This window comes from Dermochelys coriacea, chromosome 14, assembly GCF_009764565.3.
Source record: "Dermochelys coriacea isolate rDerCor1 chromosome 14, rDerCor1.pri.v4, whole genome shotgun sequence".
Classification (NCBI taxonomy): Eukaryota; Metazoa; Chordata; order Testudines; family Dermochelyidae; genus Dermochelys; species Dermochelys coriacea.
In genome coordinates this window covers 5,871,024-5,943,112 of record NC_050081.1, presented here as the reverse complement: position 1 = coordinate 5,943,112, position 72,089 = coordinate 5,871,024, and the positions used below count along the sequence as shown (strand labels likewise).

Sequence of the window (72,089 nt, the reverse complement as noted above, 5' to 3'; positions counted from 1 at the left end):
ATAATTAAACTATAGTCTGGATCCTACAAAGACTTACACATATGCTTAACTTTACATGTGTGAGTACCTCCATTGATTTGAATGGGACAACCCATGTGCAAAATTAAGCGCAGGCACTGAAGTGCTTGCAGCATCAAGGCATGTGCTTGTAAATAAAGCTGTGATCTTTCATCAAATGGGTTTTTAATGGGAATGACTGGAGAAGAGGGAAATGAAGGGTACAGGAATAGAAACATTGGTCTCCTGCCAATGTTATAGTACAGTATGTGCTACATGTTTAAGTCAGCTGGGACAAAGAGCAAGAGCTGTCTATTGTTTTCCTGTATTATTTTAGAAGCATTGCATTGAACAATGAATCTTGTCAAGAAAACCCTGAAATTCTCAGTTTGTGAAGAGCACTGTTTTGCCTTCCTGATATTTTTTTGTTATTTCTGCTGAAGCACACAATGGTTTATCTTTACCTTGTCTTTTATCTTGAGCAGAAAGCTTATTTCATAGAGTCATGGAGTTTAAGGCCAGAAGGGACCATCTCGACTGACCTTCTGTGTATTACAGGCCACTAAATATCCAGCATCCACACCTGAAGCCTAACAACAAGAATTGGACCAAAAACATTACAGCCCTCAGGAGACTAAACTATTGTGTGTCACAGAGAGAGAACAGGAGAAGCTAAGGTGAATCAATGTCTGATGCCTCTGCTAAGGCAGGGAGTTGATTATGTGAGGCATACCCAGATCATCCTGGAAAGTGACCTGCACGCCATGTTGCAGATAAAGGCAAAAAACTTCGGAGCGTCTTGGCATGAATCTGCTCTCAGACTGGCGTAAATAAGGAATAAGTCCTGAAGCCCACGGAGTTGCACTTGTGTAAAACTGATGCATGCAGGACAGGAGAATTAGCTCTCATTTATTTTTCTCAGTTAACTCAAACACAGATATGTTCTGTTCTAGCCGTCTCAAGAGAATAATGAAATATTCACTGGCAAATAAATTATTTGCATAGAGCTTTGAAACTATAAAATTTTATCTCAGTCCTTGAGATGGGCCAACGCTTTAAAGTTCTGATCCAGAACAAGATCTGAACTTCAAAGTAGGGGAGCATTTTGAGCCAGAGTTTTGATTCTGCCCATTATAGAAATAAGAATCAGTCATAAAATTCAGATGTGGGTCCAGATATGGATAAAAATTTCATCAGCATTCAAGAGTGTTTGGATCTGGGTTTTGATTTTGTCTCGTCTGTAATACATGGTAATACATGCTGCATTATGACAATTATTGATAATACTTATCATGTTAGGACCTAAAATATCCAGAAGTGACATAATTTGGGATACCCAGCTTGAGGCAACTTTTCAGAAAATCAGGCCCCTCTAAGGTGTTTGAAATTCAGCATCCCAACTCACTAATCATGAATGACTAGGGGAGACAGGGTCTTCCTATTAAAGTCATTGATTTTTTTTCTGGACTATCTATTTACCTCCTTCTTTTGCTATTGATGAGATGTGCCCATCACATGATCTCTAGGCTCAGGTATTAAAATATAAATATAAAACAAGATACATAGGTTAATATCGACAAATGTCATTCTACAAATTTCAACTCCTGGTATAAAAAAAAGCCTCCAATGAGACATTTGTGAAAAATAGGCACGTAGGTGTCTACATCAATTATGAAAATTGGACTTAGACTCCTAAGTCAGTTAGGCATTGTTTAAAAATATTAACCAAGCTATTGTCATATTTATAATATAAAATATTGGAAGTTCCAAATATGATTGGTCCCAAGTGCATTAGGCACTGCACAAACACATAATAAAATACATTCACCGCCCTGCAGGCCTTACAGTCTGAATGAACAAAACAGACAAAAGAGTGAGAGGGGAAACTGAGTCAAAGAAATGTGAAGTGACTTGCCCATAGTCACACAGTAGGTCCATGGTAGAGTCAGAATCCTAGAGTTTCAGGCCAGAAGGCACCACCAGATCATCTAGATAAGTGATACTCCGCCCTAAGTGGTTCAGGAGCCAAAATAGCAATCAACATTACCCAAAAAAGCCACAGTAGTGTGAATTCATTGTTTATTTTACTATAGTACTATGTATTCATATTTGAACAGAATGATGGGAAATATTTTATATATTATTCTCACAGCAAAATGACTGACCAAGTATTATTATTTTATCAACTACAATTGGTTAATAACATAGTAAAAGCATCCTGGTTGGTTAATAATTTAGATGGGTTAATAATTAAATCACACAGGGTTTTAATATCATGTGCTGCAAAGAGCCACAGGAGACACATTAAAGAGCCACTTTCAGCTCGCGAGCCTCAGTTTGAGTATCACTGTTCTAGGTGATCCCAGGTGTTCTTAGTTCCAATCCACTAGGTCATGATATTTAGATAATTTCCATAACACGGGTCTTCCTTCTTCACCCCCACTAAATATTGATTGGTACACTGTTAACTCCTCCACAGATTTCATTGCAATCCTTGTAAGTTATTCTACCTTATCAGGATTATTGTTTTTCTCAGTTGCTTTGTTAATATTTTACTCCATCTGTTACTGCACATCTGACCAGACCAAAATTAACTTGATGTTTCAGCATGTACATACTGTGCACAATACACTGGCTTGCCCTTTTTCTTTTTCTTTTTTAACTTCCTTTACACATCAATCTCAACTGGTCATTAAGGTTGTGCCTTTATTCCAGTAAAGTTATTTAAGTATTTGGCGTCATCTCTCAAGGTGAACAGTACTTTGCACTGGACTATTTACTCCCGTATAGTAAATCTGCATGCTGCTTTCTATAAAAACAGGAAAACAGCTGCAAGTTTTATAGGTGAGAATGAAGGTTTATGCCTGCAGGACATACTGTCAGTGGGAAGTTAAAGGTAATCTCGGAAGGAAGGGGAAAAGCACTAATGTGGCCTTACTTACTTGAATTTTATCTTTATTCCTTCAGCTGATTTTAAATAAAACAGATCAAAGCACGTGAGACATTTTATTATCATTATTTATTACTTGTTTGAATGTTGTATACAAAGGAAGAAGCAGTCCTTGCCCCGTGCTGGTGATTTCACTTCAATATATTTCAATAAATACCCAGTCTTATACATAGTCCCTCTGGTTTTTAGCTTTTAGATATAGTGTTCCTTCATTGAAGCCAATGGAACTATGTAGAGTATCTGACATTTCTCTAGGTCTTACAGCACAGAAAAAAATGAAGACTTTCTTTCTTTGATTTTTTTGTTAGCCACCCGGTTGCCCAATCCCTGTTATCAAACAGTCTCTGATGAGCTTGGGATCCATTCTTGGACACACATTTCTTTGTTCTAAGTCTCGTCATTAAAAGCAAGATTTTAGCAAGGTGCCTGGCCTTACATGGATACCCTCTGTGCCTTGGTGGGACAAACCTACAGAACCTCCTTCCCTTGCATCCCTACATTTCTACATCCTGGCTCACATAAGGACCACTCTGGAGCATGTGGGGCTGCTCCATCTCTATTTCCCTCAGAACACAGAATACCCCAAGGCGGAGGCAGGGCCATGGCCCCACCCTGTCTCTGTGAGGAAATAAGCCTCACTCTACAGACAGATGTGAAAGTGGTGGGCAGATGCTACGTGCCTGGGAGCTACAAACAGCCCCACACCAAAGAAGGACCATGCTTAAATGGGACAAATTGTGCCCGAAATGATTTTTAATTTTGCTACCACATGGACACAAGCATTTTCAAACCTAAATGCCTAAAGTTAGGCACCTGAACAAGGGGACTGTTTTTCAGAGCAGTGAGACTTGAGCTTCTATTGAATATTTCTGGCCACACACATAGCTGGCTAAATATGGATATAGGGTGGCAGGCTTTAGGCACCTACAAATCACGTTTGGACATAGTCATTTGCTAATTCTGCATTTTGGTGAACACACACTGCATCTGATGAAGTGAGCTGTAGCTCACGAAAGCTTATGCTCTAATAAATTTGTTAGTCTCTAAGGTGCCACAAGTACTCCTTTTCTTTTTGCGAATACAGACTAACACGGCAGCTACTCTGAAACACACAGACAATGAGTGTGGTGCTTTGGCCTTGAGTCATCTGAGAGCTGTAATGTGTGTGAGCCAGCCTATAGCATTTTGTATTGAGGGCCAGCATGCTGAGGATGCAGAAAGTAGCTGCAAGGTTGGTATAAGAGCTGATTACACAGAACTGGTGTGGTGCCATGCAGGGCCTTGCAAACTCAGCCACTCAGGGGCTAGGAGTGCTGCAGAAACAGTGGGCAAACATTTACCACGTACATAAAATACATCACATGAATCACATGCACTGAGGGACTGATTACAATAAAGATAAGGTCATGTTTGGGTTTAACAGCTTTCTTTGCATTTGCCATGCCCAGGCTAGTTTGGTATAGAGGTGTTCCAGACACCACTTTTGATAGAGACAGTTGTTACTAAAATGTGTGTCTCATTAGCAGCTAAAAATAGCATCATTATTTTTAGTTGTTGTTTTTTTCTTTTTCTTTTGGAAACGTGAATGATGCAGCTAACAAAAGCTGCACATGTTATTTGCACTTACCCCGGATCACAGGCACAATGGCATTTGTGAATAACACACATTTCCTTCCAAGTGCCTCCAGCACTTGGTGCACTTAGCACTTTGATGCTTTTGGTCAGCTGAATAGATCATCTGAATGGTGGATTTCTTTGTTTATGCAGAAATGTCTAAAAATGGGATCTATCTTTCTATTTGTATTGACTCTCATGAAGGAAAATCTCTTGCTCATCAAGAGGAGAATTAATACTTTAGATTCTATTTGCCAGTCCATCCAGATTTTTATACTGTGTCCTTCACTGTGGTATCTGAACACTGAGAAGAACAAACCAAGTCAACAGCTACAGTATGAATGTGATTTTCAGTGAGGCCACCCATCCAAACTTCCGCTCTTCAAATTTAAGATTTGAAATCAGATTTTTGGATGTCCAGCCACCACTCTTTATACCACTCCTGTTGCATAAAACAGCTGCAAATGGTCAGGAGAATTCTTGCTAAGGAAACTGCTTAATTTACAGCTGCCTCAATTGCATTGGGACCAGCCTACTCCTCATAATCAGCGAGCCATAGTCATCCTCCTGCTGCTTACATACCCTCTTCTGCACCAGGCAGAGATCTGATGTAAGAGAGAATCTACTCCTTAATTTCCATTTTTAGCCATAGAGCTTCATTGACTCAACACAGATCATTCTTGGTGCTCCTTTAGCATTCTTAAGGCACTTGGATTCTGCACCTATAAACCCCATTGACCTCAGCACTGTACAAACACGTGGGAAGAGGCAGTCCCTGCCCTGAAAGCATAGAATCTAAATAGACAAGCAGACAAAGGATGGGAAACAGGCAGCATTAATGTTCCCATTTTTATAGGGGAGGCATAGAAAGACTAAGGGCTAGATTCCACAACAGGATTTAGGTGCCTAACTGCTACTTTAAGTGCCTAAATCCAAGAATCAGGCACTGCTAGGATTCCCAAAACCCTCACTCAGCTGCTGCTGAATGCTGTAGGCACCTAAACCTGCTCAGTATCTATGTTTTGCCTCTGAGCACGTGCAGTGCAACCCCATGCCAGGCGTCCAGACACCTAAACCCCAGTGAAATTCACAAACCAAGGGAAGATAGGAGTTCCTCTGCCAAACTCACCTGCAGGGCCCATCTGGTAGGCATGCTCAGACCTTGCTATCAGATTGGGCCCTATAGGCAAGCTGACACAAAACATCTGGGGAAGAAGACATCCCTTATAACCTTTAGGGCAGAGGTTAGAGTGCTTACGTGGGAGACTCCCAGCTCAAATCCACACTCTGCACGAGCAGGGATTTGCCCCCTTCCAGCTGCATGCCCTAACCACCGGACAAGGGGATATCCTGATACAGGTGTCTCTCCTGTTGTAGCTGTCTCTCCCCACAAAGTGGAAGGGGATCATTAGAGACCAACTAAACCACTAGGGCAAGGTGAACTTGTTTGAAAGAGCCTGACAATTTGCTCTCGACCTATGTAGCACATAGAGCTGAGCTTCATTGCACATACTCTGTGTGGGAAAGCTTGCACCTCACTTACCTCTTTTAAGATGCTTCTTGGTTAATGACATGTGCTCTAATATGTTGTAACCAAAAGCATTCTCCTGTGACTTTTCCTGATGGAACATGAAATGTGGCTATGGCCATGTGTATATCTGCAATATGCACACTATAATGTGTGTGCTTAGGTAAAGAATGTTTGGAGAAAAAGGGTAGTTTGTATTCATTTCTGTAGCTAGGGTTAAGGCCACATCTCTAAATCTTATCTATACATCCACAGTGGATACATACTGCAGTAGCGTTCAAGAGGCTTTGGAATTTGCCTCTGTATTAGCAGCAATGGAAGTCACCTGAGACACGTTTCTGAAGCATTTTTCCTTCAACAAATATGTTCTTGTGGGGGGAAAGTCCATTAGTGACTGAGTGGCTATGTCTTGTCAGAACCAGATTTTAACGGCTGTTTGAATTTTAACTATTGTTTGCTAGCTATTCCTGTTCCAGCCAACACAGACTGTCATAAAGATCCATTAAGGAGCAAGTAACTGGCTCAATATGTATCTTTAGGGTATAACCTTGAGTCTGATCTTAATTTATGTGCTACAAGGCAGTAAAACAATGTTACCAGCAAAGGCTACTGTGTCCCTTGTAGACCTTTCAAGATGAAAGCAAATGTTGTTCACAGAAGGCTGCTTAGAACGAGGGACAATCATATAATTACACTTCAGCCCCTTTGGAAAAGACCAAGGGCAGCTTGAAAGTAATTTGACGAATTGTAACCCTCTCTCTGCTTTTTTACACGTTGAATGAAGAGGCCATAAAGTATGGCCCTGTCTTTCTACAGAATATTGAACACAATGTAATACAGTTATTCAAATCAGTGGGGAAGTGTGCTGTGTAGAAGGGCACTGTTTAAGAACATTGAAAATGGAAAAAGAAAAGGAGGACTTGTGGCACCTTAGAGACTAACAAATTTATTTGCGCATAAGCTTTCGTGAGCTACAGCTCACTTCATCGGATGCATTTTTTCACCACTGAATGCATCTGATGAAGTGAGCTGTAGCTCATGAAAGCTTATGCGCAAATAAATTTGTTAGTCTCTAAGGTGCCACAAGTCCTCCTTTTCTTTTTGTGAATACATACTAACACGGCTGCTACTCTGAAACCTGTCATTATTGAAAATGGAACACATCCTACCAAACAACAATGATGCCCTTGCCAGATGTAATGCACGAACAGGGTAGATGAGTTAGAACTGAACACTGAATCCTTCTGTCCTCTCAAGATTCCTATTATTATTCCTATTTTTATTATCATTTATAACTTGTAATTGAGATCAGGGCCCATCTGGGTAGGCACCATATAAACGTATTGTAAACAACAATTCCTCCCTCAGTTAGTTTGCAATCTAAATAGACAAGATAGATCAATGTCAGGAGAAAGGAAATATTACCCCAATTTTACAGATGGGGAACTGAGGCAGAGAGAAATTAAATGACTTGTCCAAAGTTTCACAGGGATCAAGCTGGTAGCTGACCCCAGCTCTCATGAGTCACAGTCCAATGCTTTAACCAAAGACCATCTTTCTGCCTTCCCCCAGGCATTCAACTGTTGTTTCCTGATCAGCATTTATCATGGTAATAGATGAGCCCATAGGCCAAATGTACATGTATAACTGTGTAATAGCTCAGTATTCAAAGACTCATGCCATAGGCTGATTAATTCAGTAGATAAAATATTGCTCAGATATCATCTGCGAGTGCCTGTGCTGGAAGGCAGGCAGTTGTGCACAAAAAGTGTGCAGTCAGGCAGTTGTATGAATACGAAATTGTTTGCATGTAAGTAGAAGCCGGAGAGTAGTGAATTCCCTTTGAAATTCAAGCTTATGAACTCCCATATTGTTAATAGATTTTCTACAAAGGTCTGGGCTCCTACATAACCAGTTGCAGTATTTATACTTATGGAAGAGATGAAAATTATAAGAATTTGTCATATTATTAATTGTTATTTTTGTGCACCCAAAATATGGTAGAAACTACACAGATACTAGTAGGTGCATTGTCTCTAGCCCAAAGAGCTTAGAATCTAAAGTCAGATGTCCTGTAACAGGTGAGGATAATAAATAAATGCAGGGAAGGAAAGAGTTAGGACAAAGATTATGATAATAAAATTACTTGGTTATTCACTTACAACCTGATCTAAAGCCTGTTGAAGAAAATGAAATTCAGTAGGTTTTGGATCATGCTGTTAAGGCAGTTGCACATCTTAATGATTGTTAGATGTGCCTAGTTTAGAACACAGAGTAAAAACCTTAACTCAAATTGACCACAAGAGCGAGCCCCAAAAATAATTAATTCCAGGCAAAGTCCTCAATACACACAAACAAACTTAAAAGAAAAATCTTGGCTAGAAAGATGAACTTTGCACTATGTTCTAAATGGTAGCAAAGCCAGGAGAAGTTCCACAGCTGGAGACTGTAGGGGATCAAGGATTTTCAGGAAAATCATGCTGTATAGATGAGCAGTGTTTCCTTTTTACAGAACATAGAAAATGGAACACCTTATCCCACAAAATAGCAATTAAGCTATACCAGTTGGAACCAGCACAGGAGCTAATCTATATTATTTAACTCAATATCATATAGAAGCCAATATACAGTGCCTTTAGGTATTTTTGGAGAAAGTTATCACCAAGACTGGAAGCAAGCTTTTTTTTGCTTTTACATATATTAGTTATCCTATTCCCCAAACACCCTAATGTTACGTCATTACATACAACTAAAAACCTAACAATAACCTGGGAAAGTCTTAACAGGCTCACAAAACACTCGCTTTGTATCTATGATCGAGTAAAGTGAGCTAGTTCTCACTGAGTACAGCGAAAGCACTGGAAGATAGCTAATCACAGTGACATAGCAGCGGTTTTCACAGAATTATATTAAAGTGCCTGAGTTACGAGACTAATTTGCTTCTAACTGTGTTTATTTTTATTCGATTCAGCACAAAAGCTTGTATGATTTCAGTAATCTTTAATGGGGATTAGTCTAAACTGAAAATATGTTTTCGATTTAAGCAAGTGAGACACAACAGGGACTACGGTGTTGGGGATTACTGAAAGCCTTGGGTGGTGCTCTGAGGCCACAGCCTGAGTGACTTCAGCATTCATTGAAGTGCAGTAATCCCCAAGAAATGCAAGGCCCGGTGTGTCTTATTGCAATTATGGAATAGAAATTGTAATGCAATTCTGACCTGTATATTATTTACTGTAAAAAGAAAAGGAGGACTTGTGGCACTTTAGAGACTAACAAATTTATTTGAGCATAAGCTTTCGTGAGCTACAGCTCACTTCATCGGATGCATTCGGTGGAAAATACAGTGGGGAGATTTATATACACACACAGAGAACATGAAACAATGGGTTTTATCATGCACGCTGTAAGGAGAGTGATCACTTAAGATGAGCTATTACCATCAGGAAGGGGGGGTAGGAGGAAAACAACGCTTCCGCAGCTCTCGTCCCCTAATGCCACTACTCTACTTGCGCTACATTGATGACATCTTCATCATCTGGACCCATGGAAAAGAAGCCCTTGAGGAATTCCACCAGGATTTCAACAATTTCCATCCCACCATCAACCTCAGCCTGGACCAGTCCACACAAGAGATCCACTTCCTGGACACTACGGTGCTAATAAGCGATGGTCACATAAACACCACCCTATATCGGAAACCTACTGACCGCTATTCTTACCTACATGCCTCTAGTTTTCATCCAGATCACACCACACGATCCATTGTCTATAGCCAAGCTCTACGATATAACCGCATTTGCTACAACCCCTCAGACAGAGACAAACACCTACAAGATCTCTATCATGCATTCTTACAACTACAATACCCACCTGCTGAAGTGAAGAAACAGATTGACAGAGCCAGAAGAGTACCCAGAAGTCACCTACTACAGGACAGGCCCAACAAAGAAGATAACAGTACACCACTAGCCATCACCTTCAGCCCCCAACTAAAACCTCTCCAACGCATCATCAAGGATCTACAACCTATCCTGAAGGATGACCCATCACTCTCACAGATCTTGGGAGACAGGCCAGTCCTTGCTTACAGACAGCCCCCCAACCTGAAGCAAATACTCACCAGCAACCACACACCACACAACAGAACCACTAACCCAGGAACCTATCCTTGCAACAAAGCCCGTTGCCAACTCTGTCCACATATCTATTCAGGGGACACCATCATAGGGCCTAATCACATCTGCCACACTATCAGAAGCTTGTTCACCTGCGCATCTACCAATGTGATATATGCCATCATGTGCCAGCAATGCCCCTCTGCCATGTACATTGGTCAAACTGGACAGTCTCTATGTAAAAGAATAAATGGACACAAATCAGACGTCAAGAATTATAACATTCAAAAACCAGTTGGAGAACACTTCAATCTCTCCGGTCACTCGATTACAGACCTGAGGGTGGCTATCCTTTAACAAAAAACCTTCAAAAACAGACTCCAACAAGAGACTGCTGAATTGGAATTAATTTTCAAACTGGATACAATTAACTTAGGCTTGAATAGAGACTGGGAGTGGATGGGTCATTACACAAAGTAAAACTATTTCCTCGTGTTATTTCTCCCCCCCACCCCACCCCCCACTGTTCCTCAGACGTTCTTGTTAACTGCTGGAAATGGCCCACCTTGATTATCACCATAAAAGGTTTTCCTCCTCCTCCCCCTTCCTGATGGTAATAGCTCATTTTAAGTGATCACTCTCCTTACAGCGTGTATGCATGCTGTTTCATGTTCTCTGTGTGTGTATATAAATCTCCCCACTGTATTTTCCACCGAATTCATCCGATGAAGTGAGGTGTAGCTCACGAAAGCTTATGCTCAAATAAATTTGTTAGTCTCTAAGATGCCACAAGTACTGCTTTTCTTTTTGCGAATACAGACTAACAGGGCTGCTACTCTGAAACCTGTCATTATTTACTGTGTATCATTAAGGCGGGTATGACACGATTGGCAAGCAAACAGCTCCAGCTGAGACCGGGATTAATTAAAAATAATCTGCACTGTTATTTAGTCTCATTTTTCCTATTCCCTTACGGTGGGCTGTCTCTGATTGAGCTCAAAAGCAGCTTAACCAAAGGGAGAGCATGGGAAAAGCAATTGTCAAGCTTCTTTGGTGACTTTACTTATTTTTTCCCCCACCATAGGATATTTACACTGTTAATTATTATAACAAAGAGCTGCTATTTGGAGGATTAGAGAGGCTAAACTGTTAATAGTTTGTCTATTCTTTGGTAATTGTGGTGTAGGTGGGATATGCTGAATTTTGATGGACCTATTAAAGAGCTTATTAGCAAGAGAGTGCACAGGTCTTCTTTTGTATTCTTTTCATTGACTGCTAAAGCTAAGTATTGTTTCACTTGCTACCAAAGATTTTGTTCTTGCTGCATTGTTTGCCTTGCTTGGTGTATCAGCAGGTAGCTGGATGGACACTTAGCGAGCCAATGTTTGTCCACATGCCCATCTTGATCTGCACATCCCAACATGTCTCCTGAATGACATCAAAGCCCCTCATCTGGTGTCTCCAGTATCATAATGGCATTTTTGGATGGACAGGTATGAATTTTTCTGAACCACCTTTACAGCATTACCTGTGTACATTTGATACTCTTGAGACAAAGCATTTTCATGCCATCCATGAAAGGACTCATCATTCGCCCTGCCCCAACCATGCTTTACATTTTTGCATGGGGACAGCCATGGGTCCCAGGACTACCCCCTGTATCAGTGATAAAATATCCATGTTCATATAGACACTTACATCATTTCAGACTATTTTCTAGTTGTGGTGGATGTGAAGGTCAAAGTGACCTTTCAAAAACTTTATCTTCCTTATTAAACAGCTCTGGAAACAATAACAGGCTTCACCAGCAATTTTTGAAATATTTTCCACTAGTATTAATTCTTGTGCGGGCATAAGATCTCTCTCTCTCTCATTTATATACTGAATAAATATCATAGGGACACACATTTAAGTGAAATATTTTGGCACCAGATAACCTGTGTATAAAACACATACAATTGTGGAACAATAAGTGCAGCATATACCTGTGGTGTGTTCATCTCAAACCAGCTGGATTACTCCATCAGAATTAGAGAGTTCAGATTCAGATAGGTTCTTGTTGCACAGACTTTAATTCAGTTTGTTATGGTGACGGAGACAGATGTTAAGTTCTGAACTAGGAGTTAACTAGATCCAAAAACCCCTTCAATTTTTGTAATGTTTATGATCCACCCTTTCTGTAATCAAAATTAACATCCCTAGGTGACAGAGCCTTCAATTGTTTTACATGGTTAGGTTGTGACATATATATTTAAGAATCCTTTTCAGTCTTTATGCCTCAAACTGTGGTTATTTCCATGCATAGTCAAACCATCCATTCCAGTTCATACACCCACTCCCTTCCCAGCTAGCATTGTTTTGCTTGCTGTCTCCGGTTCTGACTCCTAGGACCTTGTGTGTGTGTGTTTGCATATGTGAATAAGACAGTCTGCAATAAAATGACTATAAAACCGATACTGATTGTCATGCTGTGTCAACTCTGTGACACTTCTGCAGGTGGCAATCTCTGCAAGTTTGTCAGGAATCAATTTACTCATAAAACATTATGGTTACTAGAGGTTATTTTATACGTGGATGTTTTCAGACATACTGCCTGTTGTCACCATTGAGAGCATGAAGTTAAGGCAAAGTACAATTTGAAAAACAGGGATTGTTTGTGTCTACATGAAATTCTTGTAAACATGCACAGTAATGTGGAGTTATATTGCCATAAAATAAAGTCTCTGGTGTTCTTCAGACCTTTACTTGAGACTTCCAGACACAGGGCATGTCTTCAGTGCAAAAAAGATGTGTTTTAATTGGAGTTAAAATAGCAGTGAAGACGTGGCAACCTGGCATTTAACTGGTTAGCATCTTGAGTTAAACCCTATAAGGGATCTTGGGAGTGAATTTGAGCTGATAACCCCAGTGAAAAGCATGTTTTACTTGCGCGGAAAGTAAAATCAATAGTCATGGCAATCCATAAAAATGATACACGAATATCCACTGCTTTGAGAATATAGGTGTAACATTGGACTACAAATTAGATATGAGTTTGCAGCACTGTATGGAAACTAAAAGACTACTGCAATTTTTAAATGCCTATGCAGGGATATACCTTCCTGGCACATGGACTATGTCGTTTTTCTGTATGTGACACTGCTCAGACCACACCTGAAATATTGCGTTTAGTTCTTTGCAATATCGTGCCAAAAAGACACTGACAAATTGGAAAGCATTCAGAGATGATCAACATAAGTGATTAGCAGCTGCAGGGACTGATTTATAAGGAAAGATTAAGAGTTTAGTTTAACTGACACTAGTTTGGCTAAGTGATGACTAAAGGGGGAACGTGATAACTGACATCAATGATAGAAAGTGAGTATTTAGTGTGGCACATGGAGGAATAACTACAAATAATGGGATGAAATTAAGACTGTGAAAATTTAGGCTGGATTGCAGGGAAAACTTCCTGACAGTGAGATCTATTAGGCTGAAAAATAGTCTGCCAAAGGAAGTGGTGGAAGCCACATCAGTTGGAACATTTAAAACTAGCCTAAGCAAAGCACTGGCAATTGTAGTGTAAGGAACAATCCCGACTTGGCAAGGAAAAGGGTGAGATGCCTAAACAGGTCTTTTCTAGTGCTTTGGAGGGGCTATTGCAGGGGCAAGGAGCTATTAGGATTTCACCACAAGTGTTCAACAAGTCTATTATTTTCCAGTTGCCCATACATAAGAGATAAATGTTTCCTGTGGAGTAAAATCTATTCTCCAAAATGAAGAACCAACTGGAGAAAAATGCCAGTGTCGAATTCCAATGCTTCACTTTTTATTGTGCTTGGCATGTTGCTTCCTCTGTTCTACACAATAATTGGTCCATTGTCGGAGTGAACCCAACTAGACTGCTCTGTTGAATAATGTTATTGCTTTGCTTTTCTAAGGAACAACTCCTATCCTGGCACTTTGAAATGCCAGGCACACAGGCATGAAAACAATTACATACAATTTGTTCAGGCAATTGGAATAGCTGCTTAAGAAAACCCAATAATAAGGCAGGATTTGTCATTTCAATTTTAGCCGATTGATTCTTCATGGGGAAAAAAAAACAAACTGTTTCATTTGGATGAAACTGAAATATAAAAATAATTAACTGTCTGTTTAAAAAACCAACCAGTTTCATTTTTTCAATGAGTTTCTCAGATTCTCTCTTTTTCCTGCTGTTCTGCTTTGTTAAATTCCAATTAGGGAGAAGAAATGAACGGGCAAAGCTACCATGCTCTGAAATGCGGCAAGAATATGAGGCTGATTGTTTTCATAGCTGTCAGTAACACGTGTGCAGTCTTGGCCCTTTGAACACCCGCTCTACCACTGAGTGAGCCTGGGCCATTTCCAATGGGGCTGATTCTTAGAATCAGATCCTGGACTTGGGATTTCCGCTAGACTAAGCAAGAACAGAATCTGGATATGAATCTCTTTCTGTCTTTACAAACTTCAGGCAGGGGCACTGGAACAGTTTGTATAGTGGGGGTGCTGAGAGCCATTGAACCAAGCTGTAAACTCTGTATATAATGGAAACCAGTTCAATGCAGCGGGTGTGGCAGCATCCCCAGCATTCCTAGTTCCAGCACCTATGACTGCAGGAACTATTCATAATCTGGTTGTAATCTAAACTAAATCTAACCAGATTAAATTTTGGGTTAGGGTGACTTGAATGTTTTGGAGAAGGACACTGAGATGACTCTATGAAGTCATCATAGCGATCCCCAAGATTGGTCTTTGTGCCTTGCAAAGCCCGTGACTTTGTGGCTGTCGTTAAATGTCAATGTTAATTGGAGTCTCTCACTCAAGTGACTGCAACCTTCAAAAATATAAACTAATCTCTAGGGCTGAAAATCTGTGATAGGGGTTTTCCCCCACACTTAAAAATCACAGGACTCCAGCACCTTTTTGAACTTTCACTCTAAGGACCCTGTATTGTGTCCAGTGATCTCCTAAGCTAGAGATACACAGCATAAAGTGAAAACATTTATTAGAATAATGAATAGGTTGTTGGCTAGGTCCTGAAGATACAGGTCCTGAAGTTTCCTGTACAGTCAATTCTCTTGTAAAATTGAGTCAATTTGGACACATTGAAACTCCAGAGTTTACCTTGAGCTACCTCTGTCCCTTTCACTAGTACCTAGATGGAACTCCTCTGAAGCTCCTTCTGCCAACTTTCCCAAAAATGAGCTAACATCTATAGCCTTTCCCTTTCCTATGGAATGGCTCCCAAACAGCATGCTTGCTCACAGGCCTACTCTCAAAGGGGGAACAAGACCTGCCTTTCATTTCTTGCTTTGCTCTCAGTCTAGTCATATGATCAGCCACATGATCCTTCAGGAGACAACAGCTCCCCAAACCCAAGCCTTAAAGGTCTGAGGCCTCAAAACAAGCATGCAGGGTCTGTCCTTCAAGAGCCAGCACACAGCATTGTAGGGGCATGCACTATACACAAGTTCTTTAGAGTGGGGGAGCTGGTAAACTCTGTGGGTTTAGGGATGGGAGAACTGGAGAGTCCAATGAATCTCCCTGTCTCTGCTGGGGCATGCTGCAGCCCGAGGATACAAGCTTCTCACACTCAGCCTCCCTACACATCCACACTAGAGTCAAGGACAATCAGACCATAAATAATCATTATAATAATAATTACAGACAAGGTTCAGTGGGTCTTCGGGGGTGAAAGTACACATTACAGAAAGACTTGTGAAATCTTCTGTCGGTGGGGTACATTCTTTCTTTAAAGGGATATATCAGAAGAACAACTCAATTTTGTCCTATGGCGGACTTTAGTCTAGTCTACATCACTTCCCCTTGTCCAACCCACCTTTACTCCCCTTCTTGAGCCTATATTCCATCTCTAGCCTTCATTGATTGACTGACTGATTATAAATACTGATGGAAAAATGCAGCCACAGTTGTGCACAACTGTCTTTCTTGAGACACTTGCATTTAAGCCACCAGTTCAGATTGTCAGTCTTTTTTAAAGCTGCAAGAAAATCTGAATCTGAATCAAGAGAATTGTATGAAACCAAGTCATTCCTTACAGTTCACTCTTTAGGTTTCAAGTCGTTTTTTTTCCCTACGAGTGTTGCATCATAGAGGAATTGAGGGATTACATTTGTCGGGTTTATTAGTAGTTCTCTTTATTAAGCATTACAAAAATATTGCTTGTTTCTCACTCTCTCCTCCCCACATCCCGGCCAAATGCAGAAAGCCCAGAATGCCCCTGGGACTGGAGGAAAATGTTGATGAGGTACTTTGAAACTAGCACTTCTAAAAATAATGAAGAAACCAGCTATATTTAATTGCTTCTCTCTGCTCTGAGATAAATATGGTCTACTTTTGCTGTATTAACAGACCTCACACTCATCTGCATTTTTTGTCCTGCTTGCCATATTAGTAGGGCTGGATTGTCTCTCAACCTTGCATTGAAGGGGGAAGGGGCAAGGGTCAGATCCTCAAAGTTATTTAGAGATGTACATGGATGTTAGGAGCCTAACTATGTTTGAGGGATCTGAGCCAATGAGCCTTCCTTCCTTTCTTCCCCTTGGTAACCCTGTACAAGAACCAGGGACAATCAGAGTCTATGCATTTAGGGGATCATAGAGACTGCTACCCTGTGCACCCTCTGAGGCATGCATTGCCCCAGAGGGGATGAAGAAGAAATAGAAGAGACATGGCTGGGTGCAGTGCTACTGTATATTCTTAAAAGGTGGCGCAGGAGCCATTGCTCCCTGAGGCACAAACCCTCTTAAGCTCCCCTGGCCCAGTGCTTCTCCACAGAACCTCCACTTCCTGGCGGTGACTCATCAGCACAATCTAGCCCTATGTATTGACCGCACTCCTTCCGTTGCTCTGTGTTGTCCTCTCGCACGCTCTCTTTCTTTAGAGGTTTTATTTTGTTAACTCTGAAAAGAATTCAGTTTAAAAGAAAATAAAATCAAAGCCATCTTAATAGAGCCACCAGCTCCCTAACCACCTCCCAGCCCTTTGGTTCTAGGCACTTGAGTTATAAATATCTAGGAGCAAGAGCACAGAAGAACGTTCTATAAATGTTGTAAATGGAGTTCTGAGACATGCCCTGGTTTGGGGGTCAATGAGATCAATAATGGCCTAGAACCTTTCTCTGTGTGTAGCTCATTATGGTATGGAATCAAGTAATAATAAGAAAAATAAAAATACCCCTGAACTTTCATGTCTCTGAGCCATGAGATGGGATAAAGTTTCTTAATGCACACTCTGCCTTCACAAAAAGAAAAGGAGTACTTGTGGCACCTTAGAGACTAACAAATTTATTAGAGCATAAGCTTCGGATCATCCGATGCATCCGATGAAGTGAGCTGTAGCTCACGAAAGCTTATGCTCTAATAAATTTGTTAGTCTCTAAGGTGCCACAAGTACTCCTTTTCTTTTTGCGAATACAGACTAACACGGCTGCTACTCTGAAACTCTGCCTTCAAAGTGCTTTCTGTGATTATCTTTTGCCAGCAGGGTAGCAGCTGCTAACTCTAAAGTCTGACATGATACATTTGCCACTGAGTATAAAAGGGGAAAAGTGAAGAATCACTAAAATGTGAAAAGCCGGATTCTGATCTCACAACCATTGGAATCAATCAGGAGCAGTCCACAGTCACACCCATGTAAAACTGGTGTGAGCAGATCAGAATCAGGACCAATGGCTACAACTCATAGTCATACGGTCATAATCATTGATTTTTAAGGCCAGATGGGACCACCAGATCATCTTGTCTGACCTCACTGGCCACCTACACCACCCAGCACCTGCACACTAAACCCAACAACAGAAATGAGACCAAAGTATTACAGCCTACAGGAGACTAGACTGTTAACGTGCCATCGGCAGACAATAGAAGGGACTGAGGTGCACCACCGAGGCCCCTGAAATGGCACAGAAATGATTAAGTGAGATATACCCAGATAAATCTGGCAAGTGACCTGCACCCACAAATAGCAGAGGAAGGCAAAAAACCGCAGAAGGTCACCACCAGTCTGACTTGGGGTAAAATTTCTTCCTGATCCCCCATACAGCGATGATAGTTCTGTAAGTGGGTAACATCTCAAATCAAAAGCTCAGGAGGAAACTCATTATTTATTCGCACTATTTATTTGCCAACCTATTGATTTAAATGGGAGTTAAGCGCCTAAATACTTTTGAACATTTGGGCATGACCATGAGTACTGTTGACTGCTACCATGAGTAGCAGTCCTCTCAAAATCAATCAGACTGCTCATGATAGTGTGCACGGTGACCAGGATTAAGTATCTGAAGGACTGGGGCCTATATATAAATAAATGCAGCAATAAATAAATATGGAAAGACATGGCATAGCAACGGAGTGGGCAAGGGGACTACTGAGTACACAGATGATACAAATACATAGGCTAGACCCTCAGCTGCTGTGAATAATTGGTGTACGGCCCTGGGAGGGTCAATGGAGTGCCACTGATTTATACGAGCTGAGGATTTGGACTCATGAAATCAGCAAATGCCTTGAGAGTGGGATTTGTGTATGCGTGCATTTAAAAATCGATAGAATTAACATCACTGTTTTGTATTTTGTTTTGTTTGATTTTTAGAGCAGGGAGGGGCTGATTCAGCACATGCCTAAATTTAAGCAGAGGTCATCTCGTTGAAGTCAATAGGACTATTCATAGTCTTAAGGTTACGCTTGTTAAATTGGAGCCTTAATTGGAGCAAGGGGAACAGCAGAAAGGGGATGAATTAATAGGAGACAAATAGTGAAGGAGACCTTTGTGGGATGCTCTAATAGAGTGGAAGAGTGGTCTAATGGTTAGGGGGCTAGCTTGAGACTCAGGAGGTTGGCATCAATTCCCTGCTCTGCCCCTGCCTTCCTGTGTGACCTTGGGCAACTCGCTTTGTCTCTCTGCACTTCAGTTTCCCACCTGTAAATCAGAGATAATAGCTCTGTTAACACTTATACAGCAGTGTGTAGAGTACATAGAGTGCACTTCCCCCCCAATCAGCTCAGGTATAAATAGCAGTGTAGATGGCGAGGCACTGCTTACGTGAGTAGGGTAAAACAGGCCAGAACCTCAGTATATATACATGGCCTTCTACATACCCAAGCAGTACCTCCCATGTCTCCACTGCCACAGGGAAAGCCTCTGACAGTGTGGAAAGGCTCTGGTAGTGAGGAGCTGCCAGTGTCTTTTTCCGCTGCCTCTCCCCTGCCAGAGCCTTTCGCTGCCGCTTGTAGCCACCCTCCGCAATATGAACATAGATTGCGTTTCACTGTGGCATGTAGCTACACATACGCTTCATGCCACTATCAATATAGAAAAGGCCTCACAGCACTGCTGTGAGGATAAATACATTAAAGTTATGGGCCTCTCATACACTATGGTAATTGGGGCCATATATGTACCTAAGGTAGATAGAATAGAACCTAATGGAGAATGTGTACTTTTTCATGGGTTTTATGAACCATCCTTTAGCATTTAATGGAAGATTATCGTCCTGCTATAGAATTCTATGGGAGAAATTGAAAAACCCAGTAGAAAAGATCCCACTCTCTATTAAAGTGTTTGAATGTCTAGAATAATTCATACATTTCTATTTCTGTGACATTTCTATAGCACACCACTGGTTCATCCCCATTAAATTGGATAGGATTTCTCCTTAAGAACATGCTAAGCTGGAAAGAGAAGCGGGAGGGGAATGAAAGGGAGGTGATGGATGGAAAAAGAAGGAGCCGACGAGGGAGGGAAAGCTGAAAGAGGGCATAAAGGTCAAGGAGGGTAAGGCACAGGCCAGACAACAACTTGCAGTTGGAGAGGGGTGAAGGAGGCCAGACAAATGACCAATAGCACAAGCATCCATCTTGCTTCATTTAAATGCTGCTGAAGCTCCAGTTAGTGAGATGGGGCCATTCATCTGCAGGAGAATTGAATTCTATTTTCCCTACTTCAAAATGATTTTATTTTCCTTTTTATCTTGCATGTGTTGTCAGCCCAAGCTTTGTAGTGGTGCAAACTCATCTTTCCTACAGGCATGATGTTGCCAATAAGAAGCACCCGGCAATACGCAGTAATTAAAGCCTTTGTAGCCATGCATATTTAATTATTACTTGTTTTAATGTCAAAAGCCTGCCCACATGAGACAGAGTCTTACGTTCCGTGAGGGCCTGAAGTAAGGGCCAACACATTCCTTTATAGCCCCAAATATTAACAGACATTAATTTGTTTGAGCCTAGTATGCTTTAGATGCATATAAATCAAATTGTATAATGGAAAAAAACCCTCCTCCATATGTTGGAAAGCTGAAACAAGGCACTAATGCTAAGTGATAAAAGTGGCGGCTGCAATAAAGTTGATTAAAGTATTAGTTTAGCATTGTGCATAATACAACTCTATTTCATCTTTGTTAAAGAAAAGCAAGGATTGGTTTCCACTAGTGAGGCCTCTGGGTTTCAGCTATATTCCCTGTAGGACTCCTAAAGTTCTCAGGTTCCGACTTACAAAATGGCAAAGTCTAAGCGTAGTCAAGTTTTTCATCAGTGAGAAGGAAGTTAATAACACTTGACTACAGTAGACAAAACAAGACTATGTATAGACTAACTGGAAACATCTAGAGTTTAAAATGACCTGATAGAGAAGAAGAAAAAAAAATCAAAGTCGTCCCAGGAATGAAATATTCCTTCCCTGTGCTTCCTGTTTTCTTTGTTATGCTAACCAAGGTAGGATTAGATTTCCACTGGCAAAAGAAATGATATTTGTAGATTTTGTGTGTGTGTGAGTGTGTATGCAGGAAATGGACTAGAGAGACTTAGGACTTCTTTTCCAAACTTTATTCACAAGTACAATTATTATTACTGTTTTGTATTGCTGAATACCCCATAGGCCCCAGCTGAGATTGGGGTGCAGTTGGGTTAGGTGATGTACAACACATAGTGAGAGACAGTCCTTGCCTCAAACAGTTTATGGTCTAAATAGACAACACAGATAATGAGTGAGAGAAGAAAGATCAGATCAGTGGTAAAGTTGGGAATAGAATTCAGGTCTACTGAGTCCTAGTGCAGTGCCATATCTGCTGGTGTGCAATGCTTGAGCCCAGAGTTTTTATCAAAAGGAAAACAGTCTGCTTTCTGTATTCTGACCATTGGTCAGGTTAACATTTGTCGCTAGATTCATGAACCCCTTTTGTTAGTATGAGGAGACACAGTCCAAGCAACCGTTTATGTACATGAGACCTCAAACAAGTTGTATTTCTTTGGATACTCATCTGCAGTGGCTAGAAGGAAGGGGTACGAGGGAGCTTTTCATAAATCCACCAAGCTTTTCAGAGAGCTCCCAAACACATAGAGAATTGTCCTGGGAGCTACTGCTGCCCGTGCTAACTCTCTAGGAAAAGTCATAAGGGACTTTCAATGGAAAGTAGGCACTTAACCTGCCTAGGCATTTTTGAAAATCCCACTGCGTGTCTATCTGCACCTTTAGGTAACTCAATACTTCTGTAAAACTGGCCCTGAGAACTAGAGAAGAGGGAAGTAATACCTGTAACTATATTGACTCTTATTGCTTCTGGGGTGTTGCTTTTGGGCTGCCTCAAAGTTTAGTATTTTCTGCTGCTCCAGCTGCCTCTGGGGTGCTATTCATTTAGAACATGGGCTGGATCTTGTAATTAAGGGACTGAGACCACAGTTTTCAAACTCAGGTGTCTAAATCCATGTATGGTTCAAAATACGAGACCTGGTTTGCGGAGGTGTTGAAGTCAATAAGAGATGTGCGAGTTCAGCACCATCCAAAATCAGATCACTGATTTAGGGGCCTAAATATGGATTTTGGGACATAATTTTAAACATCTAATTTTGAAATTTTGGCTTTGACTTCTAACTACTCTCCACTGTCCCTTGAGCTCACCTGCCATAGGATCACCCGCATCCCTCTGCTGTGATGAACCTCGCTATCCCTTCCGTGTCCTTTTCCAGCTTTCTTTCATTTTCGTTTAATGTACTTATTTATTTAGCACTATTAAGTGAACCTTGCACTAGTACAGTATAGGCTGCATGGAGGCTGTGCCCTGAACAGCATACAGTCCAAGTCAGCACATGGAGAGTGATGCGTAACAAAGTGAACACGGCGTGGAATGTGGCCACTCTGGCGTGGCTGCATCAAGAGGCTTTTGGAAGGAGGAAACAGGTCGAGTGGCGGCTTTAATTGGGAAGCTAATGTAATCAGGGAGGGTGATGTGAAAGATGCTGCGAAGTCAGGAGTAGGGGGAAAAGGGAGAGATCCGGAGCCTAGTGTGCTTGGGTTGTAGGCAGGTCAGTGTGTATTTGGAGATGAGATTGGGGATATAAGGGAAGGTGGAATTTTGCAGAGCCGTGGTGGGCAGGATGAGGAGCTTGGCTGCAAAGACTGTGGAAAGTTGAAGCTAGTGAAGGAATTCAAGAATTGGGGAGACACGGTCACAGCAGCGGGACAGTAACCTTGTCAGCTGCAACTTGAATGCAGAGGTGGTGAAAGCAAAAATCCAGCAAACATTTTTAAATGTCTAGAAAAGGTCCCAAAATGAACCAAAGTTTTTTTTGTGTGTGTATGGAGAGGAGGGGGTAAAGGGGCCTCTTTTTGATCTTCTCTTGACCCATTTTGCACACCTCTAACTTGAACCGATCCACATGTAACACCATGTAATATGTAACCTGCCTGTCTGAAAGGTTAGTACACATTCTTGTATACAATTGAAATTCCACCTGAACTTAGGAACAAAAGACTATAAAAAAGACAACATAGGAACTTTAAGTCCCTTAGTCCTATAGTAACATTTCAGCAGGTATTTGCCAACTGACCTTCCTGTAAACATTTGAAATATCACTTCTATTGTGAATGGTATTTCTCAAGCAGGAAATCTAAATGTGCTTCGGTGACCTTAGCATTCTGTAGCCTGTATTTGAAGAGCAGACAGGGAAGTAGCCAGGCATGTTGCTGAGTGGCTGTCACCTGTTTCTCGAGATGCCAGCAGCTAGTTAAGTAGATCCTCAGGGTTCGAGTGTAACAACAAACGGGGGTAAATGTTTAACTTGATTCTTTGGAGTTTGTGGCTTTCGCCTTTTCTTATTAACCCAGCATGGGTTTTTTTCTTTACAGTTGCACAATTGCAGGCATTGCAGATACCACAATTGCAGATACCACAGGGGCACTTGATATAACTTGCTTTTGGAAGAATGAACAAAGGTAAGGTGCTTTATGTTTATATCCTATTATATCTATCAATTGGAGAGATGCTTCAAGTTTGCATGTTGGCTTTTTCTAGCGGGGGCAGCAGAGCATGTAGAAAATAATATCATATTGTGTCAGGTAGAAACAGGAGAACATCCAACTAGGATTTCAGAATGAAGGAAATTTTATGTTGCTCTGAGATATTTTCTACCTTTTGGGCCAGTTGACCCATATACCTTTAAGTCATGCCATGATATTGTCAGAAAGATCTCACTTGCAAAGCAAAAGTGACAGCAAGAAATGCAGCTCAGAGTTGTGAATTTTTGTCCTTGAGATTGTGTGGCTAGAGCTGGGAATTTTCTGATAATTTTTTTTTCTGAAAATGCTGATTCGTTGAAACCAAAACTGATCGCAAAACATCTGACTCAAACAATTGAAACTTTCTGGTTAGAAAATGTTAAACAGGATGTTTTGACAATATTGAAACTTTTCAAACCACTTTTTTATTAGTTGAAATGACTTTTTCTTTCAGAATTTTAGTAAATTTACACTAGAAAGTTTTAAAAGAAAAGGTTTGAAATGGAATGAATCATTTCAAAATTATTGAAACAAAAGATACTGATTCTTCTGAACTGTTTCACCCCCCCCCCCCACACACACACTCGTTTGGTAAATTTTCAAAATTAAAACTTTTCATCAGAATTTGAAATGGGAACAATTTCAAAAGGTCAAAAATTCTCATGGGATGGGAAAACCCCACTTCCCACCCAGCTCTATTTGTGGTAGCATCACACTGGAAGTCCTTTGGCTGCTTACATGTTTTTAAAACAGGTCACTGAATAGACCAAACTGTTTTCATACTAATTCCATTTATATCATATTAGGATTTAAAGTGAGTAGTGACAATGAACTCTTCAAAGGTCAGACTAGATCATCACAGTGGTCTCTTCTTGCCTATGATCTATGGAAAATCCTAATCTAGACTTCACATACACACATATGCATAGATTTCTCCTGCCTTCATTTCCCTGTACACCAGACTGGATACCCTGTATCTTCCTCTCTCTCTTTTGCACTATTGTCTTAACAGATCTCCCCGTTCAAAGAGATAGCCTTACTGTTTCTGTTGTATTAAGGTCTAGGGTTTCATCAGCCCCTTTGAAAAGCTCAGTATGGTCTAATTATTCTACTCTCTCCAGATTATTGTGTCCTTGCATTTTATTCCCTTCTACGGCTTTGTAGGTGTGGGAAGAAGGTTCTTTGTGAGGGAAGCCAGCTGTTCATTCACCTGCACAATATACAAAGGGCTAGAATGCCATTCTAACCCAATGCAGTATGAGCTTGATTTTTGGTGCAGTACAGGCATTCGCTTTGTATTGTCAGTGTGTATGGTATAGAGCAGCTCAGAGTGAGTGCCTGGCTAAGAGGGCTCACATGCTGAGCTCTGCCTTTATGCTTGTTGACGGGGTTTTAAGTGGGGAAGGGTTAAGAGGGATCTTTGCCAAAATTAAGTGCACAAAGAAAATTCAGGTAATAACTAAAGGGCTGGAGTTTTGTTTTGTTAAGTTGTAATGGAAGGCAATTTTAAAATAAATTAAAGATATAATGGAGGCATTGTCTATTCAATCGTCTCTAGAATCTATTGTAAATATTAGATAAGATCTGGTGCATTATTTATAATAATGATATTACCATACAGTTGTTTGCAAACAACTAATTAATATTAATTGATGAAGAACTAGATTCTTCCACTCTGACTCACATTGCATAGCAATTTACTCCATAAGTAGTACTATTGGTTGACTGGGGTAAGTAATGGATTTTATGGATGGGGATACTGAGGCACAGGGGCAGCATCAAATGACTGGGACAAATTCACACAGCCAGTCAGGAGCAAGTTAAGAACAGAACTCAGCCTCTAATTCTTACCATTAGACAGTCTCTCATTCCTGATTTACACAGCCTTCAAATAGGGGTGAGGAAGAAATCTCCCCTTTCTCCACCCCTAAGTCTAACATTGTACACTCAGGTATGTGCTGGATTATGGAGTTACCTTTTTCTTAAACTACTGGGCTTTGCTGGTGGGAAGATTATTATTATGATTTATTGATATGACAGCGGCACCTACAACTTGCTAGGCCCTGTCCACACATAGAAGAGGTAGATTATTGGTCTGACCCTATCTTGTCAGGATAGGGACTAAGTTCCTACATTCCTAGGAATCAAAACCAGAGGGCAGAGACAGTCCTTTTGTTCTTTTTGTACAGTATCTGGCACAATGGAGTCCTAGGCCATGACTGTGGCTCCAAAGTGATACAGTAATGTAAATATATAAATAATGACTAGTAATTTCTAGTTGCTTTGGGAATATGGTAAGCAAAAGTTCACAAGCGCATTATATAATATAAGAGTGACTCATTGCAATAAGCACCAGGAGCCATGAAGTTTCACCATTTTCACATGCCTTGGAGGCAAATTATAAATGACAGTTTAGGAGCTATTTATGCATATCTCGCTCCTGTAAACATAAAAAATGTTACCATTGGTGGGGGCGGGGAGAGAAATGGTATGGTCTTATTCACCCACAGCCATTCTTGGTTCACTGACCTGTTTTTCTGTGCTTGCAAGATGGAAAGTACCACTGTGACGAAGTCCAGGATCTAGTTTGGGCTGGACAGAAAATAGCCCTGATCAATGCAAAGGAATGCAGCCTTCGCAGTGAGGAACGGGATTTCATGCCAGTCCCTGCTCTGATCAGTGCTTGTACTTTAGTCAGCAGGAAGAACTGTCATGATCCTGGGGAGAGGGTAATGTGTAGTTGTTATGGTGAATAATAGCTGTTGGCAGGATTCTGAGACTCCTATACTGAATAGCGCTGAAATGAAGGGGAGTACTTTGGGGTAGGAAGCATGATCTATAAGGAGAGAGAATCTGGCCCAAGTGAAGAAAGAAGGCTGAATCTGGCCCATAAGACGGAGAAAAGTAAATGTGGAATGACATTAATTTTCAAGAAGCTCACCAATTTAGCTTGTTCCTAGTCTGTCACGAAATAAGTGTAAAGACAATTGCAGAGTTACGACCAACAAAATGGCACTTGTTGTAAAGTAGCTGAAGTCAGAGGTTGCAATCCGCCGAGAGATTACAAAATCAGAACAGGTTCTCTGGAAGAGTGTGAGACTTGGCAAAAGGATAAGGAACTTTCCATCTATTCAAACATACCCTAGGGCTGTACAGGCTAAAGTGCCTTATTATTTGTCAGGTGCTTGATATTTGAGACAAGTCAGTCTATATCCTGGTGTTTTTGTGCAATCTGGCAATTCAACAAAGCACGTGAGCATGTGCTGAATGTTAAGCAGGGAGGCCTAGCTACTAAAATACACACAGACAATGGGACGTCACACCTGCTCACATGGTTTGCTGAATGGACGGCGCAGCAGAACGCCAAGGAACAGGTGGATTATTCAGAACTTGAATTTCCATCCTGACCCTTAAGCGTGTCATTTCTTTGGGTCAGTGGAAAGACAACAGAAGGGCATTGTGGGGAATTTTGCACTGCCACCGCCTGGACTGTACTAGGTTTGTGAGGAACAATTAACGCTTTGTGCTTGTAGGCGCTGTGTACATTAGAGAATTTTAGAAAAGCATTCCCATTGCCAGCATGCCCCAGCTCAGCTTTATCAGTGGGAGCCATAGTATAGACAATAAGAATGGCCCTACTGGGTCAGACCAAAGATCCATCTAGCCCAGTATCCTGTCTTCAGACAGTGGCCAGTGCCAGGTGCCCCGGAGGGAATGAACAGAACAGGTAATCATTGAGTGATCCATCCCCTGTCACCCATTCCCAGCTTCTGGCAAACAGAGGCAAGGGACACCATCCCTGCCCATCCTGGCTAATAGCTCCCTTAATGTGTGGCCTTTTATATTGCTGCTGAATAAGTGGAATTCACACAGCTTTAAAACAACAAGCATGGAGGGTGACATTCTCCAGGACCATTAATTCATCATGGCTCATTAGCATTCATTTGACTAATAGGAGGAGAAATTGAAACAACTCCTTCTTTACGTGTGTCAAGTGTCTCACATCTCACATGCTCTGCAGCTCATGATTCCATTGGATAATAGCATTTTGCAGTGGTGAAATATTAAAATAAAATAACACCACACCAAAATGTCAAGGTTTCTTTTACAGGAAATCTATTGATGTTAAAATAAATGGAATGATATTCATTTTCATTTTTTTAAATGAAAAGAGGATTTATCCAGTTTCTACAATATGCTTAAGAACTTATAGCACACGATCACATGCAGATTTATTCGGGGCATAAGGAGTTGGCATACGGCATCCTCTGGATAAAGCTGCTCAGTGCTGCTTTGTCTAGTCAATGAGGATTTTTCATCTTAATCATTATTTCTGGGACAAAATGTGGCCCTGCATTTTCCAGAGCTGTTTTAGTTTTATTACATAAAAGGGGTGGGTGAGCACTTCTTGCTGGTACATTTTGCTAGAGACAGTGGGAAGAATGATCTTGTACTGAAGTCATTGGGCTGTGACTCTGTACAGCTGGGTTCAAAAACTATTGCACTAACAATTTTGCAAAATGTTTTCATTGTTCATCACAATGTTCCAGCTGAAAGCACTCTCATTCTTAAGGTGAAAGCATTACAGAGAAAACAAAGAGCAAAAGAACCTACACACATGCTAAAAAGCTTATCAGGGGTCATTCAACTCCAACCTTGGGGCCCAGTAGCTATCAATCATTCATAACCCACAACTGGGTTTTCCCTGTGGTTACCAGTTCATAACTGTGTCAAATTCAGAATCAGAACAACCATGAATAGTTCAGTCTTTCCTCTATGCAGCTTGGGCCTTTGATCTTGGCCTCACATAACAAGTGATCAGCAGACAATGGCTCTCTCCTCTGGGTGTAATTTCAAAAGGCTGGGTTTTTGCATAACTGGAGGTGGGGAATTTGCATTTATCTCCCCATAGATCTTCCCCAAGAAAACAACGTAACACTTTTTGTTCCCAAGGTCCATTCTTGTCTGGCACATTGTTCAATACAGTCCTTTGAACCCTCAGGTCTCACATCAGTCTGATCTCCCCCCTTGAAAGGTTACATAAAATTCAGGACAACAATAATACATAAACCATTTTTTAATGTAACAGATCCCAAAAACACTTAATTCACAAGGGTCTCCCAAGAATATGGCAGGAAATTGCCATATCTTTCCCACCTTCCTCCTAAAGAAGTGGGTGTAACTAGGGTGATTGACAGGCATTATAATGCAACCCATTGACTTATTTCATGGAAAGGTTCATAGAATCATAGAATATCAGGGTTGGAAGGGACTTCAGGAGGTCATCTAGTCCAACCCCCTGCTTAAAGCAGGACCAATCCCCAACTAAATCATCCCAGCCAGGGATTTGTCAAGCCTGACCTTAAAAACCTCTAAGGAAGGAGATTCCACTACCTCCCTAGGTAACGCATTCCAGTGTTTCACCACCCTCCTAGTGAACAAGTTTTTCCTAATATCCAACCTAAACCTCCCCCCCACTGCAACTTGAGACCATTACTCCTTGTTCTGTCATCTGCTACTACTGAGAACAGTCTAGATCCATCTCTTTGGAACCCCCTTTCAGGTAGTTGAAAGCAGCTATAAAATCCCTCCTCATTCTTCTCTTCTGCAGACTAAACAATCCCAGTTCCCTCAGCCTCTCCTCATAAGTCATGGGTTCCAGTCCCCTAATCATTTTTGTTGCCCTCTGCTGGATGTTTTCCAATTTTTCCACATCCTTCTTGTAGTGTGGGGCCCAAAACTGGACACAGTACTCCAGATGAGGCCTCACCAATGTCGAACAGAGGGGAACAATCATGTCCCTCGATCTGCTGGCAATGCCCCTATGTATACATCTTCAAATGCCATTGGCCTTCTTGGCAAAAAGGGCACACTGCTGACTCATATCCAGCTTCTCATCCACTGTAATCCCTAGGTCCTTTTCTGCAGAACTGCTGCCTAGCCATTCAGTCCCTAGTTTGTAGCGGTGCCTGGGATTCTTCCATCCTAAGTTCAGGACTCTGCATTTGTCCTTGTTGAACCTCGTCAGATTTCTTTTGGCCCAATCCTCTAATTTATCTAGGGCCCTCTGTATCCTATCCCTACCCTCCAGCATATCTACCTCTCCTCCCAGTTTAGTGTCATCTGCAAACTTGCTGCAAACTTGCTCTGCAATCGCCACCATCCTCCAGATCATTAAGGAAGATATTGAACAAAACTGGCCCGAGGACCGACCCTTGGGGCACTCCACTTCATACTAGCTGCCAACTAGACATGGAGCCATTGATCACTACCCGTTGATCCCAACAATCTAGCAAACTTTCTATCCACCTTATAGTCCATTCATCCAGCCCATACTTCTTTAACTTGCTGGCAAGAATACTGTGGGAGACCGTGTCAAAAGCTTTGCTAAAGTCAAGGAACAACATGTCCACTGCTTTCCCCTCATCCACAGAGCAGTTATCTTGTCAGAGAAGGCAATTAGATTAGTCAGGCATGACTTGCCCTTGGTGAATCAATGCTGACTGTTCCTGATCACTTTTCTGTCCTCTAAGTGCTTCAGAATTGATTCCTTGAGGACTTGCTCCATGATTTTTCCAGGGACCGAGGTGAGGCTGACTGGCCTGTAGTTCCCAGGATCCTCCTTCTTCCCTTTTTTAAAGTTGGGCACTACATTAGCCTTTTTCCAGTCGTCCGGGACCTCCCCCGATCGACATGAGTTTTCAAAGATAATGGCCAATGGCTCTGCAACCACATCCGCCAACTCCTTCAGCAGTCTCGGATGCAGCGCATCCGGCCCCATGGACTTGTGCTCATCCAGCTTTTCTAAATAGTCCCAAACCACTTCTTTCTCCATAGAGAGCTGATCACCTCCTCTCCATGCTGTGCTGCCCAGTGCAGTAGTCTGGGAGCTGACCTTTTCGTGAAGACAGAGGCAAAAAAAGCATTGAGTACATTAGCTTTTTCCACATCCTCTGTCAGTAGGTTGCCTCCCTCATTCAGTAAGGGGCCCACACTTTCCTTGACTTTCTTCTTGTTGCTAACATACCTGAAGAAACCCTTCTTGTTACTCTTAACATCTCTTGTAAGCTGCAACTCCAGGTGTGATTTGGCCTTCCTGATTTCACTCCTGCATGCCTGAGCAATATTTTTATACTCTTCCCTGGTCATTTGTCCAATCTTCCACTTCTTGTAAGCTTCTTTTTTGTGTTTAAGATCAACAAGGATTTCACTGTTAAGCCAAGCTGGTCGCCTGCCATATTTACTATTCTTTCTACACATCAGGATGGTTTGTCCCTCTAACCTCAATAAGGATTCTTTAAAATACAGCCATCTCTCCTGGACTCCTTTCCCCCTCATGTTATTCTCCCAGGGATCCTGTCCATCAGTTCCCTGAGGTTGTCAAAGTCCGCTTTTCTGAAGTCCAGGGTCCGTATTCTGCTGCTCTCCTTTCTTCCTTGTGTCAGGATCCTGAACTTGACGCTGTCATGGTCACTGCCTCCCAGGTTTCCATCCACTTTTGCTTCCCCTACTAATTCTTCCTGGTTTGTGAGCAGCAGGTCAAGAAGAGCTTTGCACCTAGTTGGTTCCTCCAGCACTTGCACCAGGAAATTGTCCCCTACACTTTCCAAAAACTTCCTGGATTGTCTGTGCGCCGCTGTATTGCTCTCCCAGCAGATATCAGGGTGATTGAAGTCTCCCATGAGAACTAGGGCCTGCGATCTAGTAACTTCCGTTAGTTGCCGGAAGAAAGCCTTGCCCACCTCATCCCCCTGGTCTGGTGGTCTATAGCAGACTCCCACCACGACATCACCCTTGTTGCTCACACTTCTAAACTTAATCCAGAGACTCTCAGGTTTTTCTGCAGTTTCATAGTGGAGCTCTGAGCAGTCATACTGCTCTCTTACATACAATGCAACTCCCCCACCTTTTCTGCCCTGCCTGTCCTTCCTGAACAGTTTATATCCATCCATGACAGTACTCCAGTCATGTGAGTTATCCCACCAAGTCTCTGTTATTCCAATCACATCATAATTCCTTGACTGTGCCAGGACTTCCAGTTCTCCCTGCTTGTTTCCCAGGCTTCTTGCATTTGTGTATAGGCACTTGAGATAACTTGCTGTTTGTCCTGCTTTCCTAGTATGAGGCAGGAGCCCTCCCCTCTTGTGTTCTCCTGCTCAATCTTCCTCCCGGTATCCCACGTCCCCAGTTACCTCAGGTCTTTGGACTCCTTCCCCCAGTGAACCTAGTTTAAAGCCCTCCTCACTAGGTTAGCCCCTGGATGGCGAAGGTTTAGTCCCTGGATGCTGATTCTGCCATGATCTTTCATAATTTCGCATTTCAAAATAATAAACATTTTGGTAGCAAGCCAGCATACAGCCTTCAAAAATCCATACTGAGTGGTTTGACATCTGTCTGTGGAACCTATGGGACAGAGCTCTGACATGCCCTATCTTATGCCTGGTACCCCAAAACCTTTGGCTGAGAACTTGAGACCTGGTCCTCCCACTCCCATCTGGTTTCTAGGGAGTGTGTATGGTGTCCCTGCATCCTTCAAGGAATTGGCTGCCATCAGTGATGGGTTGAGGTTCTCCATCAAAAGCAGCATTTTTCTGGACCAAAGGAAGAAATAAGGTAGAGCTGGCTCCCTGTGAAGCAGCTTTCAACCAGGCACTACTTATAACAGCAGAGGGTTTGGGCAACAGAGATTATTTAAACCTCCCTGTAGCGGGGCAGTCACCCTGCTCTGGCTCAGCAAGGGTTAAAAGCCAGCCCGTAGAGAGGGCTGGGGCTAAGAGCCAATCAGAAAAGGCTGGGAGGCAGCCAATCAGGGCCAGGCTTGGCCCTATAAAAGAACTGCTGAGCCAGAAGGCAGGGAGTCTTTCTCTAGCTGTGGAGAGAGAAGGACCTGGCATAATACATAAGCCAGTCATTTAAGTTTACATATTTTTGGTGTCCATTTCTCCCAAGGATATGACAGGAGAGGGAACAAAGGGCACTCATTGGAGTCAATGAAAAGATGGGCTTCAATGAGCCCTGGGTTAAATCCCAATGACCTTGCAAATTCTCCCCTCTGTTGGCAATTGATTCAACTTTCATTGTGCACAGGAGTTGGATCAGCTTTTGGACTTCTTGAGAGGAACTGGCCTCTTGAGATGTCAGCTAGTGAAGTTTATTAAACCATTTCATACCAGGTTTCAGAGTAGCAGCTGTGTTAGTCTCTAAGGTGCCACAAGTACTCCTTTTCATTTCATACTAGTCAGAGCTTGGCAAGTCTACGAAAGCTCTGGAGCAATGGAAAATAGGAAAATCAAACACAGATTAGAACGGGCCAACTCAACTGTATTCTGCAATCTAGTCTTCTGAATTGTATATATTTACCTTTTAATAATGATCCTTGCCAAGCACACAGGCCTGGCTTGATAACACCTGTTCAAGGAGATAGTATTTATATTTTGAACATGAGTAGCAGGCACTTATTAGGAGGCACCACACATTTTTATGAGACTTCATTTGATAACCCAAATCAGTTTCCATCACTAAGCAAACAAAGCATTATATTATTCTTATATTCTGAAACATAAAGTAAATAACACACAAAGCAGCAAACTGCACATAAGATTAAATCACAAGTTTTTTGAAAGTCATTCTAATCTAGTACAAAACTCTGGCACAGGGATGAATGATAATGGCTTTCCAGAATCACATGATCTTGATCTCCAAAATTATGCTCTGTTATCCTTAGGGAGATCAGGCTATTTTCCATGACTCGTTTTTATCTATCATGTTTAACCTATAGAGGGGTGTGTGCGCATATGACTGGAAAACTTTTGCCCCCTTTGATACGCTCAGAGAACCACATTTTTAAAGTAGATATTATATATATATTTAAAAATATCTTACTCTGCTCTGCATAATACTGCACTGTGTCAAACACAAAGACACAAAAGTTGCCAAATTAAAATAAGGAACTCTATTGGAGACCTGGTGAAATCCAGTCCTTTAAATAAACTTCTCCATTAGAATTTAAGATTCTTTTTTAAAATAATACACTGTATTCCTTTTCATGCCTTTTAGACAGGGGCTTCCTTCTGGCCACATGTGAATATATTCTAAATAAAAATAAATTCAGAGAAAATGGCAATTATATCTAGGTCTTAATTTTCAATTGGGCCTTACCTGCCTTCCATTTTTGCAGGATAAATTTTGCTCTTGGAAATAATCATACTCATATTTGTTGTGGGCACAGACAGACAGCTTAATATGCAACTTCTAATATTTCTTACTGTGATGAACTGTGGGCATGAAAAAGCAGGATCAACTAATTATTCGCTGTCACCAAAATAATTACATCTATAGAAATGGTGGCTGACTTGATACTCAAAAGGAAAATCTGAAGCTCCTTTGAATGTTAGAGGTCCATTTTCCAGCTATCTACATATTAAGAAGAAATTAAGGTACCAATCCTGGTGTACTTCAATGGGAGTTTTGCCCCAAATGCAGGACTGGGTCCCCAAACTACACAGTTTGTTTAACTTAGTCACTGTCCTCAGTGAATCCCATTAGATAAAGGGGAGAAAACATAATCAACATTGTTATAACAAAGACATTTCTTAACTAATATTAACAGGATGAAGAAAAAGGAAAATATTTTATTTTATTTTGCATTGAATCTTTCACAAGTGACAAAAAATGTGGCTAGTTTGGCCATGTCACTGGAAAAAAAATATAATTTGGGACATTTTTGCTGTTTTATTTCTGTAGCAAGCTGCATTTGCTGCTAGGATTAAAGATGTTTAATTGAAGATCAAAAGACCCCCTAGCATATTTGTTTTCAGGTACAAAACCGTACGAAACTTATATCTGGAAAAAGTTTTTTCTTCTTCTCAGATTTAGAAGAATGAGATATTCCTGATTATGATGAAGGAACAACACAAAGCAATAAACAGCCTAACAAAATGGACTTTGCTTGTGTGTTTAAGATTAAGGCTAAAGCAGGTGTGTTTTAAAACTAACAATAAGTGACATTAACTAGGATGAGACGCTTGCAGAATTTCCTTGTTATCAGCTTGTTGTTTCATCTTCAAGGTCAAACTGTTCCAGACTGAAAAGAGACCTATATTTTCTGAACAATTCTGTGTTTTATTTGTCTTTGCTCATGCAGGGCTTTTGTGGTGCTGAATGGATAGCGCTCACTCAAACACAACACTTAGGTCCCTCTCTTTATCTTAATGAGGCCCAGTATAAGAGTAACTGAACTTTGTGCTTGTTAAACAATAATGACTATTCAGCCAATTAAACAGTGCCAGAGGGATGAAAACAGAATACATCTCTATTAGTACCCATCCTGACATTCAGCTCTATCTTTCAGATGACATGCAAAACTGATATCCTGAGGACATGTGGCCAATAAAGCTTCCAGGCAATTTTCTGAAAGAAAAGTTGTTAATACAGTCCCCCCAGTCCAAAGTCCATCTTGGGTAACTGCTGACCTCAGTTCCTTTCACTCAGTTTAATTTATTATCATATTAATTATTATTGATTATGTATATTATAGTAGTGCTTAAGGGCACCAATCCTGGATTGGGGTCCCATTGTACAACTGTCCAAACATGTAGCAATGACATGGTCCCCACCCCAGATTGCTTACAATCTAATTAGCAGCCTAACTTTGTATCCTAAACTGCTGAAGGGTGATATCGGATACAGTTAAACAACTGCTGCATTCCACCAAAGAGGCAGCAGATAAAGTGAACTCCATTTGTGGTTTATATTTTAGATTGTAAAGTTTATAACTTAGCTTTCGAATGAAAGGTGCTGAAGAATGCTGTTATTACGAATGTTCAGCCATGCAAAATAATAACCTCAGTGTAAGGAGCTAAAGTGTGGCTAACCCTGGTTTGGGAGTATGGGAAGGGAAGCATAGGTCCTCCTGAGTTTAAGGGCTCCTGCTGACTAGCACCCCCAACAGTAGGGATCACCCAAAAGTTGTGTGTGGGGGCAGGGGGAGAGCATGGCCCTGCCCAAGTACTCTCTGGTTAGTGGAGTTGGTTGGATGCAGAAGGAGCATACACTGAAGTCCTTGAAGAAGTGTAGAAGAGGCTGCAGTCCCCTCTGTGCACTGGTGAGCTCTGGAAGACACCGGGGGAGATGTCAGAGCACATTTCCCACAGAAAGTCAACATGACTTGTGCTCCTTAGCTCCCTTGGGCACATTGGAGAAAATCTCCCCCATGTCTCCCTGAGAACTGGTGCCTCTTGGGACCCCAGGAGTTGGCTATGGGGTTGATCAGGGTTGGCTTCTGTCTGTTTATCAGATATCACATTTGAATTCTCTTCCCAACAATTAAATGTTTCTAATTTACTGTTTCTGAGCAGGTGCTACAGCCAGACTGACCTGTGTCTGCTGACAGAGCGATACAGGATATAAAATACAGAACTACAGGAAGTGGGGTGGAGGATTCCAGTGTCAATCTACTAGAATAAACTCAAATCCTCAATAGTGGCTGAATTTATTCAAACAATCCCATTGTCTTTCCAAGGCTAATGCAAATGAATACTGTGTTAGCAAAGTGAATTAAGAGGGATTCCATGTCAATAAACATATATAATGTCCCAGCCCAGGAGAGTAACATTTAATTGACAAGTGGCTTTATGTCTACAGAGTATTTATAACAAAGAGTCAAGGTCAGCTTTACATGGTTGTACTATATAGCTGCTTGGTTGTTTGAGAAAGCTGTTGCTTTGTGGGCAAGAAAGAAGAAGAGTAAATTCATTATGCTGTGACACATTTCTTTATCCCCTGAATAAAGCCAACTTGATAGCCACAAAGTTGACATCTGTATTTAGATACATACATTAATTTACTCAAGTATAACATAGATGCTGGAGTTTTTTAAAGCAGATATTTTAAAGCAGTTATTGTTCAACTTCTTAGCCATCTGATGTTAAGAGAGATTAACTTTTAATACCTGTTTGGTAAGCTATGTAAAATGAATAAGGGGTCAACCTATATCTCATATAAATCATTAGGTGTCTTTCTACTGATTTCAATCAGACCTGGATTTAGGTATCCTCATTATGGTAATACAGGGATCGGCAACCTTTGGCATGTGGCCTGTCAGGGAAATCTGCTGGCGGGCCAGGCCAGTTTGTTTACCTGCAGCATCGGCAGGTTCGGCCGATCGCAGCTCCCACTGGCTGAAGTTTACCACTCCAGGGCAATGGGGGCTGCGGGAAGCGGTGAGGGCCGAGGGATGTGCTGGCTGCCGCTTCCCGCAGCCCCCATTGGCCTGGAACGGTGAACTATGGCCAATGGGAGTTGCAATCGGCCAAACCTGCGGACGCTGCAGGTAAACAAACCATTCTGGCAGGCCAGCGGCTTTCCCTGATGGGCTGTGTGCCAAAGGTTGCTGATCCCTGTGGTAATATAGGAGCACCTCAGAAATATTAATTAATTGTATCCTCACAAAACGCCTTGGAGATAGAGTTACGCTATTATTCCTATTTTACAGCAGGGGACTAAAGAATGGGAGCTTGCTCAACGTCCCACTGTGGTTCAGCCAACATTTGAACCCAGCTCACACCAGTCCCAGTCCAGTTCCTTTAACCAATTCCAGTCTTATTTCCATAGAAAGTTCATTAAGGCAGTGGAAATAGCATGTGGCAGATCAAGAGCAAGACCCTGCAGGACAAGGGCCTGGGACTACACGGGAGGTAGGCTTCTACATCACCACCAGAAGCTCAGGCAAAGATCCTGCTGGGGGTCCCTGTGAAGCTAGGCACTGCAGGAAGTATCGTCCAGCAGGGCCTGAGTGGCAATCTCTTGCAGCCCACTGATTGGGTTGTGCTGGTATATAACCCAGGAAGCTTTCACAAGGAGAAGTCTGAGCAATGATGCAGACCACCTGCTTGCTTGCACTCCAGATCTTGTCTTGCTGCACACCCTAGACCCCAGCTCCGGATCCTGATTCATCCCTGACTCCACTACTCAGCTCCTGACTGCAACTTGGTAACTGACCCGTGTCAGCTGCCCACGGCCCAGCACTGAGCGGTAACGTGGGGTGCTCTTGGAGAACAAGGTGGAAGTCTGATGTACAAGAGACATTAAAAAGAACAAAAGAATTATTCAAAGAGGTTGAGGAAGCAGATCATGATAACGAGACACTCAAAAGTGCATACAGAGGGACAAGGTTGGTGAGGTGATATCTTTTATTGGACCAACTTCTGTTGGTGGAAGAGACAAGCTTTTGAGCTACAGAGAGCTCTTCTTCATGTCTGTGGAAGGTATTTAAAGTGTCACAGCTAAATACAAAGTGGACCAGATTGTTTAGCATAAGTAGTTAACGGATATTCTAAGAGATTGAAGTGCCATGAGAGAAGTTAAATCCAAAGAAAGAATTTGTGCACTGGGGAAGTACACTTAGTGCCATCTGAGAGAGAGCTGGAGAACTGAATATGCAGGGGTGGCAGTGAAATGGAAGCAGGAGTATTGTGGGACTAATAACTAACTAATAATAACAAACTGAAAGGAGAAGTGTGCTTGCATGTGTGTATGTCCTGGCCTGCTCTATGCTTTGAAAAGAGTGGGTCCTAGGGAGATGGAAGAAAGGAAGATACAGGTAGTAGAAAACAATGTAATGAGAAAATGGCAACCAAATAGATGGTAGACAGAATGCACATGGAAGAAATGAGGTGTAAGATGAAGTTTGGACTTTCAGTGATAGGTGGGCTGAAGAGTGCAGGTTTGAGGTGAGCTGGTCATGTGATAAGAATGGGAGAAGAATGACCAGCAAGGGAAGCATGGGAGAAAGAAGACAGCAAGAAAGAACATGAAAGTCTGAGGATATGATGGAAAGACTCTGTCAAGAGAAGCTGAATGATAAAAGGACTGGAACTCCAAGACCTACAAACTGATGTCATCAACAAGAAGGAATGGGGAAGGACTGTGAGCACCTCAGACACCATGTAAACAGGAAAAGGAGTCGAGAAGTGAAGTGTTCCATAGAAACCACACCCACAGCTGGCACTATTCATAGAGAGTGTATCTGAAAATGGAATTACTTTCATATTTATATTTAGGCTTATAGCTATTAAGACTACAGGAGGGAGGGAGCTGGATTACAACTGCTTTGTTTGCAAAACTTACTTCCACTGTCTTTAAACTTTTTTTAAGGATGTTCCCATTTTTAATATACTCTTTCTCTATAAATATGAACTAAGAACGTTAGGCTAGTCTGACCCTGGGTCTCCTTAGAAGAATAGCGGATGGGAATGCAAAAAAACCAATATTCTTACACGTCAAATCAAAGTCCAGGTGCTGCACAAGCCCATTTCCTCCCTTCAGTGTTTTATTTTTTCCCAGGCCTATAATTCCCCCATGGGAAACTAGGAGAAATGTTAATTTCTTTTTTTTTCTTTTATTAAAGTAACAGCTCTGGTGATTTAAACAATCAAGCACATGTTCTTATGCTGTCTGCACCTTCTGCTCTCCATAAATGGTGATGTGGGCAAGAAAGTAAGGAAATGACATTAACCTTTTCCATCTGATAAATAAGGGCTCTATTCAGATGCAATAATCCACATCCTTCCCCAGAGATCCAGTTAATTTTAAATGAACTGCGCCCTTAGGTATTAAATTATTTCCACACTGGCTGGCAGATTTCTTGGTGAATTATTCGAGTCCAGGACTGAAGTAGTCTCTCTATGCAAAAGTGGATGAGGAAACTGGCCTTCTAGATTTCCTAGTAACTGGATTGTCCTGCTGGTAGGGCTGAGGGATTCATCAGGCTCCCACAGGATTTATGACCAACAGCTGTGCCCGTTGAAGACAACAGAAGCAGGATTGGCTCAATGATCCATTTGATAGCACACCTTGCTATTCTGGTCTACAGCGAATTCTTCCCCCTTGCAACCATGATACACCCTCAGTTTATGGAAAGCAAGGGGAAAAGGAAGCCTGGAATGGGTGGAAAGTGAAAGCGTTTGTGGGTGTGGCCTGTTTACAAGCAATCCATAAATGCAGATTCAGGTGTACAGATGTCCTTGTGTTAAAGAAACAGTTATTTTCAAGACAAGTGGCAGTGAAAGGATGGATGTGGGGAATGACTCATCACTGCTACACTCTCCCTGCAACATGCTCATAAAGGCTAAAATGTATCCCTGTGCCAGAAAAGATGGGATCCAACTTTTTTTTTCTTGCAACATATAGATTGCTCTGGTCAGGCTGGTGCCTGCTCAGACATACAAACAATGAACAGCAAAAGAAAGAGAAAGGGCTATATGCATTTGTATATCTATATGTAGGCTGGGATTTTCAAAGGCTCTTAAGGGTGTTAGGCATGATAGATTTCCAGTTCCCATTTATTTTCAACTGGATTTTCAAACGCTACTGGGTTCCTTTGAAGAATCACAGCCTTAATGCAATTCTTGTACATGTACCTAGGGCCTGATCCAAAGCCCATTGAAATGAAAGGGACTCTTACCCTTGACTTTAAAGGACTGTGGATTAGGCCCCTAGATCATTGGACATGGGCATTAAAAACAAATACATAAAACAAACTAATTATATGGTCTAAACCAAGGTTTCAAGCACTCTGCAGCCTTTCACTGCTAGAATGATCTATATCGTGTGGGTTAATTATTAGATTGCATTGAATTTACTAGAAAACAGGAGAAACATTTAGGTATAAATAAGAATTGATACCTCAGTGTGTCATTTACGTTATTTACAGATTGATTTTAAAATCCCACAGCAACTTTGTTTTCAAAGAATTCTGAGCCAGATCCTCAGCTGGTATAATCGGCAAGGAGCAGTCAATGGAGCCGTGTAAGGATCTGGCCCTCTTTGTAAATCCTATAGTGTCAGTGTTGACTGAGCATCCAGACCTAGAATTAACGAAGTATATTTTCTCCTTTCATATCTATATTAGAAATCATGGCAGAACAGGAGACTGCTAACATCCTACAAACTTTGGAACACTTTCTCATGTCAGTGTCTTGCTAAGCACTGGTGCATTAAACTGTGATTCATTATCACTTAACCTTGGAGCTGGTTGCGACCAGTTCTGTCTGAATTCAGTTATCTTGTTCTCCACCAGAAAGATTTCCAAGCATTTGTGTTATCTCCCTTAGCATCTAAAGCAGGGACACTGACCATAATTCAGAACAGTTTCCGATGGCAAAAAATACAGGAAAAAATGCATATGATGACAGGAATGGAAATAAAACCTTGAAGAAGCAGAAAAAGTAGGATGTATATTAAAGTTACTTATCTGGTGAAAAATGGAGCTGAATTGCCTGTCAGATATAGTGCTGTATTGATTTTATGCATGACACAGTAAGTTCATATAGACTCTAGTTCCTAATGAGGACATTAAAGAGAATAGTCTCTTTTCTCCAAAGTATCTAATCATTTGTGGCGTTACTGATCTGCTGCTTACCCATAACACACACTGTATATTGTAATGTAAATCTGTAGGGCCAGATCCTCATCTGATGTAAATTGAAGTCAATTAAGCTACACTAATTTAAAAGAGCTAAGGCGCTGACCCTTAATAAAGAATATATGCACAGCATCTATTGTTCAAAAGTTCATGATCAGAGTTTATGCAGAGATATGTAAAGTCTTACTCTGCAATGTTTTTACAGCGAGGAGGAGGGAAAGGAAAAAAGAGAGAATAAAGATTGTGGCCAGGTCATGGAAACTGTAAAGTTTCACACCATATAATGTCGTCTTAATAAAGCACACAAATATTACAGTATGAAAGATACCTGCTGTTCAGTTCTTTTGATGACTCATACTTGAGAACAGTTGCACTTAGGCTTAGGAACTTAGAGTTTCCTTGTTAAAAGCTATTAGTTGGGTTTTAGAACAGATGTTATTATTACCAGTGACAGTCCCAAGAATTAATACTCCACTGACACGCAGAGAAGCATAAGCACACACAGCAGTAGTGTCCAGTGGCGCAAGCAGTGGAAGCCAATGCATCTGAGCCCTGACCTGGATGGACTTTGCTGGGTAGAGAGGTTAATTTGGTCTCCACGCCCATTAGGGCTATGTTGTGACTGCTTAAAGACTTAGCCCGTGATGGGTTGAGTGACTATGTTCTCCACAGCCGCGGAAGTCCCCAGAGGCATATACTGGTTGCATTAGCCACAATGCCTCTAGAGATGCTGTGGAGAAATAAGCCAGAGTGGAAAAGCAGTGCTTTCTACTGCATAGGATTCCTTTTGCACTGGCTCAGCTTTTCTGGCTGGCATGATAGGACGATGATAGCATAGTCTCAACTCCCTTTGGAAAATGTAGAGCTAGTAGGAATGCTTTGGTTCAGAATTCAGTTGCCCTGGCTTTTATATGCAGAAAAACAGTTGTTAGGGGCACTTGTGGGCCGTGGAGCTTTTATAGCATGTTGTGGGGGCCTCAGAAGAAAAAGATTGAGAACCCCTGCTCTGAAGCATCTGGTGTCAGCCATGTCAGAAGCAAGCCATTGGGCTAGCTGGAATGTGGGTCTGATCTAGGCTGGAAAATCCTATGTTCTTATGTTACTGTCTGTCCATTTGAGGAGGTTTATCCAGCATGTCCTTCCTAAACAAGGAACAAAGCTAAGGTGAAGCATAATTGATAACATGATTCCTTAAGTTAGGAGGGCAGATTGATAAAGATGCTTTTAGCTCACACCAGAGGAAACTGAAGGTTACAAACGGTGAGCGAAGTGGGCTGAAATGACCAGGAGGCTGAAGAATCAGCCTGTCCCAAAGTTTGGCTTATGTCTGGTTCTAGACAACCAATGTATTGGTTCTCTCAGGTGAGTAGAAAAGAGACTGGCAGTGGAGGACCCAAATACAGGAATTGGTTCATTTCTGCTGGAAAAGCTGTGTGTGGGGGGAAGGGCGGGGAATGTGGGGTAGGGGTTGTTGTTGACTCCCCTGTGCATCACAAGGCACTGATCTTTAGAAGTCCCCAAGAGCCCAGAAGACAAGGTGAACTGAGAAAGGAGCAAATATGCAGATCCACCAAGCAGCCTCCCCACTTCTCAGTGTGTCCCCACATACTGAAGGCACAGCTACAGCCCTGATGCTGCAGCAGCAGCTGTCAAATGGCTACCTTGCTGCTCTGAAGCCTGTTAGAGTGAGAGGGTCAGGGTATATCCCCTCTCAGGCCATTCTCTCACCTTCTCTGGGGCACCCTGTGTGCATTCAGCCTGGCTGGATGGGGTTGGAATGGGGGTTGGAAGAGTATTTCCCACAAAGACAATAGAGCTCTTTGTTTATCACACACTCAGAAGGGCTGGAAGGTAACATACAATGTCTTTCCTGACGGATGTGCTCTCTAAGAAGCATGGGATTTCCTTTCCTCCCCCTTTGTTTACTGTTTGCACACTTTCCTCAGGGAACTCTTCCTTGTAGCGCTGTAGTGGCCACTGGGACAGTATGAGATTGTGAAGCACTGGAGAGGTGAGCGGGTGTGATCACAAGTCAAAGGGAATGTGTCCCAAAGATCAGGGGTTCTCAACCTTTTTCTTTCTGAGGCCTCCCCCGCACATATACAAAAACCCCTCCATAGTCCAGCTGTGCCGCAACACCTGTTTTTATGCATATAAAAGCCAGGGCTAGCATTAAGTGGTAGCAAGCAGGGCAATTTCCCAGACCCCCACACCACAGGGGGTAGCGCAAAGTTCAGGCTTCGGCTTCAGTCCTGGGCTGCAATCCCTTGCTGCAGGACTTTGAGTTTCTGCACTGGGCCCTAGAGAGTCTAATGTCGGCCATGCTTGGCTGCACCCCTGAAACGTGCTCGCACCCCCCTAGTGGGCCCCGAACCCCTGGTTGAGAACCACTGCCAAAGATAATCCCTCCACTAAAATCCCACGTGGTGACACGCTAACACAAGAGAGTTCTCCCATTTCCTCTTCATGGCGATCTTGTCTTTTGGATACTTCCAGCTGCTGTCACCACCCACCACTGAGTGGTGACCCAGTGACAGGCCAAGAGAGTTTATTTCATAGATGGTGCTTTTCAGAGAGTTACTAGAAGCTTTCCTATCTGAGGCAGAGCAGAGAGGCGAGCACTTTTACAGGGAGAGGGAGCAGAAGAAGAGAAAGCTGCAGTTTACCCATCAGAAAGATGTTCCTACTGGTTAATTGCAATAAGAGGAGACCTCCCTCCCGCCCCTCTTTTCCTCTGGCTTCTTTTATTCAGATGTCTCTTTTATGCTAGTTAGATATGAGCTCTGCGTTCCACTGCTTAAATCAAGTGTGACTTTGCTGGAGCCAATGGAATTGCACTGATCTAAAAACAGTGTGAATGCAATATTACAACTGGTAGCACGTGGGTGAATTGATACACCAATATGGAGCCTTATTGAAGTCGATGGGTTTCAACGTAGGTAGAGCAATTCATCTGTGTGCTGTCAGCTGCAGGGCTACGTACCATGGTGGTAGGTGCCTGAGGGCTTGTCTACATTACTCGCTGGATCAATGGGCAGCGATTGATCCAGAGGGGGGTCGATTTATTGTGGAGCAGCCTGAGGATTGGGGTTGGGGATTCCCCAGGAAGGGGAGACCCCGAGGCAGAGAGTGGGGGTACTGCCAGGGGGCAGAACCCCAGAGAAAGGGGCACCCAGGTCTGTGAGGGACACAGGGGCCAGAGCTGTGCTCCATGCTGGAAAAGAGCTAATTCCCAACAACCAGCAGGAGGCGCCGCAGGGGTGAGTCGCAACTCCTTTGCAAAAAAGAAAAGAAGTACTTGTGGCACCTTAGAGACTAACAAATTTATTTGAGCATAAGCTTTCATGAGCTACAGCTCACTTCATCGAAATGCATCCGATGAAGTGAGCTGTAGCTCATGAAAGCTTATGCTCAAATAAATTTGTTAGTCTCTAAGTTGCCACAAGTACTCCTTTTCTTTTTTGCAAATACAGACTAACACGGCTGCTACTCTGAAACTCCTTTACAGATGGATAGGCCAAGTCCTTCACTTCTTTGCCTAGACTTCCACATCTGTGAGATAGCTATAATAATAATAATTAATAATAATAATTAATTAATTACTAATAAAAATAACAACAAAAACAATAAGAACTCCTTATTTCACATGGGGGCTGGGAAAATTCATTCACTAATGTTTGAAAAGATGTTTTGAGATTCTTCAGGGGAAGGGCAAATAAATTATCATCATCACCATTATCATCGTCACCCTGCAATAGCAAGCCAGTACATGCAGTCTACAGCTCATAAGAAATCCCACCATGCGAGACCTGAGTACTTAAGCATGAGCTTAACTTTAACTTCATTGTCTTCAATGGGTCTTAAGCTTAGTCTTTAGGTTAACCATGTACTGAAGAGCTTTGATGATTCAGGGTCTAAGGAAACATTTTTGGTAATGGAACATATACATCTTCATTCAAGTTTCCAGTGGCTTATTCTGCAATAATAGCAATGGGTAAATACAGAAAAAAGAAATATTTTCCCTGGCTGTAACCATCAGCAAATGTTGTACATACCTAAGACCAGGTGAGAGCATGATTCAGTACTGATACCGAGAGAAGTGTGCCATTTCTGAAGTACTAATCTCATGTCATGTAGCACGGCTTGTTCTGTAAAGTTTCCATCCAAGTAAGAGACCAGACTTGACCCTCCTTTACTCATGTGATCTAATGAAACATGGCCCAAGTGAAGATAAACATGGTAAAAGAACAAATCTCATAAAACCACAGTGCTGTCTCACCCTACATCAAAAACAGTGATGGGAGAACTCAGGAAGTTCAGATGTTCAGTTCAGAGCCTCAACCAGCAGTCTGGATATTAGCCCAATTTTTTTGGAGGGGTTGCACAACTGGATGGTACTTTTGCCAGGAAAAGTCTCTGGTGAGATTTCCACTGCTAACTGTTCTTGATTAGGCTGGGAGTATCACAAGAACAGCTTTTCTGGTGGTATTTTGTCACCTCCACTCTCTATTCCCACTTGGAAATATGGTGGCTCACTCAAAAATGGACTCTCTCTCACACACACACACACAGAGCTGCAAACAATTTCAGAGTGAACTTTAATTTATCAGATTGCAGAAAGGTGTGGTTCAGATTTTGTTTGATGGCGGATAAATGTTTAGGTTGTGCAAATCGAATTAAAAAGACAAACTGTTGGTGTGAGAAGGCTTGGGGTTGAGAATCAGCTGTCACAATCAAGAGTGGAATCAAAATCCTTTGAACAGCCAGAGGAATGTGGCCCTACCTGTATGACAATAGGTCAAGGTAAAAAAAACAAACCAAAACAGTGCAATCGCAATTATCTATGATTTACGGCTGCTATGTCTTTAAATCGACACTGTTCCTGCAGATTCGGCCCCTTGTGACAATCATTACAATGAAAGTTACATGAAATGTGTATAGTGAAAATATTGTAAAACATTGTTATTCATTCTGTTTTTCAAATCGAGCTGAGATACAGTATGGCTCGGCATGTTGTTAAAAAGATCCTCCCAGTGGGTAAAATTCAACCTCTCTGCACAAAACCCAAACTCATTCACTTTGTGCTAAGAACTAGACATAGTGCTGTGAACTAATGCCCAGATTTTTAAAGGTATTTGAGCCTTGCTGCGCACAGTGTTCCAACACCTAATTGGTTTCGGGGCTTACATTTCATATTCAAAAGGGATTTAGGAGTCAAAATTAGGCTAATTTAGGAGCCAAAATGAGATTTAGGCTCCTACGTCAGCAAGGCACTGCAATGCTGAACACTGCAATGCCTAAATCCCTTTAAAAATCTGTGTCTAAGGGCTTAATTCTGCAAGGAGCTCAGCACTCCGGCCACAGTGCAGCAAAACCTTAAGTACATGCTTGACTTTAACATTTGAGTAGCTCCCACTGATTTCCAGGGGACTGCTTTCATCTGCTAAGTTAATCATACATGTAAGGACTTTGCTGGCTCAGGGATAGAGTGTTCAGAACCATTGCAGGATTGAACCCTAAACTGATGATGGGGAGAGAAAAGAATCTAACTTCTCACCCATGGGCAGGGAATAAGATGGTTTTTCATCCCCTGCAGCCATTGTTCCAGTTCCATCAGCAGGGTCTGGAGAATGTGTGATTGTGGAACTATTTGCAATGTCTTCTCCTTTTTATGCTGGCCAGAAGTATAACTGGATTAAAAAAGAACTGGGTAAGTTCATGGAGGATACGTCCATTAATGGCTATTAGCCAAGAAGGTCAGTGATACAACTCCATGCTTGCGGTAATCTGAAATCTCTACCAGAAGCTGGGAGTGGAAGACAGGGTTGGATCACTTCATAATTGCCCTGTTCTGTATGCTCCCCCTGAACCTTTGGTATGGGCCACTGTTGGAGACACCGTATTGCACAAGATGGACCAGGGTCTCACCTAATGTGGCAGCTCTTATGTTCTTATGAGGTATGGCAATGGTACAGAGCCCTACTCCATTGTATGCAAGGACTGTAGGGCTCTATCTACCTCATGATACCCTATTCTATCTACTAAAGAGGTTTACAGAAAATCCATCATCACAGAATTAAATTCTGGCACCACCAAAGTCAATGGGAGTTGTGCCATTGACTTAAATGAAGCCAAGATTTCACCCATAACATCTAAGTACATAGCACATCTGCTTTCTCCCTATGCCACATTTCCACTGTGTTGGGATCTGTCTACAGTCCCTTCACCCTTGACATATACACCAGACATTTATACAATATTGGGGATGGGCTCATTCCAGAGCACTGAGGTTCAAACCATCCCAATTCTGGAGGAAGTATATATCCAGAACAGCTTCCAAAGCTGCATATGGTGGCTTGACCCAACTGTAAATATCAATTCTTTATTATTGTTATTATTATTCTTATTATGGTAATTTAATCTTTTTTATCCCACAAGATCCCCAGATGCTTCACAAACTAAATAAATGAAGCTACTTCTAAGGTGCAATACACAATACACAAGAATGGGGGAAGGAAATGCTTTTGCCTAAGAACAGCAGGGAAAACTCTATTCTCTTTTAAAAACCCTCTCAAAATACCAATACAAACCAGGCAGCAGGGGCTTTGAGGTCCTTGTGGAGAAATTAGGTCTTCAGTTGTATGTACACCTGAAGCACAAAAGGCTGAACTTGCCTCTTCTGGGATTTGAATCTGTGCAGCTAGGGAATTAGGGATTCCCAACATTGGCATCTGGATAGAGTAAGGAGCAGCATGAGTGGGCCCTTTTAGATCACTTATTGTCCAATACACCCTGGAATCTTCTAGCAGAAAGTAGAAACTTTTTTTTTAGGCAGATGGAGATGTCTTCCTTTTTCATTTTGGCTTAATCTAAAAAGCAGAACCTCCCTTAATCATGGGTCCCTGGCATGTATTTCCGTTTCATTGTTTTCATGAGGCTACAATAAAGCTTCAAGCTAGTAAGAACAGACGGTGTTCCTCTCCTTGGGATCAATATGCTGTTAAGAAGAAGAACTGAGATAGTCCAGTAACCCAACCTGTTTCTGTCTTCCTCTGTGGGAAATGGGTTTTGAGTTTTGCAAGGGTGTTCGTAAACAGCCATGGGCGTGTGAGGAGGAGAATGACCTCAGAAATGAGCTTTACACTGAAGAACAAAGAGATCTGAACTCCTGATTTGAAAAACACCCAAGGACCAAATTAATGCCATAAAGTCATAAGTGTCAACATGCGTCACAATGTTGTTTGATTCCACTTGTTATCACTTCTGCTTTGACACACCAAATTCCTCTGCTAATTGCTACACAGCTGTCAAGCTTTTTAAACCATGTTTGTGTCAACAATTAGTTCCAAGATAACTTCATCCCTCTAGTATTCATGAGGGCTGAAGAGCCATCCTTTCTTCTTTCCTCAGGATACCTTCTGACATCATCATTCCCTGATTGTTTTTCCATTGTTACAGTGTTTCTGGCTCCCTTCCAAACTACTTTCTAGTGTTCCATTATCTGTGTTTCCTGCACTGAACTCTAACTACAATCAAATGATAGTTGCCCCTAAACCGAGGAATTTCAAGCTCAGCAAACCCTTTGCTTTCTCAGCTTGCTTCTTCACATCCTTGACAGGTTCCATTCCTTCGGAACTTAAAACTCTTTTCACTGTGGAATGAATACAAACTAGAGCTGCACAAAATGTTCTTAATACACCCTGCTGCCACTCAGAACTGGGTCTGAGCTTTGCTAAGCCTTGAAACTGGTCTCAGGGTTTAAGCCTTGAAATTGGTCTCACGGTTAATGAAAGGTTCACTGAATGCTTCATTAATATTTTGAGTGACCGTGGGCTGATTTAAGGCTTTGTGTCAAAACCACATGAAACTCAGGAGTTTCTCTTTGGCTTTTGGGATTTGTTCAAATACAAAAGTCTAAGGAAACCTCTAGATGCATGTAGTTTGAAACCAAATAAAATACAGATGGGGAGATAAATGATAAAACTTCTCACTATCACTGTTTGACTGCAACTCGCATTGATTTCCATTGATGTTGAAATTTTTGTCCACTATTCATTCAGCTCTGGCCTAACCTTAAATGGAGCTTAGCTATATTCAAAATACATTAAAAGTAAGACTATTAGAAGTTGAAATGATGTAGAGGCCAGAACAATAATGCAATGGCATGCTATAGCCACTTGATGATACACTGAAAAGTTAATCTGTACTAGGCTAAACAGTGATAGATTAACTTTTATAGGTCAACTGTACCTATAAGGAAAACAAGAGGAGCTGTTTCCCAAAACATTCCCGAGGAGTTGCTCTGGCAATAAAAAACAACCTTACTGCCGTTTCTACCGATTTTCTCACAAGTGTTGACATTTCTAATGTAACAGATTTTTATTTGCTGTATTTTAGTTAACATCTTGATAAGATCTGTTCATTTTGTTTGCTATGTTTGCCTTTCAAGAATGAAATGAGAAAAGCATGGCTGTTTGAACAGATTAATGACTAACATCTCAAAATTAGCAGAGCCTCCCCTCTGTAGCTCACTGACAAAACTGCTAAGTGAAACTCCTCCAAGCAAAGATTAACCCTGGGGTCATACAGCTTGGGCACAAAAAGAGGCATATCCAGCATCTATTTAATAACCAGCCCCCAAGGCGCACACACAAGCTCTCACTTTTATTTTTAAAGGCAGATTTGTAAGTCTCTAAGGTGCCACAAGTACTCCTTTTCTTTGGAAGTAGGCATGGTCACTTTTGAAAACAGCTGGTTATTTTGGACAGAAAGTAAAACCTTAATTTTCACAGACACAGCTGCTTGATACGCTGCTTCACTGGCCTCACTATGATAGGGCTGGGAGACAGGACAGCTGACTGATTCACTGCAAGACCTTCAGCAAGTATTTAACCTCTTTGGCCCCAGTTTGGGAAAGCATTTAAGCATGTGCATCCGTCCATCGTTATGATGTGCTGAAAGATAAGCATATGCGTAGGTGTTTTTCTTGAATTAGTGCCCAGTGTCTTAATTCACTCATCTTCCTCACCCCATTCTATTATTTATGTGCTCTAATGGGGCTACACCCCTTCAAACCGTTGAGAGAAAAAGGCTGGTGCAGAATGCCTGCTTACTGCAATAGGAGCCCATGACATCAGTGCTCCGGCACCTGCGCTGGATGCCCATTGGGCTCACAGTTTAAGGTGTGGTTATGACCTATAAAGCTGTAAAAGGCCTGGGACTCAGGATCCCCTCTCTCTCTGTGCCACACTGCCACAGTTGTGGTCACAAGAGCTACCTGAGTTGGATCCTTCTTCTTACAAAAGCGAGGGGGCATCTGGTCCCGTGTTCTCTGTGAGGGCTCCAGCACTCTGGAACTTGCTCCCCCTCCATGGGCTGAAATAGCCTGAATTGGGTCGGCTTTTGAGGCATGCTGCAGAAGACATCTTTTTACAGGGCCGTTGGAGAAGGCTGAAGGTGATGAAAGTGGGTAGGTGACTGGCTGGCTGAATTCCTGTGGAACTGATGATGTTAATGCTCTAGAGATTTAATTGAATGGCATTAATTGTGTCATTAATGATATCAGGACACCAAGAGCCTTAGATAGGCATCTATATAAATAAATAAAGATTCTGTGACTGGATATTATCCTTGGTTTTGCAACATAGCTGTTGCCAAAGCATGTAATTTTTTTCTTGTCTGGGTGGACAGTGCTTTCAATCCCTCCCACCCTAACCATGTTTAGAGAACTGTATTTAAACCCTGGCAGATAATTAGGTAGGCTTCTAAGGTTATGTCTATACAGGGATAAAACACTCAGCTGACTTGGGCTCTCAGGGATCAGGCTCTGGGGGTGAAAAATCACTGTGTAGACTGCACACAGTGATTTTTAGCCTCGTACCCTGAGCCCCGTGAGCCTGAGTCAGGCCAGCTGCTGCCATGCTGCAGGTCTTTTATCTCTGGATAGACGGAACTTGACACAGTTATCATATGTCTGTTTTCTTTTGCTTTTTAAATTCACAGAGGCAATAAAACAGCTCATGTTATTACAGGGTTTGTCCACAGCCCTCTTTAAATCTAGTTATTTTTTTAGTGTGTGCAAGGTCTGCAGTTAAGTATTCAAGGAAATATTACTGCTGATGTGAAGCAGGCTTGCAAATTACACCTTCAGAAGAAAATGTAACAAGCTATGCACTGGAGGAACTGGAGGAACAACAGTAGTGTTTACTTTACCAATGTGTCAAGCATATAAGAAGTGTTATCATCTTAGCACCAACATATCACCTGTAGCTCAGCCTGTATTATAGATAGACACAACACTATCAACATCAGTCCTGGTGGAAAATACTATGACTGCACAAGATGGGAAACAAAAAGAACAGAAATCTAGATTTAAACATGGAACTGTGACAGTGTTTGTCTGGGATATTTATACAGTGTATGGTTTGGAGCAAGCCTACCCACTGAAAAATTCCCACATCTCAGTTGCAATGTATTAGATAAACGGTGCTTTGCGTCAACTTGTAATGAGGATTGATAGGGTCTGGTAGGGGGATGGACCACTGATTGGGCAACCATTTGTAAGTCTTTTGCTCATATGATTGCATTTGTTAGCAAATTTGTGGGCTAGATTCTGGATTAACTCTTTATGGCATTGGCCACAGTAACTATTTGTACAACTAGGACACCTCCATGCTACAAGGTAGAAGGTCCCTTTCAGAGCAGAGTTCTGTCTTGATGGTTGTTTTCTCCAATTTCCCTGTTGGATCTGGAACATAAGAATGTCCATACTGGATCAGACCAATGGTGCATCTAGCCCAATATCCTGTCTTCTGACAGCGACCCATCACCCATTATCCAGTCCCAGCTTCTAACAGTTAGAGGTTTAGGGAGACCCAGGGAGGGGTTGAATCCCTCACCATTTTGCCTAATAGCCATTGATGGACCTATCCTCCATGAATTTATCTAATTCTTTATTAAACCCAGTTATACTTCTGGCCTTCACAACATCCCCTGACAATGAGTTCCACAAGTTGAATACATGCTGTGTGAAGAAGTATGACCTTTTGTTTGTTTTAAACTTGCTGCCTATTAAACTTGCTGTCACTGAGTCATCCCTGGTTCTTTTGTTGTGTGAAGGGGTAAATAACATTTCTGCACTCACTTTCTTCACACCATTCATGACTTTATAGACCTCGATCTTACCCCCTTTTAGTCATCCCTTTTCCAAACTGAACAGCCCCAGTCTTTTTAATCCCTCCTCATACGGGAGCTGTTCAAGACCCCTAATCATTTTTGTTGCCCTTCTCTGTACTTTTTCCAATTCAAATATATATTTTATGAAATGGGGTGATCAGAACTGCATGAAGTATTCAAAGTAGATTTATATAGTGGCAGAATGATATTTCTTGTCTTATTATCTACCCCTTCCTAATGGTTCCTAACACCCTGACTCCAAGATCTCTTTCTTGAGTGGTAACAGCTAATTTACACACTGCTTGGATGACATAATTAAGAGGTCTCCAATCAGCTCTTTGCTCATCCTCCAAGGCATTTTTATCCATTCCATAGATGCAGTGTCTCTTATTAAAAAAGCCCAATAGAATTTCATGGAGAATGGTATTTTTTCTGTTCAATGTTTAAACTATCCTACAGGAATCTGTAGCCAAGATATAATTTTCTAGTTGGTGTACACATTCTATAGAAGGGATTTCATTTTCTATAAATTTTGTGAGCCACATTCTCAACTGATGTAAATGGGCATAGGTCCATTGAGGTCTATATGATTTTAATGTGTAGAACCCAATTAAGATTCTGTAGAACCTTATTAGTTGAATGTATTTAATTCTATTGGACTTTTCCATAAGAAGTGAAGTAAGAGAAACTGTTGTAGCAAACCTTTTTTTTAAAGTAAGAAATAGCTAGAGAAGTTGGCATGAAATATTCTATGAAATGCCCAGAAAGCAATATACCGAGTGAGATGAGGATAATTTATGTTAAATCAGGATGCATTTTTAAGTTTTTTTCCATTGTGAAAGTCTCTTTAAAATGCATGAGAGGAACTTTTATTCCTAATTGGAAAGACCAAGGTCAGTGTCTCAAAGGAATGTGTGATAGGGTGATGAAAGCTGCAACAGAGAGAGAGAGAGAGAGAGAGAGAAGTTCACTATCTCCATTGTGTCATGAAGATATCCCAAAAGAGATGGCCCAAAAGACAAGCTGAAATGCAGGACTAGAAGGAAGGAGACATTATGAGTGGAGAGGTAGATCTATGAGCCTCTGGTGCAGAGATGGAAGTTAAAGCCAAAAGGTTTGAACATTCATATGGATAACAAGAAAAGCCAGCATTATAGTTAATGCTGACATAAATGTTGGAAGAGATTTAAATCTCGTGCTTAAGGGACTGAACCAATTTATGACTCAAGGGATCAGCAGGAGACCTAATGGGGAGGAGAAGATTACCCCACATCTGCCCAATGCAGAGTTTCTTGCACCTTCCTCTGAAAATATCTGGTTCTGGCCACTGTCAGAGACAGGCTACTGGACCAGATGGATCTCACAACTGATCCGGTCTGGCAATTCCTATCTTCTGATGGGTGGATGAAATTGCCAGTGGGAGGGTGTAAAGGAAGAAGAGTAGGGAGCCAAGAGGAATCTCTTCATCCTTCTCACAACCATATTTATACTCACATTGATACCTGAGATTTAAGGGTGTAAATTGGGTGCTGAAATACCACACTGATGGGGATGGCATATGAACTTAAATATAGAATAGAACTCATAAAACCCACACACTAAGATGAAACTAAGGATCTATAAGTGTACAGTCCAAACACACACACACACACACACACACACACACACACACACACACACACACACACGACTTTTCCCTTACAGGTTATTTTAATTATCTGCCTCCCAAAACACCAGCATACTGTAAATTAGAGTATTATTGGACTTAGGAGGAAAATGGCAATTGAAAACAACAGCTGTGGCCAACAACATGCTGAGCAGGAGATTTGGCAAAAGCAGCTGCCTAGACTCGGAGTAACCTACCTTTCCAGGTCACTTGTGGCCTTTCTGGGAAGCTGACCCTCATATGGAAGTACACACAGTGGGTCAACTCCCAGAGATGCTGGGGGCCTCTTGAGAAGTGCAGATTGTACTCCTTTGCTACCCATGCCCTAAATTCCCATTGACGCTATTGGGATCTGAGCACCCTGTATGGGAATCCCAGTGCTCCATGGGATGAAGCCTGAGGACAAATAAACTTGAAGATCTGTTTCTGTGGGAAAGGAGGAAGGGGAAGTAATCAAACTTAAAAGAAAACTTTTGTGCCACGAAAGCAATTGCTGTAATTTTGTCCTGTCCTAAAAATCAAATTGGGATACTGTCTGCTTGAGAAATTCAGTGATAGGGCCCTAATCCAAAGCCAATTGCAGTCAGTGAGAGTCCTTGCACTGGGCTTTGGATGAGGCCCTTCATACCAGACACTGCTTACTATATTTCAAAAGCTGATAAAAAGATGTGATAAATGAACCCCCCAAAATTTGGAGGCTCCTTTTGTTCTGGATAAAGCATCCAAAACTGGGGATGAGCCACGGGACTATTGGAGTTGCCTGACTAGATCAGACCACAGGCACGCAGACTCAATTATGCCATCTAAGATGTGCTCAATGCAGCATCCTACCCTGATATCTCAGGGAAAGATGTCAGCCCTATTTCAATTAATGCACAAAGGGGGGGAAATTCAGCTCTGTGATAAGTGACAATGCACCTCTTTCTTCTCACTGAAGCCCTTAAGATAGCTCTGAATTGAGACCTCTTGGGGTTTTTTCACCTTCCTCTGCAGCATGGAACATGGAACACCTGCTTGGATCATGTGGGCCCATCTCACTTAATCGAATCCCAGAGACTTCAGGCCTTGGTGGCACCTCAGTCTCTCCAGTTCTCTGCGTCTGGCACACAACAATTTAGCTTTGTGAGGAATGAAATGCTTTAGTCTAAGTCAAGTTTTTGGTCTTAATAATGTGGGTTTTGGGTGTAATTTAATGGCCTATGTTATACAGGAGGTCTGACTTGATGATCTAATGGTCCCTTCTGGCTTTAAACTATGAAACAGAGACCTCTGCACAAGTGTGAATACCCAAAGCCAATAGTGCCAAGATGTACATGGGAGGGAAAATATCTTCCTGGCCTATATAGTGATTGACAAGCTGACATCCAGAAACATAAAATTTGATCACCCTCATTTTAGCTTGCATAACTACATGTGTTAATATCGGTCAAAAAAGCATCCAACCCTTTTCCTAAAAAAACAGATACATTGTTTGACTCAATACTGAGCCAGCACTTATCTCAACCTCTTTGATCGGGAAATTAGGCTGGAAAGCATAGACAACAGGTTTTCTGGTGAGATTTCCTAAACAATTAGATCAGCCTAGATGGGATTAGTTTTATTTACCTGTTTTATTTTTAGTTTTTTCTCTCTCCCTCTTTCTTCACCCTTCCATTTGTTCCCTGAAGTGAAGAAATATGATATTTTTTACAACTCCACCCTATTTTAGTTTTGAAAATATAAAGGCCATACTAATTCCATCAGCATCTTATTTTATTAGGTGGGACAGGACAGCTTCTGGGAATTGTAATGAGATTCACATCAAGGTCATTGATCTGTGAAACTGAGATCAGTAGTAACCAAACGTTGTTGCCATATGTAGCTGTTTGGTGATCCACAGAAATTAGTCCTTGGTCTCGGTCCATCTTTTAGTGACCTTCACACAAAAAAAACAACATTGGCAAGATTTTCAAAAATGACTAGTGAAGTTTGATTACCCTGCCTGAGACAACATAAAGTGACCTGGCTTTCAGAGAGCACTTTCTGAAAACCTGGCCCCTTTAAGGTCTCTCAAGTTGGGCAACCAAAAATAGAGACACTCAGTCATCAGGCATCTTTGAAAATCTTGGCCACTATTGAAAAACAGCGTGTTTTTTGGCAGAAAGATGCTGGATTTTATGACCTGGAGAATGGACCCTAAGAGAGTCTGCTTCAGAAAAGGTTAAGCTTAGAGCTCTGAGAAATGTTTACAGTGAAGCATGAAACCACAGAACACTTGCTTCATTTTAAGTTTCATTGCAAACTCAGTCCAGGTCATGAACTATTGGTGCAAAACCTTGGCCCAGTTTTGAGCCAGCCTAGTTTGATTTATTGCTTTGTAAACCGTATGTCTCAGAGAGATGCAAAACTATGTGAAATTCAGCAGATCTGACTAAGTTTGAGAGTTTTGTTGGGAGACAGAAAGATCAAATTCAGACCTGGTGTTGTGAACATGTACAAATACACTTACATCAAGGGAATGCACTTGTTTGCCCCAGGTCTGAACCTTACCTAGTGGGTGTAAACTCACAGCCTACTTGCTTGAAATCCTGTGACCCAAACTCATTGAACTTTGCACAGTTCTCAGTAAGGGGCACCGTTGGAACAGGGCCTGGGGGAAGCTTGCTTTGATGCTGGCCATGTATGACCTGTTCTACAGTAATTGGAGGAATTCAATCAATACTAATATGTGATATGAGCCATGAGAGCCCTAAAATCACTTATTTCATTAAAAAAAACCCTAATATATATATGTGCTGTAAGAAATCATGTTGCTTATTTTTTCCTCCTGGGGGCTCCTGATGATTCTAGATGGCTTCAGTGTTGCACCAACATGATCCCCATCAGCATTGATGCTCTGATTTTGATTTATGTTAACCACTACCACAATTCCAATGTGCTCATACCATATCTCACCTCTCACCCTCCATAGCAGCAAAATGACCAACCATTTCTATAGAATGGCCCTGGCTCTGCTGCTTGGAAAACCTGCACTCCTTTGAAAATGGTAGCTAGCTTTGTCCCACGTAGTCCATAAGCATATGGGCCATATTCTCAATTCGTTTAAGTCATTGAACTTGACCATTGGCTTCAATGGAGCTAGGCCAATTTGCAACTGAGGGTCATGCCCATAGAACCTGGGGTATTCAGAGTGCAGACCACATTCTTGTCAGAGATTTTTAATTCTATTTTGCTTTCCAGGCTTGGGATATCTCTTGTTTAAATTTAATTTTGTTCATGAGACCCATGTTCTACATGGGCACACAGTGATGTTTGGATATGGTTGAAGCAAATGGAGATTCCCACGAGGAGAGAACTCTGCACACCCTGCATTATCCTTTGGCAAGGGAAGAGCACATAGTCTACCAAGGGGGCAGAAGTACCCTGAGAATGGGAGGGCAAAGGGATAGGAGGGGAAGAGAGAGAAGGTACCAAGACTCACCAGCGGGAAGAGGGTGGATAGAGGGGGCAGCTGGCTCCAGGCTGGGAAGGATGTTCCTACCTACTTCTGAGCCCATCTTTGGGTCCTGCCCTTGCCTCCAAGTTTACATGTAGTAAAGTTTACACAGCCTGCACAATATTTCCACTGTAGGAGTGTCAGCCCCTCCCCCATTTCCCAGGTTCCATGGCCCCTGTGGTCTACAGCTGGAATTAATATGGATCCTATTTTCTTGATATTACTAAATTGAATAAAATTCCCATATGATCCTGGGAGTTGTTCACTCCAGAGCTCATACCACATACTCTTTTTACTGTCATCCCTGTTCCTTTAAGAATGTGGCAACCTTCTGGAGGTTGTGTGCATAAATGGGCCGTCCATGCTTATGTTGCAGAGTAAAGAGGTCGGGATGGACCATAGAAGCATCATTTGTCTTGCAGAAAAAGGATTAGATAATGTGATACAGATTAGATCATATTAACATGGTAATATCATTTTTCTTCTGAGTGTCAGCTGATAAGCACACTAGACAGGCATTTTTCTAATATATAAAACATTGCACAGTTGGCTAGTTGAAAGAGAAGAGTATTAACGTTCCTCTACAAGATGAAGGATTCCAGACTAGATAAAGCATGGGTCTGGTCCGACATTGGGGGGCCCTGCATTTTCTGTATTACACACTTTTAAAAACCAGATCCTCAGCTGGTGTAAATTGACATGATGTCATTGAAATCAAAGGAGCCAAGGCAATTTATACCAGCTGGGGATATGGTCCATGATGTTCAGGCAAAATATCCCTACTCACCTACTTTTTGTTTTTAATCACAGTGTATTTCTATTGCATTTATAATGTTTTTATTATGAATCATTGTGCTGTACTTGTAAACAGCTTTGTGAGGGGAAGGCGGAATGTTTTATCAGGCCTGTCCCAAGTGAAATCAGTGACAGCAGGCCCATAATAATGATTAAATACTTCTTTATGAAGAACAATATTAATACCAATAGTGCCCTGTTAAAACCTACTGGATGTGAGTGGTTTTAGGTTTCATGTCACATATTTGAAAGAAACAATCCACACCTGCATGTCCTGTAACATACAAATAAGTCACTATATTCACCAGTGGATCGGCCTTGTAAAACATCTAATTTCTGAGAGGATTATTGTTCTCCTGTAAGTCCAAAGAGGGGGGAAAAATGACCCATCAACACAAAAGATGAAGGGAGCAATTTCTCGGTTGCTGAATAACTGAACAAATGCCATTTTGAAGAAACCCCTACTATCCTCTGAAGTGCCAGAGTGCCAGTATTTTCATAGCTAGAATTCTTGAGTCAGCAGAAACCGTTAGAGCTGCAATCTGACATGATAATGACATTTTTTCCCAGCAACCTCAGACAATACCCTTTGCATTGCCTTCCCGTCTTTAATTTGGTAATTGTATTCCAAGCAACTGTCATTTCATCCATGTGGACCAGTTAGGATGAGACAAAAGAATACAGAAAACAATTATTATGTGATACGATCCCTCAGGAACTCTGCAGCATGACTGCTGAGGAAGATGGGCGATCACAAATTTGTGCCATTTTTTTCCCTCTGAATTGGATTTCTTAATCTAAGTATTTAATGCCAAATGATCCAAGAGGACTACCCGAAGGAAGCCACTTCACACAAGCTTTATTGTGAGCTATGCGTCCATAATCACTCTAGGTCTGTGCTACAAGCTCTCAGTGTTAGTTCATGATCCTTCCATGCTTGCCTTCCTCCAATACATCATTTAGTCTGTACCTATTATTGGTACCACCTGTCTCCTCCTCCAATCGGGCAATCCCATCTTCTCTTAAGCTCTTGATCCTCTATAGTGGGGCAGTCTCCTCACCTCTTACTCCTCTCTTGAACTGATCCTACCCAACCTATTAACTGCATCCACGACCATGATACCCGAGCACCTAGTGTCTGACCCAAAACCTGTTTGAAACAATCAGTCTTTCCATTGACTTCAGTGGATTTTGCATCAGACCTCTAGTGAACTAGTATTACAAAGGTGCTGGTTAGTCAGCTGGCAGGATTCATATGGGCACAAGAGATCCCATTCAATCACAACTAGCCAACACTTCCTCCTCTCCAGTTTTTTATATATATTGCATGTGTGTGTGTGTGTGTGTGTGTGTGTGTGCATGCAATAGAGCATGTAGCAATCAAACTCCCCACACCATGCTGCAGTCACTAACCTATCATCATGAAGACTATTGTGAAATATTTCTCTACCTTTCGTACTCTACAGACAAGCTTAAATAAAGTGCAGAATTATTATTTATTATTTGAATATTTGGTGTATGCCAGCACTGTGCTTGATACAGTCTGATGTGTAAAGGAATGTATGTTCTCTGCCTGAGGGAGCTGTAAATATACTGTAACAAATCAATGTAATGTGAAAAGTAATACCTGGATACTAGAGGTCTGGCTTTAGACTATACAATCACATTACAAAACCGGCCCTTCCGAGCCCCCAAATCTACATACTATTAATAAATAGTCACAGGTTTCAGAGTAGCAGCCGTGTTAGTCTGTATTCGCAAAAAGAAAAGGAGTACTGGTGGCACCTTAGAGACGAACAAATTTATTAGAGCATAAGCTTTCGTGAGCTACAGCTCACTTCATCGGATGCATTTGGTGGAAAAAACAGAGGAGAGATTTATATACACACACACAGAGAACATGAAACAATGGGTTTATCATACACACTGTAAGGAGAGTGATCACTTAAGATAAGCCATCACCAGCAGCAGGGGGGGGAAAGGAGGAAAACCTTTCATGGTGACAAGCAAGGTAGGCTAATTCCAGCAGTTAACAAGAATATCCGAGGAACAGTGGGGGGTGGGGTGGGAGGGAGAAATACCATGGGGAAATAGAAAAGGAGTACTTGTGGCACCTTAGAGACTAACAAATTTATTAGAGCATAAGCTTTCGTGAGCTACAGCTCACTTCATCGGATGCATTATGCTCTAATAAATTTGTTAGTCTCTAAGGTGCCACAAGTACTCCTTTTCTTTTTGCGAATACAGACTAACACGGCTGCTACTCTGAAACATGGGGAAATAGTTTTACTTTGTGTAATGACTCATCCATTCCCAGTCTCTATTCAAGCCTAAGTTAATTGTATCCAGTTTGCAAATTAATTCCAATTCAGCAGTCTCTCGTTGGAGTCTGTTTTTGAAGCTTTTTTGTTGAAGTATAGCCACTCTAAGATCTGTGATCGAGTGACCAGAGAGATTGAAGTGTTCTCCAACTGGTTTTTGAATGTTATAATTCTTGACGTCTGATTTGTGTCCATTCATTCTTTTACGTAGAGACTGTCCAGTTTGGCCAATGTACATGGCAGAGGGGCATTGCTGGCACATGATGGCATATATCACATTGGTAGATGCGCAGGTGAACGAGCCTCTGATAGTGTGGCTGATGTGATTAGGCCCTATGATGGTATCCCCTGAATAGATATGTGGACAGAGTTGGCAACGGGCTTTGTTGCAAGGATAGGTTCCTGGGTTAGTGGTTCTGTTGTGTGGTGTGTGGTTGCTGGTGAGTATTTGCTTCAGATTGGGGGGCTGTCTGTAAGCAAGGACTGGTCTGTCTCCCAAGATCTGTGAAAGTGATGGCTCGTCCTTCAGGATAGGTTGTAGATCCTTGATGATGCGTTGGAGAGGTTTTAGTTGGGGGCTGAAGGTGATGGCTAGTGGCGTTCTGTTGTTTTCTTTGTTGGGCCTGTCCTGTAGTAGGTGACTTCTGGGTACTCTTCTGGCTCTGTCAATCTGTTTCTTCACTTCAGCAGGTGGGTATTGTAGTTGTAGGAATGCATGATAGAGATCTTGTAGGTGTTTGTCTCTGTCTGAGGGGTTGGAGCAAATGCGGTTATATCGTAGCGCTTGGCTGTAGACAATCTGAAGCAAATTCCTCTGATATTCTTGTTAACTGCTGGAATTAGCCTACCTTGCTTGTCACCATGAAAGGTTTTCCTCCTTTCCCCCCCCTGCTGCTGGTGATGGCTTATCTTAAGTGATCACTCTCCTTACAGTGTGTATGATAAACCCATTGTTTCATGTTCTCTGTGTGTGTGTATATAAATCTCTCCTCGGTTTTTTCCATCAAATGCATCCGATGAAGTGAGCTGTAGCTCACGAAAGCGTATGCTCTAATAAATTTGTTAGTCTCTAAGGTGCCACCAGTACTCCTTTTTTTTTTAATAAATAGTCAGTTTTTGAGAGTAGAGATGGCAGCACTGAAACACTGCAAATAAAGGGATTGAGGGTGTAGGCTCTGTTAACTGAAAGTGGCCAGCATTATCTAATCTGATTCTATCATTGTGCTATCATTGTTCCTGATCTTCCATTTATCTTGTTGAGTATATTATTATATTACATCATGTCCTATTTAGAGCTGCAACAAACTGTTCTACTGTCCTTTGCCAGCAAGAGCTGATGGAAAAGTTCCTCGAAGTTTGGGGAGGATTGTTCTATGCCTCTGGAGGCTGAATGTAACCCCTGAGACTCCTTGTATGAAGAAATCTGGAGAGACAACCGAACCTAAGCTTATCAACCAGCAGAGCTGCTGAAATTAACCTTCACTGTGCTCATAATGGAGATCAGCATGTCAGAGAGAAGAAGGAAGAACGTGAGAGAGGAGGAAATTAGGCTTAACAGTCACACTTACATTTAACTGCTTCTCACCTAAAATGCATTAAGAGCCTGGGCCTGCTTCCACTGAAGTCAGTGAGAGGTTTGCACTGACCTCCACAGGAATGAGATCAGACAAGCATCTCTGCTGTTGCATGTGCTCACGCTTATTGTGTCCAGCAAACCTCTTGGGATACACCATGTGCCAAGCACGCCATCTTTAAAGTGCTGGTGCTCTAGTGGTCTGGCAGGACCCAGGGACCCTCCAGTGATTTAAAGGGCATTCTGATACTTGCATCCCAACACCAGAATCTTGAATGCTGTCTCTGGCTGTCACTGCACAGAAGCTGGTGAGATCAAGCCCTAACTGTCTGGGTTCTTATATGCCCCCTTTAAAGGCACTTAAAACAGAAAGTGGGAATCCCTGAAATAACAACATTGTAGGTTCTCTGCCTCCCCAAATTTGCCAAGAGACTGAGATTAGTAGGGAGCCCCAAAATCATGTTTCAAGTTGCATGTGCTTTCCATTTCTCAGGGTATTTCAATATTTCCACTGCTTGATCCTAGCTAAAGCCAGGCAGTGCATAGGGCTAAAATAAGATTAAAATATTTCTTTTACGCCAGATCTGGGAGTTGGTCTTAGTTTTGGACAAAGCTCTGGATCATTTCTTTAACTCTGAACCTGGTCACCTATCTTAGTAAGTTACCAAGTGAAATCAACTTCCAGGGCTTCTTTTGTCAACCCTCAATGGCCAAATGCCTTCTCTCTCTCTCTCTCTCTCTTAAACAAGATCTGGTTTTACTTAGATGAATTAAATGTCAATATATTTGTTGCTGTGAGTTGTTCCAGTGCCGATTACAGTACCATTGCATGACTTTAAAGTCTGTGCAACTGTCTGGTGCTACATGCTATTTATGTCTGCCTTTTAAAATGTTTAATAAACATCTTTATATTGATATTTTAAGTCTTCTCTCTCTTATTGAAGTTTGGAATGGGTAGTCCAAAAAGGATATTTTTTTTCCTTCTGCCCAACTCAGATCTCAGCCCATTCAGGGCTTCTTTTTATTTCTTTGTTTGGATTTTTTTTTTAAAGAACAGTCTTTAAATATGTAAAATGGTGTAGGGAAAAGGCATCGCCTATGGGATGCTACTACTAGAACTGAAACAAATATCTGAAGAAATATCTGTTCAGCACAATACTGTTGCCAGTTGGTATACTGCAGCCTTAGCACCCTGGATTGACTGTGATTCAAACATCCAAACTGAAGAGAACAAAACGAGGAAACAGAATTTATATGAAAGAGAAATGAGAGTAATTTGATTTGAAAAACTTCACTCCGTTGACTTCAGAGGAATTACTCTAGATTTAAACCTCTGACTATGTCTTATTGCGATGGTCCAGATCCTGCTCTTCCTGATATCAGTATTAAAACATACATTGACTTAATTGATGCAGGACCAGCTGTTTAGGCCCTGATCCAGCAAAGAACCTAATCTCATGAATAGTTCCACTGAAATCAATGCAAGTACTCACATGCTTAAAGTTAATCACGTGCTTAACTGGATAGGCGCCTTAATGCATATAATTGATTTGAGGATTCCATCATTGCCTGGGACTTGAGCCATGGTGGGGAACTTTGGCTACAAAAGGAATCGTGCTAGAGAAGAAGGTGGTGGTGGGTATAATGAGACTTAAGTCAGGAGTGGGTAAGACATTATTTGATACTGGGAATAGTGAAGACTCTTTCTGTCTGTAGAGGAGGGGAGGGACAGGTTGGGTAAGAACAGGTATCCTAGGGCCAAAAAAAGACTGCTTTGGCAGTCATGGAAAAATAGGGTGAGGGATTAGTGAGATAGTAGCCTGCTAGAACGTGTGGATGGGTGAAAACTTTCAGACAACCAAGAGATAATCTCAGTACCTTCCTGTGCTGGGAAAAGTAAATGTTCCCTTTGCAGAAGAATAATCAAGGAAAAGGCCTCGTTTGAGATTCTTCAACCTATAATAGATTTGTTTTTTTTGGTTTTGTTTTTTAAAAAGAGGAACTAGAGTATGAATCAGTTCCAAACCAGTTCTAAATATTTCAGCTCTTCACATTTCTTGTCTCTGAACTGAAAGTCATCCAGGGTTACACAACAATGTACAAAACTGGAAAACTTTCAGCTACCCCTCCAACATGTGGTGGGAAAGTGTGACGCGATTGCTAAGCTAACGCTAAAGTGAAATTCACTGAATGCATCAGGGGTTAGAGGGAGAGTACACAATCTCATTTGTAGGTTTCAGATTGTTTTCTTTTTGATTTAATCTGATTCTCAGAATAGCATTATTTTGGAACAAAGATTTTCACACTGTTTTGCTTAATATTTTACAACCAGACTGTTGACTGACATATCATTGAACAAAAATTCACCCCATTAGTTTACATAATGATGGGGAAATAGCTTTATCATGGGTGTAACAGCAAATAATAGGGTATTAGGTGAAGGTGCTACAGTATGATTGATTTAAAGTGACACTGTCACACTCAATAAGCTCAAAATTACATGATTTAGTTGGAACCCATGTTTACCGTGAGTGTCCAAAGACTTAAGTTGGATGCTCAGTGTTCCAAAGCTATTGCTTCTCTGACCAAGTTGACAAAATTCAAATCAGAGTTCAGGTCTCGCTCACATCAGAATGGAAGATGGCCAAAGAGCGTTCAGATACAATTAGAACCCCTCAATACCTTCATCCAACATTGAACCAAATTGGAGCTATTTTGAGATATGAAAAAATGTATCAATTTTTTCCCTTTGTCTGCTTTTTTTATACTGCTCTTCTGACTTGGGTTCCACTCACGAGAAGAGGTGAAAATAATGATATATACAAGTTTGCATGACTCACGTCCTTGTCTGGGAGTCAGAAGACCCGAGTCTATGCTTGGCTCTGCCACTGACCGCTCTGTGACCTTGGAGAAGTTATTTCACCTCTATGCCTTACTCCCCCTCCTATCTTTTGTCTGTCTAGTTAATTTAGGGGGTAGATTTTCAAATGCACCAGTGTGAGGTAGGTGCTCAGCTCCAATCATTATAGTTCTTTTGGACAGGGGCTGTCTCTCAAAGTTGGGTCCTGATCTTGGTTCAAATAATTAAGAAGAGAGTTCTGATCTCTGGTCTGATTTCTAGACCTCTGGGGTTCATATATAAGTTTTGGATCAAACTCTGAAGCTAGGGATGTTTACCCTCACGGAATCTCTATCCCTTCTGAAATTTGCCATTGCTATGCACCTTCCTACCCAGCTCAGCCTTACTGCTCCATTTCTAGCAGCAACCAGTTTTCTTTCTTTCTTTCAGATACAATTACAAGAAGTAAATCTACTCAGCAAGAGTCTTGTAAATTTCAACACACTTCCTGCGCTGATGAAGAGAGCAAAATGGTTGGAGGGGAGACAGGAGGAGGGGAAAGAAAAAAGAGGATTATGATGTTAATGTTCATGGCCAGGAACAAAAAAAGAGTTAGTGTGTTAGCACAAAAATGTTCCTTGGCAATATCTGAGATTCATTTGCTGCAACTGATCCATGAGCTTTAGTGAGAGGAGCATGTCTCAGAATCAATTCTTTTTCTGTTAATCTTTACTAGATGGCAAAACCTTTAGCCCAGTTCATAGAATTTCACTTGTCTTTTCAGACAAGGGCTAAGAGATTTCATCCATTCCTTTTAGGAGGAGAATTTTACGGGATCATAGAAATGTAGGTCTGGAAGGGACCTCAGTAGGTCATCTCGTCCATCCCTTCATCCGAGGCAGAGAGCAAAATAGATGCACTTAAAAAATTTTGGAGCAGATGTCCCATTGTAGGTAAATGGGATGTATGCGCCTAACTCCCTTAGCTTCTTTTGAAAAATCTCTCCATTAAAAGGCAAATAATAATAGTCCTCACATTATTCTACAAAAGGAATAATGACACAGTGGATTTAGACCAGAACTAGGAGCCAATAATATCTGAGTTCAGAGCCTAGCTCTACCTTTTATTTGTTATTGGAAAGTCATGTGACTTCTCTGTATCTCAATTTCCCCATTGATAAAAGGGGATTAAAATACTGACCATCTATTTTAGGGTATTGGAGGATGGGCTTTAATACTTCGAAGATACACTCAATATCATCAGTCAATATAAAATATTTACTACATGAAATTTACTCATAGGTCAACCTTAACATGTTCAGATTTTTTTCATATTATTGGCTTGGTTTCTCTTTAATCACATATCTAAAATACAGGGCAAGATATTTTAAAATACCTAAATGACTTAGGAGCCTAATTGCAAGACTTTCAATGGAATTTGGGCTGCTAACTCACATAGCTGCTTTTGAAAATTATTACCTACAGTTTTGTTGCATGTCTTCATGATAATGCCAAAAATACTTACATACAAATATTAATGAATGTACAGATAATACTATTTGTAACACAGTAGTATGTAGAGGCCTGGACTGAAATCAAAGTCCCATTGTGCTAAGCATTGTACAAGCATATGTTCAAATACTGTTCCTGGCATCTCGCATGTTACTGTAAAATCAAAGCTCTCCACAGGGCTTTATGTGCAGTATAATGTGCTTCAGAAGAAAACGGTTGCCAGCACCATTAGAATTTAAGATGGTTCCAATGGAATGCCATTTTTAAAATATGATGATTTTCTGTTGGAAGCAGTAGAGAGCAGAGTGAACTCAGTAGCCCTTGATTTATGGACTGTTTTCTTGCTTTCAGAATCCCATGATGTTTGTGGTTTCTTAAGGAACTATTGTTTGAACCAGTCAACAAGAACAACAATTATAACCCTAAGCATGTTTTTTTATTTGAAATCATATTGTCCTTTGATCAGATTTTGCCTCATTTTCACACCTCACATCATGGAGTTTTTTCAAATAATAAAGTTGTTCCCAACTTTTGTTTGTTGTTCAACGGCAATTTATTAAATGGTAGGTCTGCAATGGAGGACACTACAATGCATATTTAAAGCCACAAGTAAAAGCAAATCATACAAATGTTTCCAAAGACTGTGTTCCAAGGAGTATTTTTGGAAACATTCATGTTGTGTTTTTTAATGAAGGCCACATTCTGAAGCTACGACACCATATGTCACATTCATTTTTGTACCAAAAGGGAAAAAAGAAAAAAGACAAAGAAAGAAAAGGAAAGTATGTTTGGCTTTTAAGTGTTTTTGGAATAGTGTCTAAGCATGCCTATCATTCTCTTCGGATGTAAGAAGAATTTTTGGCCTGTTAATTTAGCTCATCCAGTATTCTTCTCTATGGGACAGCTTCTCTAGTATCTTGAATCTTGCGTGGTCATTTACACCCATGCAAAATGACTACAGAGTTGGTGGAAAATATCCAGGCTGGTTGACCAATGTTTTATTTCTTTCCATGGGAAAGTTTGACTTTTCATTGGAAAACCTAAAGCTAAAAATCTTCAGCTAAAAACTTAAAAAACAGGGGGCGGGGGGAGAAGAAACACTGGTTTTTGGTTGAAAAATCTGATTTTTTTGAGGAGAGCAAGCACTTTCAACAAAGAATGCTGTTCAGTTGAAAACTCAGTTTTCTGTCAAAAAAGTTATGCTTGAAAATTTTCAGCCAGCCCTACAATCAACTCTGATTTGTTGGTGTTTCAAACCCACTAGGCATGAGTATAAATAACCATGAAATGTGCCAGGCATTGGTAAGTCAGTACCTCAGTCTCTCTTTTATTAAATGTTGCAGTGTGTCATGATTATAGGCCCCTATTTACCTCTGACTCAAACTAGTTTTACACCAGTCAAACCCCACTAATATCAACAGAGTTACCCCTCATTTACAGCAATGTGAGAGGAGAATCTGGTCCACTGATGTCATGTATATGATGTCATCTGCTCAGCCCTAGGTAGAAAAGAGGTTTAGCAAAACTGTGGAAGAAAAACTTCGGCAAGCTAGCATAGTCCTTCTGGAGCTTGGTGGGCCATCAAGAGCTTAGAAGACTGTGCATGTGTGAAATACTCTCCCATGTTGGTATGATACTGGGAATGATGATTCAGGTCTAAGTTCTTTTTTCAGTTACACAGTTATAAATCCAAAGTATGTCTATTGACTTCAGCTGAGTTTCTCGGAATTTGCAGCCATGTCACTGAGAGCAGAAGTTGGCCCTCAGAACCAAATTTTGAAATGTAGGTGCTTACGTTCATTTTCAACGGACTGTTTCAATTGACACTTAACACTTCAGTAAGGTACCAGTGTGCCTGTGAGCTCTCCTGAGTGCCTCAATCTGTAATTGGGCAACCAGATTTAGGTTTCCAAGCTAGGCAACTGGGTCCATCATTTCAAGAATTTCAACTGGGTCCATCATTTCTCTCTTCTAGTTCATTCATTCCAACTCTTTGTTCAAAAGGTCCATCTGCAGGTGCTTGTCATTCCTATTAAGGCTTCATGGTAATCCAGCCTGACCAAATGCTACTTGTGAGAAACATTAGAAATATAATATATAAAATAGAAAAAAGAAATCTTCTTTGTTGTCCATTTTGACGGGATAAAAAATCTTTAAAAAGTTCAGGAAATTGCCAGAAAGTTTTATTTTACAAGTACAGTCCCAAATTAATGATGTTTTCTGAGGTGAGAGGCATAATCAATACCCAATATTTATACAATTTAACAGGAGTTACTGAAACCATAGAGGTAATGTGCATAGTTTAGGTGTCACAGAAAGTCCAGCGTAGGAAATCAAAAGTAAACTTTCTTCTCTTCTTTTTCTTTTGTAGATTTCAAATGAGGAGAGAGAACAATTAGCCTCTGGAACCACGGACGTGTCCAGCGACCTGGGGCCACTGAGCCGATACAAGACAGATGACTGAGCACTGTGATCACTAGAGGCTTGTAAACATGCAAGGAAATAAGCTCAGCTACCAAAACTCTGCCCAAGAATGCACAACAATGGGGGCAAAAAAAATGCAGAAGAGATTTCTCCACAAGGATGGCAGCTGCAATGTGTATTTCAAACACATTTTTGGAGAATGGGAGAGCTACGTGGCTGATATATTCACCACATTAGTGGACATCAAATGGCGCCATATGTTTGTGATATTCTCTTTATCTTACATTCTTTCTTGGCTGTTCTTCGGCTTGGTCTTTTGGCTTATAGCAATCCAACATGGAGATTTAGTACATGATGAAGAAATGACCCCTTGTGTTGATAAGGTGCATAGCTTCACAGGAGCGTTCTTATTCTCACTTGAAACCCAGACAACCATAGGCTATGGCTTTCGTTGTGTCACTGAAGAGTGCTCTGTAGCGATCCTCATGGTGGTCCTACAGTCAGTATTAAGCTGTATTATTGACACATTCATTATTGGAGCTGCCTTGGCTAAAATGGCCACAGCTCGAAAGAGAGCTCAGACCATCCGCTTCAGCTACTATGCCATTGTAGGCCTAAGAGATGATAAACTTTGCCTCTTGTGGCGCATTGGTGATTTCCGGCCAAACCACATGGTTGAAGGCACAGTAAGAGCTCAGCTTCTGCGCTACATGGAAGATAAGGATGGGAGAATGACAATGGAATATAAGGACTTGAAGTTACTAAATTACCAGGTTATACTTGTTACACCAGTGACCATCGTACATGAAATTGACCATGACAGCCCTTTGTACGGTCTAGATCGGAAAGCTTTGGCCAAAGACAGTTTTGAAATCTTGGTTACATTTGTCTACACTGGGGATTCAACTGGAACTTCACACCAGTCAAGAAGTTCATACGTCCCCCGAGAAATCCTTTGGGGACACAGGTTCAACAATGTCTTGCAGGTGAGGAAAAAATATTACAACGTGGATTGCCTACAGTTTGAGGAAACCACGGAAGTTTATGCTCCCTATTGCAGTGCAAAGCTTCTGGATAGGAAGGAACATGAATGGAACAGAACTAAGAAAACATTGGACAGAGGAACAAGTACATCAACACTGGAGGTCAGAGATACATCGTTTAAGGCAGTTGCCCTCATCAGCAGTTCTGAAGATCCAGAAGATCTAATGAAAGCTGTCAAACAAGATTCTAGAGAACTTCCTTATCAGAAAGATCCATTGACCTTAAATAAAATCTCAGCAAAGTCCAAGATCTAGCTATTCATTGCAATTAAAATTACTGCCCCAACTGTCCCCTAAGCAGCCTGTAAAATATAAGCAGTGTTGAACTCCATACACAAAAGTATTTACATAATAAATCTAATTCTAAGTGTATTAGAGAATGAAAACAATATAATGTACCCTGCAGGTAGATTTTTCAAAGCTACCTAATTTATTTAGATGGCCAATTCCCAAATTAATGGGATCTGGGTATCCATCATCTCACTGTGGCTTTGAAAATCCCAAACAATTTCTCCATTCAAAACCTGAACATATATTGTATTTTGAATCTCAAAATTATAGATGAAATTTTTTTTCAAAGATTCTTTTTGAAAATGTTTGGGAAATTTGGTTGTTTTGAAATCAGCATATACAGTGAGAGAATCTTTTGAAAATTCATGTTTTGAAGACAAAATCCATAATATGGTAATGAGAACAGATCTGTAATACGGTCGCAGTGATGAACTCTGACAAGATTCTTTGCAACGCTCAGGAAGTGAAACCCAGAAGCTGTAACATAAAACAATATTGCTGCCTTGCTTTTGTTATTTGTTCCCCCTTTATCTGATCACTTTGGTTTTCTGGATCCTATTCTGAACCCTTAATACAGGTTCCCTTGTTAATCCAGTTTTCACAGCAGTCTACCTGTAATCTCCTCTGCATTATCTACAGTGTACATCTATTACAATTAATACAGTTTCTTGCATGGAACACTTTTCCAACAAGAAAAGGTGTCTCTGGAAACAGAACTATTGAACTGATGATGATGGGTGATTACTCGTTACCGGATATGATCATCTTCCATGACAGTTATGGATCCTCAGGTGGCTAATAAGGCCAATCCTTGAACCATAAGTTCTATTACAATGAGGGCAGATGTTTTCAGTCTCAGCAGGAGGCTGTGGACCATGACCAACTGGCTGTTGACTGGAAGCCAGTCTCTCCTTCCTCCTGCACCTCTTGTCCTCTTCAGCTTGTCGGCGAGCAAGTTCAAAATGCGGGGGACCATCATGTAGGACTTCACTCCATTTTAAGCGATCCTGGACAAGTATCTCCCAAGTGTCAATGTCAATATTACACTTTTTTAGGTTGTCCTTCAGCAAGTCCTTATAATGCTTCAGTTGTCCACCCACATTACGGTGCCCCTCTTTCAGCTGAGAGAACAGGACCTGTTTTGGGAGGCGATGGTCTGGCATACGGACAACGTGACCAGTCCAGCGAAATTGCTGATGGATGATCATTGCCTCGATACTGGTGGTCTTTGCCTCTTCCAGAACACTAATATTGGTGTGCCTGTCTTCCCATTTGATCTTCAGAATCTTACGAAGATAGTGTTGATGGTGCCTCTCAAGGACTTTCAAGTGGTGTCTATAGGTTGTCCAAGTGTCGACCCCATACAACAGTGTTGGGAGAATAACAGCTTGATAAACAAGAAGCTTGGTGAACTATTGAACTATGCACTTTGCAAATGCATTAAACCCATTTGGGGATTTTTCATTTTCTATCACCAATTGCTGGTCTAGCAAACACCTACATGAGTAGATTAACTCATGTAATAAAGCAACATGTGTAAGTGTTTGTGGAAGAGGGTTTTATACATAGAGTTTAATTGTATACAAGTTCACAATAAGCAGGTTGCCCTTTTCTGTAAATGCCTACTGCTAATCAAATCCAGGGTACAGTTATATGCTTCCTGCTGTAGATATAGATATAGATGTGTGTGTGTATACGTACAAGAATGTATGTTTTGGGGCATAAGCCAACTGATGTGGGTTAGGAAGAAACTTCTTCTGTGGGCAGGTTAATTAATAACAGTCCGCTACAGCAATTCTTATAGATTTATCTGAAGCATCTGAGGCTAGCCATTGTTGGATACAGGACTATAGATCAGCGTTTCTCAAACTGGGGTCCTGACCCAAATGGGAGTCACAATGCTATTGTAGAGCGGTCGCAAGATCACACAAAATATTGCTGGGGGGAGTGGGAGAGGGGTACAGCAGCCGCCACCCTGTATCATGCCATCCTTACTTCTGTGCTGCTCCTGGTGGTGGCACTGCCTTCAGAGCTGGGCACCTGACCAGCAG

The 72,089-nt window shown here is 41.5% G+C and overlaps 1 protein-coding gene across 1 annotated transcript; it reads left to right on the top strand.

Annotated features, from left to right (window-relative positions):
* The first annotated feature begins 23,287 nt into the window (after positions 1 to 23,287).
* Positions 23,288 to 71,580, top strand: KCNJ16 (potassium inwardly rectifying channel subfamily J member 16). The gene is made up of 2 exons (XM_043497336.1): positions 23,288 to 23,440; positions 68,652 to 71,580. The coding sequence occupies exon 2, from the start codon at positions 68,773 to 68,775 to the stop codon at positions 70,000 to 70,002; it is 1,230 nt and encodes a 409-aa protein (XP_043353271.1). The 5' UTR covers positions 23,288 to 23,440; positions 68,652 to 68,772; the 3' UTR covers positions 70,003 to 71,580.
* The last annotated feature ends 509 nt before the right edge of the window (positions 71,581 to 72,089 follow it).

Excerpts from the sequence above, each read along its gene's own strand:
- KCNJ16 (XM_043497336.1), top strand. The coding sequence starts at position 68,773 with ATGCAAGGAAATAAGCTCAGCTACCAAAACTCTGCCCAAGAATGCACA.